The 72,089-nt window shown below is 31.2% G+C and overlaps 1 protein-coding gene and 1 non-coding gene across 6 annotated transcripts; both read right to left on the bottom strand.

Moving 5' to 3' along the window:
* Positions 1-17,357: 17,357 nt before the first annotated feature.
* On the bottom strand, positions 17,358-25,223 carry LOC107892184 (uncharacterized). 5 transcript variants are annotated; one of them, XR_005918674.1, is made up of 4 exons: positions 23,615-25,223; positions 20,407-21,881; positions 18,903-18,925; positions 17,358-17,892 (listed from the first exon to the last, which is right to left on the bottom strand). XR_005918674.1 is itself a non-coding variant. In XM_041101796.1 (2 exons), the coding sequence occupies exon 1, from the start codon at positions 24,548-24,550 to the stop codon at positions 23,651-23,653; it is 900 nt and encodes a 299-aa protein (XP_040957730.1). In that variant the 5' UTR covers positions 24,551-25,223; the 3' UTR covers positions 17,358-17,892; positions 23,615-23,650. The 5 variants fall into 5 exon arrangements, 1 of the variants encoding a protein (XP_040957730.1); XR_005918672.1 differs by lacking the exon at positions 18,903-18,925; XR_005918673.1 differs by lacking the exon at positions 18,903-18,925 and having other exon boundaries at positions 20,407-21,442.
* A 13,226-nt stretch (positions 25,224-38,449) lies between these two features.
* On the bottom strand, positions 38,450-38,555 carry LOC121221542 (small nucleolar RNA R71). Its single transcript, XR_005918932.1, has one exon. It is a non-coding gene; the product is annotated as a small nucleolar RNA R71 (small nucleolar RNA).
* Positions 38,556-72,089: the final 33,534 nt, after the last annotated feature.

The following is a 72,089-nucleotide window of genomic DNA, read 5'->3' as shown; positions in this document are numbered from 1 at the left end:
AAATGAAATCATTTGGAAATGAATGTAGGTTTCCAAAAATAGGAATGGAAATGAAAATGGAAATTTGCAATCCTGTATAGGATTACTTAAAAAATTATGGAAGAATGAGTTTATATTTTTGGGATGTTTTGAAGCCCGGAAATCATAAAAAAATCATTCAGTCATAGTGAACATGTTGAGTTGCGATATATTGAACAAATTTCAAAATTTTATCGGGGGTAAAATCATCAAAATTTTAGTGGGATAAAATTGGGGTGAGAAAATTATTTAATAGATATTAAAGTTTATTTTGAGAAATAGAAAAATTGATTTGGGTTAGATCATATTACAAAGTAATAAGTCAAAAAGGCCAAAAAATACTCATAATTGGACTGAATATAAGATAGGCCCAAAACCCCTCATATAACATGAAGGGGCGACAACCCTAGTAGAAATACAAGGGTGAGTCGTTCACCCCTCTCCTACTCTAAGTAGAATGTTGTTTTTATATTTAAAATAAGCCACTACAACTCTACAAGTGTTTTACCTTCTCTTCCTATAAATAAATGGCACCGGTAGAGCTATTAATAGAACTTTTGAAGGATTGTTATTCTGCTAAAAAGTAGAGAGAATTTATTCTCAACTTATAAACATATTCTTCAGAATAACACTTTTACTAGCTTCTATTAAAGAAGAGAGAATTTTCGTTTTCACCCCAAAAGGAAAACTTTTTCATGTTCTGTGTTTTGATCGATTGAATCGAATCCACACTCGAAGCAATTCGTGGAAGGAGATTAGCGAAGAAGATCATTTGGTTGAAAGCTGAAAAACATCAAGGATCCGCTTATCCAAAACCATAGGTACGAATTCGATTAATTTTTATTACTATAAATATCACAAACCAGGTTGGTTTTCAAAATTTTAATTTTCGTAAAACCATTTTCAAATCGGATTTTTTCCAAGACTCGCATGTATCAAAAATTGGGGATAAGTTTCAATACCTCAAACTGAGATTTTGATACCTTTTTTTTCCTTGAATTTCTCATTGCTCATTGCCTAATATGTTTTGAAACATAAAGGCTATTCACCAATACATGCCATAAGTTCCAATACATGTTTGTGTTGTTTCATTCTTTTGCTTGCTGACTTGTATGTTTTGATACATACTAGTTTGTGTATCGAAACTTAGATCCAAGATTGGTTAAAATTATTTTCCAAAGACTTTTTAGGGGTATTTCAAACTCATAAAAATATTCTAAGTTATTTTGATCAAGTGTATGAGTTTAGAAACATTTGAAAATATTTTTTAGAGTATTTGACAGGAATTTTACAAATTTGATTTAAGGGAGTTTTTGATTAGTTTTGTTATATCTAAACATTTGAAATCAAATCTAACACCACATCAACTATCATATTAGCCACCACGTCATTACTTAATATTTATGAGTGTATTATAATGTTATATTGGATTTTTATTTGACAGATTTTATCAATTGGTCAATTAATCAAGGTACAAGTGGTTTGTACCGAAAGTTAGTAATTTTGGAAAATGAGGTATCGGGACCTCATTTTCATAAATCGATCTTTGTAAATATTTAATAAAAATATTTACGAAGATTTTTTATAAGTGAATTGAATTTCAGTTGGTTACTTTTATCGAATTAGTGTTTAATTATGGTATAAGGACTAAATCATAAACGTATCAAAATTTTAAATTTTTTATATATTTTCACTAATTGGAATTGGAATAAGGATTAAAATGGTAAATATACCATTTATAAGTATAGTGGACGGTACCCTAATAATTTTGTAAAGAACAAGGTGATAAAATATTAATAATTAATAAAATAAAACATAGCTTTAATAGTAAAATAAAGTTGGTGGAAAACATCAAAAGGATTTTCATAAATTTTTCTTTATTCAATCGAAAACATTGAGAGAGAAACTCTAAACACATGGGTAGGGCTCCAAGTTTTCAAGCTTCAATTTGGTTAGTTCAATTTAGTCATTTTTTCAAATTTTTTTATATTTTTGAAATCCTGGAAACTTAAGGTAGTCGACCCATGTCGTAATTTTTTCTACTGTTAAAATTTGAGAATGTTACCATTTTTGAGTAATTGAAGCTTAAGGTGTCATTTTGATAGATTTTAAGTTTAGAATTGAAAAAGAACTAAATTGTAAAGTCAATTGATGATTTTGTGCAATAGGGACTAAAATGCATAAATTTTGAATTTAGTGGTAGAAATATTAAATAGGATGTTAAATTAGGCTTAGAGAGAAATATTTATAAAAATTAGGGGTTAAATTTGAAAGTTATGATAGTCCCGATTTTAGGGGCTAAATAAAATAAAATACAAAAGTTACATAAATTAGCAACTGAACATGAAAATGATTATGTATTGATGATTCGATGTATTTATTTTAATCCGTAACTAACGTCGGCCTGGATTCCTCAAAACGAAAGGAAAAGATAAAGTCATCGACAAATAGCTCTGAGTTTACGGTTTGTATTTCTATAACCCAAACATTTTTAATTGCTGCAAATACAAACTGCGTTACATGTAATAATATAAGGCAAGCTGGAAATGACTAAATGAGCTGAATTGAACCGATTTGAATTAGCTGGTTGTCATAATGACTAAATTGAATAGATTTGAAAACATGATATATCGTTATAATTATGCAATTGAATTCAGTTGGTGCTGAATCATGCTATCACATATATGATTTGATGGTTGGTTGATGAAATTATGTTGTGGAATTGAGAAATCGGGTATAAATGAAATTGAAATAAGGGTGGATAGTGGATATCAGTTTATAAGCTCAAAATTATGGATTTGACATTGTACGCTTTAATCAATTCGATTGAGATAGGTAAAATGTATATGATGCAACTATGACAACTCGGTTTTAAGATATGTAAATAGATTTAATATTTAGGCGATGTATTAGGACTTGTAGATTGACATGTTAAAATGCATTATAAACTTTATATTATGTTTTAATGTTAGATTATAGAAATACCACTAGGTATACTCAGCGTATGGTTTTTATTTCTGTGGGCAGGTTAGGTACTTTACGATTCAAATGTCAACTCAGCATGCAGCGACAATCTCAAACTCAAGTGTTGGTGATGAGTTCATTTTGGCCATGGCATGTACCTAGGATGTCTAATGTTTATAAGGAACATTGAGTATCTTGGTTGGCATTTTGGAAGTTATGTATATAATGTATATGTATGTGTTGGAAATAGTCATGTTGTTATCATCTTGTTAGGTAGCATGGTTTATATGTTTAATGAATTAATGTTGGAGAAAATGATATGTTATGTGATATGCATGATTGACGCTTAGTTATGGAGTGATGAATGGTAAGCGTAGGTATGCTTGAAATGAATTGGTAAGCTTGATGCTTATACATGCAATTGTTTTGAATGGTCATTTGATGTTTGATTAGATAATAGTGAAAGTGTCATTAAAGGCTTATTGAATTGATATATATGTACTCTTTTGGTTGTTCTTAAAAAGGTTGAACTTGTTAAGGTGTCTTGACGTCCTATTGGTATGAATGAATATGATAAATTGATCGATTTTGAATTGTGAATTGAGGTGCCAATTGTAGCATATTAGCTAGGCACTTAAGGTGGTTGTTATAAATGATAATTTTGGTTTGATTTGGATTCTTTTGATTTGGTTGAATGTGGTTTAAAAGGTTTGCTTGTTGCCTAAGTAAATTAAGGTAAAAATCTTGCATTGAAAGGTAAATTCAGGTACTCACAGCCTAAGACACGGCCTGGTGCACAGTCATGTGCACATGTGGCTTGTAAGTTTTTAGGTGATTTTGGTGCACCCGGCCATAGGCGATCGTGTGACACATTTTGACCCACATTGCCTCACTCTCTTCACATGGTTAGGGGACACGAATGTGTGACCCATGTTTGCAGAATTTTCCTATTTTTCTATTTTTGTTTTGGTTTGATCCCTAATTGATATTGGGTTGGATTTAAGCTTTTGTAAGCTTGATATAAACCCGAAATTGATTGAATTGCATGTTGTATTGATATATATATGAACAAAATGATATTGAGTTGGTATTTAGACTATGAAATGAAATTAAATGTTTTGTATTTTTTGTAGCATTTTATTACTCGGGTCTAGTGATCGAATCGGGTATGGGGTGTTACATTTAATAGTATCAGAGCTATAGGTTTAGCCGATTCTCAGACTAAATTGAGCTCAGAATTGAATCTAGAGGTACATGCCATTATTGAGTCAAATCTGAGTTAGAATTTGGATGATGATTGTTAAATTCTTTTGTTTTATAGTTGAAAATTTTAGGGGAATCGAGAAACTATGATAATGATGATATGAGTAATAGTGATCACTCTATTGAGAGTGAGAACAGGATTAGGGTCGAATCATATAGTGATGATTTAGCCAGTGTTTGACAAAATAGAACAGTGAGATCTTGATGGGAAGATTGTAGTAATGAGGGATTACCTCGCAAGGTAGCGAAAATCCTTCAGAGAATAGTGAGAACTACTCCACAAAATACTTCAACAAATACAACTAGATGAGCTCGAATAAAAGAACTATGAAAGTGCAGTGCCATGGAGTTTATGGGAGAAAAAAGGGTTGATTCTTCGACGGCTAAAATATGGCTAGAGACAAAAAACCGAGTACTTCAACAGTTAGAGTACAAGCCCCACGAAGGTGTTATATGTGTCATTTCTCTTCTACAAGGAGAATCATATATTTGGTGGCAGACTATTATTTGGCATATGCCCGCTAATTGGTTGGGATTTCTTTCACTCTGAATTCCAAAAAAAGCATGTTGGTGAACTGTACTTAGAGGACAGAAAGCAAGAATTCCTATGGCTAAAGTAAGGTAAAATGACGGTAATTGATTACGAGTGCGAATTTTTGCGGCTCAGTAAGTACACTCATGAACTTGTCCCGACTGAAAAAAAAAGTTGTAAGTGGTTCCTTCAGAGAATATGAGATAAGCTTCAAGTCTAGTTGGTCTTGCACAAAATAAAAGAGTTTACTGATCTAGCTGAACGAGCGAAAGTGGTTGAACAGGCCTTAGGCCTAGACAAGAAATACGAGTCTCTCCAAGCATTCGAAAAAAAGTTAAGATTATTGGTTCACAACCCCTTCCTAAGTCAGTTAAAGAGTTCTAAAGTTCTTGGAAATTAGTTCCACTGAATGTTGAATCTAAGAAAGATCAGGTTAAACAACCATCTGAATCTATAGCAATATTAAAAAGTCGAAAAATGACATAACTATTCCGAACTATAAACTTTATGGCAGAAAATACAGAAGTAAATGTTGGAAAAAAATAGGAGCATGTTTTCAATGTGGATATTTAGAGCATATCACTCTAAATTGTCCAAGAAATGTTAGTAGTATTTCGTCCTCTACCTAGAGATAATTCTGAAAGAAAAAGGTCGGGGAAAATTAATTTTCCCAAAAATCACTTAGATTTTCTAAATTAACTTTTCAAGAAAATTCTTTAATAAAATTCTCTAGTTGAACTATTCTTACGACTGCCCAATTTAATTTCACATCGAATAAATCGACTCAATTAAATTATTTTCAAAGTTGTAGAATTTTCTTCTAATTCAAATGAAGTCCGATTGAGCTTTTTTTTGAGCTAACGGAGGGACCAATCGAACATATACAATTAGGATCTAGTAATTGAATTATGTCCAGAAGCATCGTTCCGATAATTTGCAATTACTTAATCATTGAGTCAATCCACAAAAAGTACCATGATTAAAAACTCATTATTGTATACTTTTTTACGAAAGCAATTCATCCAACAGCTTTTTCCAATGACCTCGTCATATTTATGTTACCCTCATATGAAATCCTTTATTCCATTGAGTTAAATATGTTCACTAAATACAATTTTATTTTATCTCATTGTCACCATTGTGTCTTTTTAATGATTAATATTATCACTATCAACAAATGACTGTGAATAATTGCTCGTTCGAGAACAAGCAACCCGTGTTCACCTTCCATATTTATCAATCCATACAATGCCAATGAGAGATATAATTAACTCTTTAATTGAACTATGAATTCCAATGTTGCTAGTAAAGCTATGCTATACACAAGTCATGTACCCAACATATCGGCTATCAGCTCAATCATCTTTAGAGCATAAGCCTCCACTTATATCAAAGCACATGAGTTACATACGCATGGTTAATGGCTAACTCAGGGTTTAGGTAAATCACACCATGAATGTCACAAGTGAATTAATTCACAAATGGATTTAGAATTAATTCATCTTGGGTCATGTTCAATGTATCATTTTGCCAATGAATACATCTATGTCTCTACCCATGGAGTCAACTGCTCTGGTAGCCAAGACTAGTCATCTCCTCAATTGGAATTGTAGATGACATAATAATCCTTCTCAATTTGAATAAAATGCTCACTTTGATTCTTTTTACGGGATTACGGGCTCATTTAGATTATCTACTAAAGTAAGTTGTCTTTCTCGCAATGTAAACGTTCTTATAATGTCACTTAGACAATCAATGAGCTAATATTTGCTTGTCACAATTTCGTAATGCATGCAAAATATGAAAGAGAAAATTACAAAAGACATAACAGTGAAATGTGAAATTTATTTATTTATCGTTCAAATACAATCTTACTACAATATGGGCACACTTCCCAACAGATGCTTGGTTATGGAATGATGAATGGTAAGCTTAGATATGCTTGAAATGAATTGGTAAGCTTGATGCCTATACATGAAATTGTTTTTAATGGAATTTGATGTTTGATTAGATAATAGTGAAATTGTCATTAAAGGCTTATTGAAATGGTATATATGTACTCTTTTGGTTGTTCTTAAAAAGGTTGAACTTGATAAGGTCCTTGAAGGCTCAATTTATTGTAGTTTTCAATTAGGGACTTAATTGATTTTTAATTATTTTATGGGGTCTTTTTTAGCATTTAAGTTTATTATTTAATTTGATAGGCCTTTTACATACACTAGATTATGGTACACCGAGGATGTAAGTGAAAAATTTACTTAACAAATTTAAAAAATTATATAATAATCAAATTTTATTTTAGTTGACATGGTAAAGTTTAAGTTATCAAAAATTATAATTTTTAAATTTGAATTCTATTATGTGTAAATATTTTTAAAAAATTTTATATGAAAAGAAAAAATTACTTTTAAAAGAATATATATTGCTTTGTAAAAATAAAGGACTTTTGGTAAATTCGCTATTAAGTTAAGATCCAGTTGAAAGGTGACATTAACTTAATAAAAATATTAGGTACTCAACATTTCTTTGCAGCATTCTTGTAATGTAATTATAAAAAAATCATGCGACATTAAAAATAAAGCTTTTTGTAGTTTTGTTTTTCATATACATGAATTGAAGAAAAATAATTAATGAAATATTTGACTTGTTGAATTATTTAGCAAACTAGTTGAAAACGGTACTTGCGAGTCCAACTTTGAAGTCAACACCTCTAGAAACCGACTTCCGACTTCCTAAAGGTGCCAACTTCAAAATCGGACCTCAGGGTTGTCCACTTTCATTATTATCACTACACAACATCGATGAAAGTGGTCCTTGGCAGAGAGATAAAAGCAAACCATGCATGAAATTAAAAGCATGCAACTGGTCCTTGGCAGTCCTTGATAGGGAAATAAAAGCAAATAATGCATGAAATTAAAAGCATACAGGAAACAAATAATGGGGGGTCACAGGTAGGTAAGAGTTAATAGAGAAATTAGTTTTATTACACTTTTTTCATAATAATTTTTGTAGTTATTCAATTTAGTTCGTTAAAGTTTTGATTATATAGCCATATTCTTCTCATTCTCCCAACAACCTCTTCTCTCATTTTCTATTTCTCTCAAATACTTAATATATATTTCTCTAAACCTACCTTTAGTCTCTACAAATCCATCCCTAATTTTTTACATATTCAGGTAAGTTTTTTTTTATCTTTTTATTTGTAAAATGTTAAATATAGAGATTAATTGAATTTTTTGTTTATTGTACTATTTGATTATTGTTAGTTTAAATGTTAGCAATTTATTATATTATTATATTTTAGTATATTTTTTGCTTAAAGGTTGATTTATTATTATTTATTATTGTTAAATATGTTTAAAATTCGAGTTTATTCTTTGAAGAAAAGGTAAACTATTGGTATATTGATTTACTAAAGTTTATTGTTAGTTCTTTTTTGTTTAAATGTTAAGATATTTGGTACATTTTGTAATTTTTTTCTTTTTTTAAAAGTTTTTCTATGGGTTTTTATTAAAAGTTTGTAAGAAATTTTTAAAGTAAAAAAATTATTTTAAATGTTAGTTTATTTTTTATATTTTAAATTATTGTTAGTTTGATTTTTTTTTAAGATAAATTCATTAATTCGTTCAATAAATGGAACCATAAAATTCAAGGGAAAAAATAACAAACACTCATCATAGATTGTGAAGGACAAGCTCCATTAACACAATAAAGGTTTTAACTTCAGCATCAATAGAACATTATGACACGTTGACAATTAGACTTGTCACAACTCAAGCTCGACATATCTCGAATGATTGCAAGCACCTAATATGATAAGGAAATAAGCCTCAGATGGTCCAAAGCGACGAGCAAAAATTGAGAAAAGAATCGAGCATCCACCAAACTAGAGAGGACGACAACAAAATCATCCCTAAAATCACTTGTAAAACTAAGATTACGTGCATAAGCAATACTAAAAAAACGTGCTAAAAGAGTAGACAAAAACTTCTAAAACTGAGGACTTATTAAACAATAGAAAAACAAACAAAAAACATACCTAAGACAACACGAGTCCAAATCAACTTGTAAAGTCATTTATTATCCTGAAATACTCTCAAAAAAATTAAGAAGTTTACGAAAAGTTACCCACTTTCCAAGAAAAACTGTTAGTAGCCAGTAGAGTTTTAGAGAACGATAGACACCGTCATCTGTCCACTACAACTTGTAAAGACAACAAAGATACCCATAAAATAGATCTACAAACTGAAAAGAGAAAAGACATGTGTAATAAATTAGAAGAATAAAAAAAGAAATGATTGATGGGAGGAGAAAAATGTGGGTGCTAGTCAGCCCAGAAGCTGGCACCACTGTTGGACAAAACAAAATATATGAAACAAATTGCGTGCAAAAAAAGAGAAAATTTTTTAGGGTGATTACTGAATATAATTTTGTTACTTTGAATTTTAGTATATTGTTATATATATAATTTTTAAGTGTTTGGAGAATATATAGTTTATTATTAGTCGTTAAAATGTTATTATGTTATTATATTTTAGTAATTTTGTATTTCTTTCCTTCGTATTGTTATTTGGTAAGTGTTTTTATTAAGTATTTGCAAACATATTTTTATTTTAAGTATAAATTTAAGCTTATGGTGATGTTTTAGTGGTGAGGGTTAATTGGAATATTAGATTAATTTTATATTGTTATATATTATTTTTAAGTGTTTGTAAAATATATAGGTAATTGTTGCACAAATGTTAGTAAAATAACAGTAATATAAAAATTTTATATTAATCACAAGATCGAATAAGATGAATATTAATACACATATATAACTAGAAAACAGAAAACAAAATTAAATTGAAATATTATATGTAATAGGCCCAATTTGTCCAGGCCCAAAACCTAAAAATAACATAAATAAAACCCAAAAGATAAATAGTCCAAACAATCCAAATTACCAACCTAAATTACAAACCCAATTACAGCTCAAATAAATTAAAACCCTAAAGCACAAATGGCCCAAAACCTAAACTAATTTTCAGCCAAAAAAAGAAGGGCAGAAACCCTAGCCGCATGCCATGTCGGCGCCTCCAGCCTCCTCACGTGCGCTACCACTGTTGCACGTCACTATCACACTCGTCTGACACCTGCAAAAAATTTGAATGCAATGACAGAGAAGTATGCGAGCAACAGTAGCAGTAAATAGAAAACAGACAAAGTTTAGAAACTAAAAAGTTGTATCCAGCTATAAAAGCCTAAATCTCATCTTTGTACTTTTTTTACGAACACATTAGAAAGAAAAATAAAAAATAGAGAACAAAACTTCAGAGGTGATTTTTTACTTTTATTTTAAATTCTTGTTTGATTTTCTTTTCATTTTATTATTTCATTTTTTTACAAACGAATACCAAAAATAAAATAAAAATACAAAAACTTACCCGATTCATCCCGGGGCCACGTCGCCGGAAGTTTCTTTTTCATCGTCAAAATCAAACCAAAAAGGATGTGAGAGATCCTTTCCTTTGGTCTTTGGGTCATGAAGGATTGGCCTTCGAACGTGTTTTAAAACGGGGGTTAAAAACTCGATTTCTGCACGACATTCTGACCACCGCCCATGGTGGAGCCACGACAGCGCTGCAGTGGTGACCATGGCTGGCCAGGGGGAAGGCTGAGAGAGACTGAGAGAACTCTCAGATTTTTTTGAAAAAATGAAAGTTGAAATGTTTTTTTCTTTTCTGTTTTTTTTTTTTTTGCTATGTATATATGGTACAATACGGCGCCGTTTTGGACTTAAGTATCAGTGGCCAAAACGACGCCGTTTTGCAGCATACCCTAAAATTGACTCGAATGCGACCAGGATCCGCGCGTTTTTGCTTTGAGGGGCTATTTACATATTCAGCCCTTCCGCCTTTTATTTACTTTTTGATTTAGTGTTTCCTATTTTTATATATTTCCACATTTTACCCTATAATTATATTTTAATTTTATTTTAATCTACCTGAGAAACGACGCACATAAGAAATTAGGGGTAATTTCATGTTTACTCCCTAGTCCTTTTGGCGTGTATCATTTTAGCCCTCTATTTTGTTTTATTAATTCCTTCTTTTTTAATTTATCCCTTAAATTTCATAAATCCTATTTTAATCCTTAAATTTTGTTGTCCATTTTAATCTTGGCTTTTGCCAATTAAATTCCAACCCTTTTTTATTTTATTTATTTATTATTAATTCTTAATTTCTTGCACTTAAAATGTTTAAATTTAAAATATGTATATTCATTTTATTTGTCTATTATTCTATCACCTTTTAAATACTGAAGTTATTATTTGTGCTTTTTTTACCTATTTATATATTTATTAATTTTTCTTATTTATTCGTTAGATACTTAAACGTGGTGTTATTTGTTATTTATTTCATCTATTTATTTTTATTCTTCCATTTTTAATTGGATGATATTTACCTTCTTTCTCATTATTACTCTATTCATATTATTACTACCATGATATTTATCTATTTATTTTTCATTTATCATTCCAATATCCCATCCGTATGGTCATTTCATACCGATTTATCATCACTACGTCATGTACTATGGCCATTCTTAAGTTATGCCTAAATAAAATAAGTATACATCGTTTTTAAAAAAAGTATGCTTGTATTTATTCGTAAAAAGAAATTCTCAAAATAAGGCAATGTTTCAATTTTTTTAGAAATTCGAGAAATCGTACCCTAACTTACGGGGTTTCGATTTTCTCGTTAAATCTAAATAGTCGAACATCCTTCTAAATTTAAAATACCTAAGTTTTAAATAAAAATCAAAGGCAAGCTTATTCTCGAGGATTCAAATGTCACATCCTAACTTACGGGATGTGGCATATTGTTATCGCGGGACGAGTGGGCCTTTGCTGCTCATTTCAATTTAACTCAAGCGTTTTTTTTAAATTAACATCAATAAAAAGGGGATCGTATTTTAAAATCTCTTCAAAATTTCAACTTTCGACATTAAGACTTTAAGTAATCAACTACGTACCAATTTTGGGCATATCGATGGTGCTAATCCTTCCTCGTGTGTAACCGACTCCCGAACCCATTTTCTGGATTTTGTAGACCAAAAATTATCATTTTAGTAAATTTAAACTGTTATTAAAATGATTAAATTATGAGGTGATCCGATCACACCTAAATAAAAAGGATTGGTGGTGACTCCATTTTCGTTTTTAAACAAAAAGTCGACCCCTTTACAAAAAATGGTTTCGACAGCTTGGCGACTCCACTGGGGACTAAAATAAGAGAGTCAAGCCACGAGTTGATTAGTTGTTGTCTTTTTGTCGAAAATTGATAATTTGGGAAATTTATGATCCTTTCATTACATTTCATTTTTTTATGGTTTGCATCATTTTGATATGTTTACTTTATTGGTTCGAGTCTTTTAATCGCTGCACATTGCATTACATGACCGCTCGATTATACCTTTTTAAGTGAGAGTGAGAAACTACTCCTTCGTGAGGTTTTCACCTCCGTACAGGATAGTGAATCGCTTACGGGATATATCCGTACCTATGTCTTCGTGAGATTTTCATCTCTGCATGGCCATAGGAATTGTATTCCCTGAATTGAACTCGGTCCAATGAGCCTGAAATGGGTGAGCATCGAGGAATCTGTCGGTTCGGGTACCTTTACTTTAGAACCAAACTACATATAGTGAGCCCTAAGGACCTACCCTAGGAAGAACCACACCAAACCTAGTGGTCACACGAATAGGTGCTCTATTTAATTTTTCTTGTTTGCTTCTGCTTTGTACTAACTTGTTTTACTTTGGTTGTAATTGCATGGCATTTTTTATCACAAAAAGGGTGTTGATTCGCATTCGGTTCCTAAATAGATAATTTATCATGGAAAATGGGTTTCTTGATAAAGTGGAGGATAATGCATCTGTCCGAATATGGGCCGAGACAACACAGTAAGAGAAAGGTGATAGTCTTATAGACGGGTATGTGCCAGAATTGTAGGATTTCACTCATATCAGTGTAATCGAAAACAATCTTCAAGAAATGAAAGAAATATGGGATCAATGGGATGATGAGATCAAACAACTATTCTACTTTAATTATGGCGATTTGCCTTATCTACTCGATATCAAAGTGGACAAGCACTTATTCCAAGCCCTTGCCCAGTTTTGGAACCCTGCCTATAGTTGTTTTACTTTTGGAAAGGTGGATTTGGTGCCTATTGTGGAAGAGTACACGACCTTGCTCCGTTGCCCGAAGATTCAAACTGACAAGGCATATTCTAGAGCTGTCAGTGTCCCGACGTTCGTAAAAAATCTTATGAACATCACGGGGATGAGCGAACAGTAGGTTACAGCCCAAATGCAGCAGAAAGGTGTAGTAGGTCAGATTAAATTTACCATAGCAAGTCTTATCTCCCTAAAGTTGTAGTGGAGCAGACTAAAACCGCAAGTCTCATTTCCCTAAAGTGGCAGTAGGTTAGAACAAGGCTACTAGAAGAAGATGAGCACCAAGAAGTCAAGATTCGGTGAGAACGGGCAAAATTGGCCCTTTTTTAAGTCTTTTCTCCATTCCCGTTACATAACAACGAGCAAAGAGGGGCAACTATAATAGGCCCAATTTTCCCAGGCCCAAAACCCAAAAATAAACATAAATAAAACTGAAAAAATAAATAGTCCAAACGGTCTAAATTACCAGCCTAAATTACAAACTCAATTGCAGCCCAAATAAATTAAAACCCTAAAGTCCAAATAGCCCAAAACCTAAACTAATTTTCAGCCAAAAAAAGAAAGGCAGAAACCCTAGCCGCATGCCACGTCGGTGCTGCCAGCCTCCTCACACGCGCTACCACCGTCGCACGCCACTACCACGCTCGTCTAACACCTGCAAAAAAATTGAATGCAATGACAGAGAAGTATGCGAGCAACAGTAGCAGTAAATAGCAAACAGACAAGGATTAGAAACTAAAAGGTTGTATCCAGCTATAAAAGCCTAAATCTCATCTTTGTATTTTTTTTACGAACACATTAGAAAGAAAAATAAAAAACAGAGAACAAAACTTTAGAGGTGATTTTTTACTTTTATTTTAAGTTCTTGTTTGATTTTCTTTTCATTTTATTATTTCATTTTTTTATAAACGAATAACAAAAATAAAAAAAAGAAAGAAAACTTACCCAATTCATCCTATGGCCATGCCGTCGAAAATCTCTTTTTCGTTGTCAGAATCGGACCAAAAAGGATGTGAGGGATCTTTTCCTTCAGTTTTTGGGTCAAGAAGGCTTGGCCTTCGAACATATTTTAAAATAGGGGCTGAAAACTCGATTTTTGCGCGGCTCTGACCACTGCCCATGGTAGAGCCACAGCAGCACTGTAGCGGTGACCTTGGCCAGCCAGGGGGAAGGCTGAGAGAACTCTCAGATTTTTTTTGAAAAAATGAAAGTTGAATTTTTTTTTCTTTCTTTTTTTTTTGCTATTTATATAGGGTACAATACAGTGTCGTTTTGGACTTAATTACCAGTGGCCAAAACGACGCCGTTTTGCAGCAGACCCGAAAATCGACCCGAATGCGGCCAGGATCCGCGCGTTTTTGCTTTGAGGGGTTGTTTGCATATTCAGCCCTTCCGCCTTTTATTTATTTTTTAATTTAGTCTTTCCTATTTTTATATATTTCCACATTTTACCCTATAATTCTGTTTAAATTTTATTTAACCCACCTGAGAAATGACGCACATAAGGAATTAGGGGTAATTTCATGTTTACTCCCTAGTCCTTTTGGCGTGTATCATTTTTGCCCTCTATTTTGTTTTATTAATTTCTTTTTTTCAATTTATCCCTTAAATTTCATAAATCCTGTTTTAATCCTTAAATTTTGTTGTCCATTTTAATCTTGGCTTTCGCATATTAAATTTCAACCCTTTTTTATTTTATTTATTTATTATTAATTCTTAATTTCTTACACTTAAAATGTTTAAATTTAAAATATGTATATTCATTTTATTTGTCTATTATTCTATCACCTTTTAAATACTGAAGTTATTATTTGTGCTTGTTTTACCTATTTATATATTTATTATTTTTTCTTATTTATTTGTTAGATATTTAAACGTGGTGTTATTTGTTATTTATTTCATCTATTTATTTTTATTCTTGCATTTTTAATTGGATGCTATTTACCCTTCTTTCTCATTATTACTCTGTTCATATTATTACTACCATGATATTTATCTATTTATTTTTCATTTATCATTCTAATATTCCGTCCGTATAGTCATTTCATACCGATTTATCATCACTACGTCATGTACTATGGTCATTCTTACGTTATGCCTAAATAAAATAAGTATACATCATTTTTTAAAAAAATTACACTTGTATTTATTCATAAAAAGAAATTCTCAAAATAAGGTTTTTTTGGAAATTCGAGAAGTCGTACCCTAACTTACGGGGTTTCGATTTTCTTATTAAATCTAAACAGCCGAACATCCTTCTAAATTTAAAATACCTAAGTTTTAAATAAAAATCAAAGGCAAGCTTATTCTCAAGGATTCAAATGTCACATCCTAACTTACGGGATGTGGCATATTGTTATCGCCGGACGAGTGGGCCTTTGCTGCTCATTTCAATTTAACTCAAGTATTTTTTAAAATTAACATCAATAAAAAGGGGATCGTATTTTAAAATCTTTTCGAAATTTTAACTTTTGACATTAAGACTTTAAGTAATCAACTAGGTACCAATTTTAGGCGTATCGAGGGTGCTTCCTTCCTCGTGCGTAACCGACTCCCGAACCCGTTTTCTGGATTTTGTAGACTAAAAATTATCGTTTCAGTAAATTTAAACTTTTATTAAAATGATTAAATTATGAGGTGATCCGATCACACCTAAATAAAAAGGATTGGTGGCAACTCCATTTTCATTTTTAAACAAAAAGTCGACCCCTTTACAAAAAATAGTTTCGACATTATACTGGTAGTTGAGGACTGTTTACATTGTTACCTTAAGATAGATTCGGCCGCTCCTTTGGGTGCTGAAGAAACGTCAGTCGGCTGTCTCCCAGGATACAACAATAAGATGAACACAGCAGTAGCACAGCTACAGTGATCAACGGACAATGGCCTTACCTTCTTCTATCACCGAAAAACAAATTGAATAATATGCAGGGAAAGATATCTCAAAAAAGTTTGAAAAGTTAGTTTATATGATTTTGCCAATTATGTTTGTTATTGATTTGAGATAAATTATAGATACTTTGGCAATGGTCGATAGTGGAAATTTGTTGAGTTTTGAGGATAGACATATTTCTACAGGTGAAGATGAACTGGTAAAATCTAGACATGCCAAAAATTGATTTGTTTTAATTTTATATTAAGAATTGTTTTCTTTATTATTTTCAAAAAAATTGGAAATAGCTAATATATCTATTTAATTTACAAGTATAAGCGCAACATCTGGCACCGTAATTTGGGTATCGAGGACCCCCATACAACCATCGAATCGTATCTTACTAATGTCAGGTTTTATAATGTGACTTACACTCGGCATTGGTAAAAGATTCTTATGTTGGTTACAACGTTGGTTAAGTGTTGGAGGTCCAAGACGTACATATTTCACTTTCTATGCAAAGAATGCACGATCACGTTGGAGGAGGTGACACTACAACTTGACCTGTCGATGGACAAGAGGATTGTGATTGGGAACCATGTTGTTGGGAAAGGATGTTCACGAGGTCTGCAACAAGTACTTGAGTAAAGTTTCGAAGAGCAAATACGTATAAGGTCTTCGTTTGAAGATGATAGGGTTAGAACAAATTGTAATAAACGATTATTCGAGTCCTGATGATAGGAGGGATGTTGATGCGGGATAAATTCAAATATTTGGTTAATGTGGCGTGTCTCCCATAGCTAACCTACAGGAGTGTAGGGACTATAGTTAGGGTTCAGCCGTCTTTACATTCTTAGATTGAAAAAAGTGTCAAAGTTGGATAGATGAGGTAGGTGAGATAGATTCAAATCAGGAAAATGAAAAGCCTAAACTTAGTGTTTAGAAAGTTGAAATTATATAATATATTATAATCAGTAACCGAGTATAACCGTATCTAATCTATCTTCTAGGTAACATGTGTATGTTTATCAACAAAATTTCATACAGAATAAGATCCTTTTGAGTCATTAAAAAACTTGCATCCAAATTAAGCTAAACTTTGAAATCAAGTATTTTAAATTGAAACCAACGCCATCAAATCTGGATTAGTATTTAATAAATAAAATATTTAAAGCTATAGAAGGATGCTTTTAGTATATTTGGACAAATAAAAGATTTTATACAAATCTCATGGATGTATCTAACATATAAAAATAAATTTATGAATTTTGAAGCTATAAAGCTTTTTTTATCATTGAAGTAAATAAATTTGAATGACAATAATATAATGAAAAATGCTTAAGTTTATATTTAAGAAGTTTTTAAATTCCGCAAATGAATTCAAGAGTATATATCACTTACTATAACCTATATATTTAATGTTATGAGAATATATAATTTTATATGTTTAGGTGGATTTATTTTTAGTCACATGTCAACACCTGGTTTAATGATAATGTAATTAATGCTAAATATTTTTTGGTTCAAAGTACGGAAAAAAGAAAGGAACCTTGAAAAGTCACATACCAGCCTTGAAAACATTCAATTCAAGTTGGAGATGGACCAAACTTTAAACTACATAGCTTTCTTTTTCCCTACATAGCATTAAATTATTCAATCCACGTTGCAGATGGACCAAACTTTAAAACTTGTTTAGCAATCACAAGTTAGGCCTTTAAAAAAACATCTTCAAATATTTTCACCCAAATTTACATCCACAAAAAGCCTTTGCTTTGTTGGTGAAGTTTGATTGATGCTTTTGACCCAAAAATCTCAAACTCTCTCAACCCTTCCATCTTTATGTGAATGATTGCCACAAATATAGCCATTGAAAATTATTCAGTAAGACCCCTTTATAATCTCGTAGCTTCAACACTTACCATGCACATATCTATATATTTGAATATAAATATATACACTTGCCAAGTTCCCTTCTTTGTTTTTAGATCCTTTGACGTCGAAAGGCCCTCAATTAAGAAACCTTGCAAATCAAGAAACAAAAAACTGTTAGAACCTATAAAAGTTTAGGGTTTATTGGAGGTAATAGTGAAGATATAAAGCACACATACAAAGTTTGAATGAGACAAAAGGAAAAGGAAAATAATACCGTATGCATGCACGGATAGTGGATAAGTTTAATTATTCTTACCCACAGACATGTATTTATGTATGCGTGCGTGCATGCATGCATGTCATCCTATATAATTATGTGTGTGCAATTTGATATAATATATATTTGCTTAAATCATCCTTTCTAGTTATGGATTCTCGCATGTTAATCATAAATATGCTCATTCCTAGTGGTCCAACATCCTGCATGTATTCCACAACCTATTGGCTAATAATAATACCACATTTTCTTTTCACTAAAAGCAAACAATAACACATGCATGCGTATAAATATAAGTATGTATTCCATACACTGATAATATATGTATCTATAATTAAATTAATTTGTAATTTTTTTTAGTATAAAAGAGTTTATAGACATGTCTCAGAGACTGAACTTGTTTAATCAATACGAGCTCCGGTCCTTAAAATGTTTTTTCCCCTTCTAATTGGGACCATCCAACTGACCCTAATTACCTTTTAGTCGTAAAAAGTAATTTTTATTTGAATTTAAATTAATATATAAATATTAAAATAAATTATGGTTTTTAAAATTTTATTAATGAATAGTAACCCAAGCTTCAAAGACAGACTCAGGCTTGACCCATATCAAGCTCTTGGGGAAGAGACTAAAAATATTTCAAGTCGCAGCTTTACTTATAGACACCTCTGTTTATAGTTCAAGAATAGAGAACTGCTGTAGATATTGAAATTTGAACCCAAACCTACTAAATGTAACCTATTGAAGATGATCACATGAACCAAGTTCATGATATCATCTCATAAGAAATTTTTAAAAAATAAAATATATCAACTTTATTTCTAATGAGGTTATTTCTACTTATGTAAGCATAAACCCTTTTAATGCATCAAATAACATACATGTGTCCTCATTTCTCATTTAGCTTCCCACATGAAACAAAAGGAGAAAAATATATTAGACCTTATAAAATACAAGACAAGAAAATAAATAAACATGTCAATTTACATAATTCAACTAATTAATAAGTCAAATTTTATATAATCATATATGTTAATAACATATATGAAACACAATATAAATACATGGATGAAATCTAAGAATTACTGCCTAAACGCGCATGCATACTATTGAAACCTACTATTCTTGAATGAATTAATCCATTTAAATGCAGCACAATCATAGCAATAAACACACAAAAGCCTTTTCAAAAACAATATTTGAACGCAGCCAATAATCTTGACTTGATGGCACGATTATTGTATTACATGACATAAATGCTATCCCTAGAATAATAAGCACAGACAAAACAACATTGAGAAACCCTAAAATTCACTCTAATGCTCTTGTTCTCTTAATCATCATCCTCTATTTCATTGTTATACATAACTTTAGCCTATCTATCCAACCTTGAAAGAATACTCTCTAACATTGAAATTCGTGTAATACGTCAGCAGTGTTTTCAACTCTTCTACCTTAGTTTGCTAGATCGTGGCAGACACACAGTTGTTAGCTGTGAAAACATAGACATCCTAGTAATCAACACAGTTTGTTTAATTTGGTGGGTGCATGATAACATTATATATTTCAGCTCTTTCATCGATCCTAGCTAGCTCTAGGGTGCATGGCTGAACATAAACTCAAAATCCCAAAACATAGACAAAATCTCTAGCGCATATGAAGCACAAGAGCTCAAGGCATTAAGGCCAAAAACCCAAAATCAAGCAGCCAATCCTCATAGGACACCACAACCAAAACCTTTATCAACTCAATTAGTGAACCAACCTACCTACCAGCCAAAATCAGCAAACTCCACAAAAAACAATACACCTCCTCTTCACCAGTTACTCTAACCTAGCCATTATATAATATATACATATATCATTAAAGTAGCGTAGATTATCTAGCTTTATCCCGACACATACACATGCACATATTTACATATAACTTTTTGTGTAAACCCAATATATCCCGTCATATCGAACTCATATTTTCACCCTTATGTGATAAAGTCGCTATCACCTCAACAGTTTTTTGGTTATATGTATATAATATATGTCCTGGGGTTGTTTTCATTGTATCGAGATTGAGTAGCATCCACCACCTGTCCAATACTTGTCCCAATAAAATTAAGAGATGAAAAAGAAAAAGAAAGTTATTCGTACCAGCTGCCAGCAAATCTTGCTTTGCCAACCCAACACTTTGCTACTAACACTATAAACTACACAAAAATATAGGTTTAATAAAAGCAAAATTCAAGAGTTCAGGATTCCTAAGAATATGGAGATTGATTGGTTAATAGTTAATAATTCACCCCATTTGTTTTTTGCTTGTTTGCTTTGTGTTTAGTCATCATTTTTTCTGTTGAATTCCCTTCTTTTTACTAAAATAAACAGTCCACATTACCTGATTATTCTATTAATTTGCTTCATTTCCCCCCTTATTTACTCCTTTGAATCCTCATTTCCCTCACCGGCCGAGACTGAGAGCAGCCTCGACGTCCAGCCGCCACGCTAAACAACCAACACCACCACTGCCATCCATTTTCCAGACATCACATGGCAACATTCTCGAGAACTTCTCCTTCTGCCATGTATACTGCAACCTTACCTTGCATGAAAATGCAGTGCAAAACCTAGGCAATTCTTGTTTGAACACAAGCCAGACCATTATCTCCGGTGGCGGCCGGCCGTCATTTGCTTCCCCTACTACCATCAACATCCTCTTGTAAGCTCCATTAACCCACTGAACCCTATTCAAACCATCTGATATAAACCCTGGACACGTGTCAATCTCCAGATTCTTTATCATCTCCACGTCCGTACTCCCCAGCTGTCTCACTTCCATGCAACTGTCCGTCACGCTCTCCACCGTCACCCACGACTCCACCACCGTTGCTTTCCTCGTTTGACTCATCAGAACCGTCCGATTAGGTTCTTCCACAACTCCCAAACGATCAACCCATCGGTTATTGAAGTTCAAGTTACATAAATAAAGTGGATCTTGATTTTCCCCCAGAACTCTACCGTTTTGATTGTTAATCGATCCGTTCCCTTCAGTTTTCTCAGGCAATAACTGCAAAGTAACAATCGTTTGAGGATTGTTTGAAGCTTCATCATGATGAAGTTGATCTGACGATGATCTTTTCTTTCTTCTCATATTTTTCTTTCGAACCCTAACGTACTTTCTTTTAGCTCTTGGATTACAAAGCAACAAATTTTTGTTATCGAACCGAACCCCATCAGAACCTGGCTCACCGGAAACCGGTTTAGGGGCTATCGGCCGGAATCTTAACATTATCGGGTTTATCACCGTCTTATCTGGTGCACCACCTGTGTAGCTAACCTTGCTCCGCTTCTCTTCACTGTTCATCTCTCTGACGCCGTTTAAACCACCTCCAGAATAGAATCAAAGCTTCGCTTCCCTTCTTGTCGCTTCCCACCTGTGTAGCTAACCCTGCTCAGCTTCCGGGGTTTTTTTTTTTTTCCCATAGGGTTTTGGTTATGAGAAGCGATAATCATAGCGGCAAATTAACAGAGAAACAACACGTGGCTAGGGCAAGAAAGGAACAGCTGAGTGTTTTGATTGGTTGAAAGTTAAGAGGTGGAGCCCAGGGGAAAAGTAAGAGGGCCCACAGACAGAACCAATGGGAAGAAGGCTAGTGTACAGCATTGCCGAAAGAGAGGGACACGTGGGCATTGTCTAGAGAGCAGAGTATTTTTCTACTGTTGAATGAAATGGAAAAGAGCACAAAAGGGGGAGGTTCGAGAAAGTGTACACGTGGTCCTTGTTCATTAGCTTTCTACCTCTAAATTCGGTGCCTATTGTTTCATATCTTAATGCCTCCACTCGCCACTTCTCGCCGTGATCCCACCTTCCAACTAATAAATTTTCATCTCTTTTACAAATTTACTATAAAAATATTTATATCCAATTTATTAAAAAGTTCAACAGAAAATGATTTTTTAACAATGGTTAGAATTATAATTACACCTTGCGATTAAAGAAATTGGAATTCCTTCACCTCAATAAAACCCCTAATTATAATAAATAGCTAAACACATGTAATTACATCCGATGGACTTACTAACTTTTATTCATAAAATAAAATTTATTTTTTAAAGCTATAAAAATTATTAATTTCACATTCTTTAAGGTTATTACATATAGTAATATTTTATATATTTAAAAAAGAAACAACTAAATATATATATTTGAAAAGTTTATGTATGTAACAAACCTAATAAAAACTAATATAATAATTTTCACTAAAATTATAATAACAACAACAAAAGAATCGAAGAGGAATATGTATGTAAAGTTGGAAGTGAATAGTTAAATGGAGTGAGGGGGTCACGTGCCAAGAAATGGCGCGTGGAAGAGTTGATATAATAAAAGGAAACAAGAAAGTAGGAAGAGGGACGCGTGGCGGATTCGATAAAGATGTGAATGGATATTATGGGTTAGAGATTTGTGACGTCATCCGATTTTATTTGAAAGGTGTTTGCATTATGGGTAGGGAAAACAGGTTGGTTGGGGATGTCTGCTGTTGCCACGTGCTTATTTCATAATTACTTTCAAATTATTTTAATAATATTATTATTTTTTACTACAAGAAACACAGTTACTATTAAAAATGCCTTCCTAAAACAAATTCTGTGATTGCTTTTAACTTTAGGATCGATTCACCTTAAAGTTAAAAACTAAAGAGAGACTTGAGATACTCTTTTTTATTATAAACTATTATTTATCCTACAATCTCTTCTTTTTAATTCAATCATTACATCAGCTAAGCTATAATTAATTTTTGTTTTTAAATTTACAAGGATTTTATTTATTTATTTAAAACAACATAAATATACTTTATCCTATTTAATACATAAAAATATATGCATTGATTGAGGTTTCATTTTTTATTTTAGATTTGTAAATGTGTGATATTTAACACAAATAATGTATTTAATATATCTCTCTAACATTTTTTACCTATGGAAAGGGTTTTTCTTTCCTGGTCCATGAAATGGTCTATTGATGTATTACATATGTTCATGATATATATAAGCATTGATCGATTATACTTAAAAACACTTTTACATTACAAATTAGCTTCAATGTTTTATTAATTGCATTATTCTTCCTGTCTTTTTTATTTGTTAATGTCTTTAATTTTACTCATATTTTTACTTGGTTTTTTTTATCAATAATTTATACTCGAATTTATCTTTTATTTTATTTTTGGTTACAAGTCTCAATTTTTTTTTAAAAAAAATTGTTATATCAAATTATGAGTAATAATAAAGTTACACTAAATGGTTAACCTTATATGGTCAAACCCTATCCCCTATTAGATTGTCAATGTAAACACGACTCCTAAAAAATAATGAATCCCCATTAGAATTGGAAGTCTAAAACCTACCACGTTATTATTTGTTAGTATATATTTGATTTTTCTCTTTATTTTTTTCCCTTTACCAATACATTATCAATCTCATTTCCTCCCTCCTAATCTTTTATAATCCATATATATTAAAGAAAAAAAATACTTTTTTTTAACCCTTATTGTTGTTGTATAATTTGTTTTGGAAAAAAAAAAAAACAAAGGAGTTTAAATTACCTGCAAAAACTATGGGAATGGGTTGGGTTCCCATTGTTAGAGTCCCAAACCGAGAGCAGCCTTAACATCGAGCCTCCATGCAAATCCACCAAAGCTCATCTTCCACACATCGCAAGGAACCATTTTCGATTGCTTTTTCTTTCCCTTTCCATCTCCGTACCGTAACCCTACCCGGCATGAGAATGCACCCTGTGGGAATTTAAACCCTTCTTTCACCACCAACCCCAACGCGGTTTCAGCCCCTTCTCCGCCCACCATGCTCTTGAACGCCTCGTTCACCCACAAAACACGGTGCCAACCGTCCGATATGAACCCTGGATACGTGTCCTTATCCAGATTACTCATTCTATCCACGTCCGTACAGCTCCCCATGTCTCCTTCATCCATGCAGCTGTCTGTTATGCTCTCCACCGTCACCCATGACTCCACAACACTCACTTTCCTCCCCGTCGCCTGATCCGACAACCCCATCACCGCCGCCGCCACTTCTTGATCTGTTGCAACCATCTTCTGCAACTTCAAGCACAGCGGCGGCGGGTCCTCATGAGATTGATGATAATCATCACCAACCGTCCGATCGAGATCATGATCACCCGCCCCTGAGCTATCAACAACCGCTGATTTCTCTAGATCAGCTCTCTCAGGCATCAACTGCAGAGTTACGGAACCCTTATTTCCATCCTTATCGTCTTTAGCTTCATCCAAGGCTCTTCTTCTCCTATTATTCTTCTCACAAACCCTAACGTATTTTCTCTTCACTCTCATGCTTGTAACACCCGAGTTCTTGTTACCAAACGTCGACTCACCGGAAGCTGAGTCTCCGGTCACCGGTTTTGGAGCAATCGGCCTGAATCTGAGCATTATCCGGTTGATTATCGTCTTATCTTGTACACCCCCAGCGCATTTTAGCATCCTCCATTGATCTCCGCCCTCCATTCCTCCTTCCAAAAAAATTAAAAAAACCTAACAAACCCTTCTCTCTCTTTCTCTCTCTTTGTTTTATCTTATCTTCGGATTTTATTTTATCTTTCTATTCTTTTTTTTTCTTTTTTTCTTTTTTTCATCTAAGGGCAAAGGCTTTACCGGAGGTGAAGCGATAATCATAGCGGCAGCAATCGTGTCCAAGATCAGAGGAGTACGCGTGTCCTACTGCGAAACTTGAAACAGTTCCGAGATTTGATTGGCCGAAACCCAATGGGGCCGTAGCAAAAAAATAAAGTTACCTGTTTTGGCGTGTTCGAAGCCTGTGATTGGCCCATCCTGTTAGCCAACCAAAAATAAGGACGTGTCGAGAAGTGCGTAAAAGACGGATACACGTGGCCGTACCTCGGGGGACGGCATAAATATTCTGTTTGAAGTGGAGTGGGCTTTTAATTTTTTTTTCCGCCTTTTTGATTTTTTTGGTTTTTCTAAAAAATGCATTAGGTAGGTTCCTGATTATGCAACACGTGTAATAGTTTTATTTGTTATGAAAGAGACAGTTCAGTTGACCGTCACTTGCACTTTTCTGCACTGGAGCGTGTGATTGCCAACCTTGATATTTTCCCAACCCTACTGAACAAAACAATATTGTAGTTTTTATTTTTATTTTTTAATTCTTTTTTTGGTTCAAATAATTACTATCAATTTTTATATTTTAAATTTAATTTTTAAGTAAGATTTTTTTTATAAAGTAAATTATAATTACAAATAAATAACAATATTTAAGATGGAATAAATATAAATAGAGTCCAAAAATGATTTGGACTCAATCATCACTTATTAATATAACTAATACTTTATTAAGTTTCAAATTAAATTGATATTCAGTAACTTTAGTTATGAGTTTTAGGTTATGTAGATTTTATTACGAAGGAAAAGCATGTGAAATTTATTCTTTTAAGTTAAGAAGAAATAAAAATGAAGTTGAAGTTGAAATATCTATTGTTAACTCTTGTGGTTGAGTGGAATTGAGAAGTTAAGTTTATGGTAGAATTACGTTTCACCCATTATGTGGATTATAATTTTTTTTATATCTCATACAAAGGAGTGATGTTTAGTTTTTACAATAACAAAATAATCGAAAGTGAAAAATATGGTGTAGGATTAGGGAAAGTGGGTGGTTAACTATAATATATTAAAGTAATATATATATTATTAAAAGTTTGATTGAGTTTATCACCTACCATTCGGACTTTAATTCAGTTATGATATTATTGAAAGTTTATTTTATTTATAAAACAATAAATATTATTTTGAGGATGTTTATATCTGTCCCAACTCAATTGTAAAATTACCAAAAATTTATTCCTTTTACAGAGTAACAAATATTATTTTAATAGTATTTATGTCCAACTCAACTCAATTGTAAAATTACCAAAAACTTATTCCTTTTACAAAATAATAAAGATTATTTTGAGGGTGTTTATGTCATTTTATATTTTGATATATCTAGAAAAATACATACAAATTATGAGATTCATGATTTTTTTTTATAGCGAATCAAGCATTAATCATACAAAGGAAAAACCAAACTAATCTTGATATTTGAAGCGAACGATGCCCATCTTGTTACTACCCTAAATGCATGTGCTGTCGATCCCACACTTTCTTTAGTTATGTGGGCATTACTGAGCTTCTTAATGTCCTCAATTAGAGGTGTCATTTTCCAATTAGGAGAAAAAGTTGTACATTCTAGGATTTCTTGTATTGCTTTGCCATTATTCATTAGAAAACCCACTATCCAACCTCTTTGTTTTGCCAGAATTAATGTTTCACGAACCTCATACAATGTTGTTTGTCGCATGTCTTCATACTCTACTATTTTACTAAACGAAAATAGAAGTTGTTAGTTCCTATCCACAAGCGAACATGCAACACTCATACCAGGCCTACCTCCTTTCCTAGCAACAAGCCCAATGCAATTGTTCATAATCTTGGTTTCATTGACATTAATAAACCCCTTTCTCTGAAAATGTTCTTCTTCTTTCTTCGATATTATAAGAAGTAAAACACCACTCCAATTGATACTTAATTCCTTTACTCTATAGATTGTTTGTTCTACCTTTGCTCTAATTCCCTGAAAAACACACTCATTTGTTTGCAACCAAATGCACCATAAGATGCTAATCATGCTATAGATTCTAATACTCCGCCATTCTGATATCAAATATAAATTTCTATTGTTATCTCTTATAATCCTTTCTAGCACTAGACAACCTACATCATTTTCTCCAAAGTCGTGTTATTACTCCTAAATTCGACCAAAACCATATTGCTCAATGCAAATTGTATCCACCCCACTGATTCTCTTACCTATATCCTCTCGACAAGGTAATCCTTTAACACAAATATTTTATAAAAAATAACATAATCTTATAGGGGACTTTGAGTTTCCATAAACTTTTCCAATCAGACTTGGTCCAGTTGCAATGAAATGACTGATTAGAAAATTATTTTGAATCATTTATAAAGACTTGGTAGCCTGATAGAACTGAGTATTCTCTGTCATTTGAAAATTTCCATACTTTTTTGTCTCTACCTCCAAAGATTTAGAACGAGCTTTGTAATAGATGTCTCATTGCCTCTACACTTAAACAATCATTAATACGAGTAGTGTTCGAATACATTTCCTCATGGCACATTAGTTCAAAGAAATTGTTGTTTTCATTCACCATCTCTTATAGCCTTGCATCTCTCTCTTGTATTAACTCGTTTCTATTGTCAAATGGTTACCATTCCACACTTGCTAGTCTAAACATCTCCTACACAGAGCATTCCCATGTAAAATACTTTTCCAAATCCACGACTCATTAAGCTTGAGACCAACTTTATCAAAATTCTATTTACAACAATATTTTTTCACAATAGTATTCTGAAACACCGAACTATTGGATCTAGTGCCTTGAATGCAGTATATTCGTTTGTGAACTTGTAATTTTTTTTTGAACAAATAGATTAATAAAACAAATTCATTGATTACATTAATATACATTCTATGATTGTCCTCATGTGGTTTTGCATGCAAAGTAAAATGGAAGCAAATGTTGTTGATTGGTTGTCTAATGTTTAAACCAATATTAAGCAGTATTACATTGTCGAATTGTAATACGGAAAAACAACTCCTATTAGTAGAAGAACCTAAGCATGTCATTAGTCTAATAAAAAATGAGGAAAATGATTGAAAGACTAATATGCCATCTATCAAGTCCAAATTGGGGAGACACTTTGTCTTGGAAATCGGAGCAAATGACTCCCAAAACATAGAGACATAGATGTGACTGATAGTACATCAGACTGAACCTAAGAAGAATAGATCATCAATTCATTTATGAATTTATTCACTTGTGACGTTAATAGTGTGATATATCTAAATCCTGAGTGGATGACAGGCTATGTATATGTGACTCATACACATTAATGTAAGTAAAAGCCTGAGTTTGAATAGATAAGGAGACAAAAGTTGGAGCGTTGGGTGTACGACTTTTGTAGTATGTAGCATCATTCACAATGACGAAATTCATAGCTCGAGACATGACTAAATGATATCCTCTCATTGGAATTACATGGTTGATGAAAAGTAAATGTGGTCACGGGTCATTCGTCTTTGTGATGGATGACTTGATTGCTATTTTATAGTAATTGACATTTCATGAAGAAAGATGTAATGGTTACCATGAGATAAAATGGAATCATATTGGGAGAACAGATATTGTCCCAAAGAGATTAAGGATATCCTATAAGGGTAACACACTTATGACAAGGTTATTGGACGAGCACTAATCGAGTTGCTTTTGTAATAGTATGTTGTTGAGGAGAGCTCATTTACAATACTACAATGGAATGACTTTATGACTAAATGAGTTTATAATTAATAGGCAAAAAGCAAGAACTTAATGTAATGACCCAAAATTTACGGGCATCAGAAAAGTACATTATCGGGCCTCTGTCTTAATAAACTGAGTCATAAATAAGTATTAGAAGTAATTATGAGTTTAGCTGAGTGCTTAATTAGGTGAATTTAGTCTACTTAAGAATAATTAGGAAAAAAAAGATTAAATAGAGTAAAGGGTAAAAGTTTACTTACAGATGAAAAGAAAGTATAAAGGACCAAAATGGCAATTAAGCCATACTTGGAATATGAGGTGGCAAACATTAAAACAAAAATCTAAGATTTTTGTTAAGTTATAAATTATAAATATATTATTTTAGTTATAAATTATATTAAATTAATTCAAAATAACTATATTATAAGATTTTTTTATGATAAATAAGTTATGATTTTGGCAAATGGATGGTGATAAAATAATACATGTGTAATTAAAATAAGTATAAATATTTGTAGTTTATAGATTTAATTTACTTATTAATTAAGAATAAGATATTTATTATTAATTATTAATTATTATTAAATTAAAAGATATTTAATAATTAAATAATTAGTATAAGATTTTTGGTTAATAATAAATTATGATTTTGCCAAGTGTATGGTAAAAATAAAATACAAGTGAATTACATTTATTTATTTACTTGAAAATTAAGTAAAAGATAATTAGTAATTAAATAATTATATTATGAGATTTTTATTTGATAAACAAATTAAGTAGTGACAATTGTATGGTATTGATGGTGTACAAATGTGAATATATAATTAAATATTTAATAGATATTTAGAATAAAATATATTATATTATTATAACATAAAGTAAATAAAATAAAATGAAATAAAAGAAATCAAATGAAGTAAAAGAAAGAAAGAAACAGATTAGGCAAGGGACGAAACAGAGAAGAAACAGGGGAGAAAGAAAGAAAGAAAAAAAAAGAAAAAAAGAAAGAAAGGAAAGACTAGGGTTTAAGGTTTTAAAGCTTTAAAAGTAAGTCAATCAAGTCATTTTCTTTTAATTTTGATGTTTTAGAAGTCTTAGAACAAAGTTTTGTTGAATTTAAGCTAAAATTTTGCAAGTTCTTAGATTTTTGAATATGATTCATGTTGAACAAAAAAATGAATTAGGAATTTAAATTTTAGAATTTCTAGTTAGAATTGATAAAAGGATTAAATTGTGAAGTAAGCTATAAGTTTTATGTTGTAGGGACTAAATTGAGGAAAATTTGAAATTAGTTAAATATATTGAAAATTTAGTATTTAAATTTGAGTTTAGATAAAATTTGAATAGAAATAGAGTGTGAATTAAATTAGAAAAGTAGATAAATCTAGTTAGGATTAAATTGGAATTAAAGTATAAAATTGGATAAAAATTTTATTATTATTGTAAAATTTGTGCTGTAATTAATTATTTAACTATTTAATTTTCATAGCTAATAAAGAATTCGATGTATCAGCACAAAAAGGGAAGGAGAAGGTCGTCGAGGAGTAACTGCGAAATTCGAGTTTGTATTACTATAATTCAAATTATTTATTATTTTAATGTTAAATTTAAATTATGTGTATGATAAGCAAATAATAAGGTAAGTACTATTATTAAGTTGAAAGAAATTCAATTGAACAATGGAAATATGTGTGGAATTAAAATGAATATTGACTTGAAAATAGAAAAGTAAATTTAAATTGAATTGTGATAGAAAGTGAAAAAGTGAAATTGAATTGAAATGTGAATTTGAAAAGTATGTGTTGGTATTGAATTGTGTTTTGATTAGTGATTGGAAAAGTATAGTCGATATTGAAAACGAATTCTTGAAATAAAGGTGAAAATTGGATTGTGAAATTGAAATACCCTATTAACTAGTCGGACTGAGTTGGATATAATTGGCATGCCATAGGATTTGGAAGAGTACGGGATTTATCGGCTTTCCCGATCAGACACTTTATGTGTCGTACATCAGGCACTTTATGTGTCGTATCTTAGGCACTTTATGTGTCGTATCAGGCACCTCGTGTGTCGTTTCAGGCACTTATGTGTTGTATACTGATCAGGTACTATGTACCGTTTTAGGCACAATGCGCCATATTAGTGTGTTTTTGTTGAAATCCGTGTATCCGTCAAGTCCAGATTGTTAATAGGGTGAATAATTGAAATGAGAAAATCAAATGAATTTAATCGATTGTAGTATTGAATATGAGGAAAGTTAAAATTTTGGATTGAAATTGAGATTGAAAACAAAAGGCATGAACTTAATGTTCAAGTAGTGATTGAAATTGTTACATGTGATATGTGATTGAAATTGAAGAATAGCTAAAAATTGTATTGTTATTGTTAATTAATGAAAGTTTATGAATTAATTGATATTTAAGAAATTGGGTAGTTACATGCTTGGTAATTATAATTTTTTTATTGCTGTTATAATTTGAATTATGGTAATACCACTGAGTATAAAATACTCAGCGTACGGTTGTTTCCGTGCGCAGGTTAAAAAGGAGTTAGAGTCTTGGTTCAGCATCCAGGACAATCCCGACTCCAGCATAAAGATTTTGGTGATGTTTTCTTCCTTTAAGTGAAAGTGGCATGTACATAAGGATTATAATGGTTATTTTAGTATGTTATATAATTTTGTTGTAAAGAAAGATATTTGGTGTTTTGACGATTAAATTAGTAAAATGGTAGAAATTGTTTATGGCATTGGTATTAAATTGGAATGGCTTGAATAGTTGATGAACTAATTAGAAATGTTAATAGGGTTTTCATTAATTAAAGTAGTAAATCAATTTAGTAAGCATGATTTAGTAGCGTTTTAAAGTATAAAATCATTGATTGAAGTACTGGTATTGGTTTGTTGTTGGTTTTAAGTTTGCAGGGGGTTTTATGTAAAAATAAGCAAAAATACTGTTGAAATTTAAAAAAAATGAATGAATCCAATTAGCCTAAATTTATATGAATTTATGATTCTTTTATATATGTTCGTTACTTATCTAAGAATTATTTGTAAAATTGTCCGAGATGTCCAGTAATGCCTCGTAACCCTGTTCCGGCGACAATTTAGGGTTAGGGGGTGTTACACTTAATTATAAATCATTTGAGCCACAATTACATATGTCCAATCTGTAATACCCCGATTCTGGAAAGTACAAGGTTTAGCATATAGTCCTAAGGTCGTATGATTGGCGGAGTAGGCTTCACCCAAGTGCATCTTTCGGCATATAGAGCGGGTGCATACATTGATATGGTTAAGTTAGTAAAGGTCCCTTGTCAAGTGGCTATAATAGTTGGAATAAGACCAGCGGCCAAGTAAAATGATATCGAGAATATGAGTTCACGTCAAGGATATAGTGCGTCCATTAATTGTGGTACTATGCAAGTTAAGATGCAAGGTAAGCTAGTTAGGAACCAATTGAATGTGAACCAAGATAGTTAAAAGATAAAGGGGATACTCAGTTAGGTTTCTCGGAAGTTGTAAACTTTGGTAAGACAATTATGTAATGAGGTGATATTTGTCAAGTTCCAATAAAGACCTAGATTATAATATATATTCAAGTTTTGGAAAGGTGATTTTACTTCTTCTTTCTTCAAAAATATGGTTACTTGAGGCTAGAGGAACCGAAGACATTTTTTTAAGCTAAAGTTGAGATCCCAGATTTTATCAATGATTACTCCGTGTCAAGGTAAGTTTTATGACTCTACATGTTATTTTATGAAAGAATAGGTCTGTAAGAGTGCATGAACAATAAGATCAAGAAGTAAGGTTTCGTATGAGGTTCATCTGGGTCTGAGATGATGGTAAGGTTATTCGAATGAGCTTTAATAGTGTTTCTCTATTTTATATGTTGTGGTTGATGTAGTATCTTGATGAAGGTTGGATCTGAAGTTCAAGCTGCTATTCATGGTTTTCAGGTTAGTCTCTATATTGACTATTGCAAGTATACTATTCACATGAGATATCTCTAAAGAAACTGATTGAACGATGGAACCGAAGCTAGAAAAGTATAGTATGATGGTCATGCAACTATATAAATGAATGTTAAGGATAGAGTGCATATTATGGTGTGGAATCTGAGAAGTTTAGGTTTGGTCGTATATGTGTGTCTTAGATGTATGTTATGGGTATGCTCTATTAAAAGTAAGTTGTGGAGTTAAAGATGAATGTGAATTGTGTCAGGGCATGAAAGGTCTGTCAAGAGAGTATGTGTTTATTCACTACGGAGGAGTCTAAAGGGGTCCGTCAGGACTAAAAACACGATCTTTGATATGAATCTTAGAGGAAAAGCCCATGGCCATGGCAACTTCTGAAAGGAACTACAGGATGGTGATTACCCAATGGGGTTTGTAACACCCCCTACCCGTATCTGTTGTCGGAATAGGGCACGAGGCATTACCGGAGTTTACTGAACATTTTCAATAATTCTGAATCATTTATTATTCATATTCTGAAAATAATCATAACGTCCCTCTATTGGGCTCTCGAAGCCCAAAACATTTATTAGGAGCCTACTGGGATTAAATCGGAATCATAGGGAACTTTTCGCATAATCCTAAATATATATATAGATTTTAAATTTTTTTTTCCGAATTAGGTGCAGGGTTCATACGGGCATATCACATAACAAATTTTTTCATAAGAAATTGCATAACTGAAACCTTTCCACTCTTTCATAAGCTCAATTATATTTTCATCTAAGCACTTATCATTCCAATACACCTTATAATTAAACATATTACCATTCAACAGTAATTTGGCACTTGCCTAAACTTCAAGCAACAACATTGGTTAGCGTACTTTAATATTGACAAACTTATTTTCTCGCCATGTCTCACTTAAATTTATTACTTATCTTAATACACATAATTTTCCTTGTATCAACGTATCAAAGATAGTCTCATATTTACATGTCATGATACATATCATTTTCTTGTTGTTTCTTCTTAAATATAAATTATTCAATTCATTATGACAATATTTCATGTACCATAATTTTTTTATAAGTTCAATGTATATTTATTCCAGTAGCAGTTCATAATCTTGAATATGCATAATTATCAGGCAAGTTTCACATACATGTATTTTCCATGTCATATTTTAGTATATCAAATAATTATCATTTCTATGTATTTCAAGTTTAATTTCATGATTTTATGTACTTATCATTTTCTATTTTTATCCAGTTGAATTTTTCAGAATTTCGATGGATTTTCAAGGGTACACTTTAGTGTACAAATTCGGGTCCGTCAATTCATATTCATGTGCGCGCATTTTTCAATTCAGAGAGCACACTCCCGCGAACTTCATTTCTTACAGCGGAATTACCAGTCCAGGCTAAATCCCCTACAAGAGAGCACACTCCTGCAAACCTCATTTCTTACAGCAGGATTACTAGTCTAGGCTAAATCCCCTGTAATATAAACTCATAGAGTATTGTCGGGATTTCCACTCCAGGCTAAATCCCCTGCAATGATAATTACTCTAATGAGCTTGGATCTGAATTACCAGTCCAGGCTAAATTCAAACCTTAATTCGGATTACCCGTCTGGGATAAATCCATTTTCCACATATTCTTCGGGAGGGCTATATCAAGATCACCCGTCCGGGCTAGATCTTTTTCACACATATTCTTCGGGAGGGCTATATCAGGATAGGATCACCCGTCCGGGCTAGATCCTTTTTACCGTCAATTCCTTTTCAGAGATCCATCGAATTTTCCTTCCATTCAACTGGGATTTTTTTTCTTTTTATCAAATATATCAGTGTTTCATCAATAACATACATTTCAAGCATCTAAGAATATAATTCAAGTTACACGAACTTATCGGGCTAAATTGCAGAAATATCAAAATTCAGGGACATTTTGGTAATTTCCCATTTTTCTCGAATTTCCACCCAAATCTTGATCTAAGTTAATATTTCATTCAATTTTTTAATTTAAATGATAAAAAATTCATTTCATGCAATTTGGTCATTTTTGACATTTTTACAAAATTACCCTTAAAATTTTACTTTTATTCAATTTAGTCCCTGAACCTAAAACATGTAAATTAGATATTTTAAAATAAACTCATATTAGCTGAATATTCACTTATATTATTTTTTCTCCTCCACTCCGGTCCACATCATTGATATATATATTACCACTATTTACTTGTTTACTCATAACAAGCTGTTCACTTGAGTTATAGTCACTAGGATAATTATATCTTAAGCTACAGAACTCCGAATTGAGATCTGTAAATTTTCTCTGAAACTAAACTTAGATATCTTCTTACCATAAAATTTTCATAATTTTTGGTTTATCCAATAAGTATAGTTTATTCTTTAAATTCATCCATATTCTGCTGTCTGACAGTTTTAACCCTTCTTCACTAAAAAATAATTATCTCCTTGTACAGAATTCAGATAATCTTCTCGTTTGTTCTTTTTTAAAATATACTTATTAAGGATTCTAATAATATAAATTATAACTCATAATAATTTTTGTACAATTTTTAATTATTTTCCAAAGTCAGAAGAGGGGAACCCGAATTCATTCTAACATTGTCTCACAAAATTTATTATATCTCATAATTTACAATTCCATTAATTTCCCCGTTTCTTCTATGAGAAACGAGACTCAATAATATTTAATTTCATATTTTTTTCATCCTCTAATTCAATTTTCATGATTTATGGTGATTTTTCAAAATTAACCCACTGTTTTTGTCCAAAACTGTTTTAGTGCAGAATGTTGATTACTAAATTTATAACACCTTTATTCCCTTTCTCTATAGTATTTCCCATCACTTTCTCTTATTTTTCTTCACTAACATATCAAGAACATAGAACCTTATATAATAAAACCCTACATTAACATCAATTTTATACTTTTTCAATAATATCAAACTCAAAAATATATTGAAATCTTGATGTTCTTACCTTGCTTTATTGATTTCAATCTTTAACTTGATTTTTTCTCTTCTCCAGCCTCTATTTCTTGAATCTAACTTGATATTGGGCACCAAGTGCCAAGCCCGTAGGCTAACATCCGCCCTTGGTAACATGCCAGAATCACTGTAAATATAACATGATAGTCCGCAACAAATATTGGACTCCAGTATATTCAGTGGATAATAACAAGTTCGGAATCATCATCTTATCATACATAAGTCAATCTCGTACAATGTGCAATATAACCTATTGTCATGTCAATTGTATCCTATCCTATGTTCATCTAGGCTCGAAACACATAATCATATAACATTTTACATTTCAATCCATTTTCTCACCAATTCAATCATAATATTTCAGATATAACCAATTCCATCAAATTACAGAATTTTTAATAATAAAATTAATAAAATACACAAAATAATACCGTATGAACTTACCTAAACACAATGGCTACGAACCCTTCAACGATGACTACTTGACGACTTTTTCTTTCTCACGATTATTAATCGACTGATCCATTTATTAATCTAAATAAAATAATTTATTTCAATTATTCCTTTCAAATACTTTAAAATAATTAAATTCATGTAATTTACCCTTTATCAACATTTTACACTTTTACCTTGAGCTTTCACCTTTTATTCAATTTAGTCTCTAAACCCGAAACTTAAAATTAAACACAATTAAACTCAAATAATGTTGAAAAAAATTTCCATAGTCCCTATAAAACTCATATTTATTACATTTTCACAGGATTTTCATGTAATTTTACCATTTTAACAATTTAGTCCTTTAACTTAAAAATTAACCAAAATCACTTAACAAAATTGTCTTATTTAGGATTGCAAATTTCCATTTTCATTTCCATTTCCAATTTTAGAAACCTACATTCCTTTTGAAATGATTCCATTTCTCCATTTCAGAGAAAACCATAATCATTCCTAAATGTTTCTCATTTCTCATTTTCTATTTATTTCTTCATTTCTATTCACACACGCAATTCATTTCTAGTTTCAATGAGCTAGCGAAGGGATCGATTGGACATATGTATTTGAGGCTTAAATGATTTATAATTAAGAGATAATTGCTAAAAGTAACATGTTTTAACCTAATTCTTAATGCATTTTTGGGTTATTATCCAATGTTAATTATGAATTTTATGCTCCTAATCATTTAAATTCATGTTTTAATGTTTAATATAACACTTGGAAGCAGAAAGAGTGAAAAATGAGTGAAAACTGGAGCGTCAGAACAAGCTGCAGGAGCCACACGAGCTAAACCATTCCAGGCCAAACCACACGGTTGTGTGACCCACACGGGGGTGTGGTAGGCCATGTTGATTGCAATGAATTTCACACTGAATAGTGAAAAATCATGGATTTTAGGTTTTTCGGGCATTTTGAGATTTAGATATGACAAAAATAAGAAGATAGGAGTGAGCCATCAAAGAATACTCAATAAAACAACTCGAAAAAAACCATTGAAGCAGACTCTGAAGCAAATTTCCGTCAAGATTGAAGATTCCCACTTGATTTTTTAGGAGAATATCACGAGTTTCTTTATTTATTTTGGTTATATTTTATCTTCAATGTTTCTATCTTCAAACATGAACTAATTTTTTAAATACCTAGGGAGATGAACCCTACGATGAATTATGTTGTTTAATTTTTATTTTACACAATAAATATTTAGTTTCTTATTCTCAATTATGTATGCTTAATTCTTGGTTTAATATTTCTAGATTATTTATCTATGTTTGATGTGCTTAAATCAGAGGTTGAATAGGCCTTATTTAAGAGTAGATCTAGTGTAATTGAGTGGAGTTGCATGCAATCCTAGAAATAAGATGACATAAATCTATCAGATTAGAGTCAAATCTAATAGGGGAATCCATAGCATGAGTTAATGTGATAATAGGGGTTTTAATTAGAAAGCAATTTCAATTAATCAACCTAAAGTTAGTTGTTCTTATGCTCGAAAGAGATATTAGCATAATTTAGGGGTTTCTACAAATCAAGATGCTAAGAAAAGAAATTGTGTAATTTAGATTGATTGTGATAGATGAAATCTAGGTGAATTATTTTCTGGGTATAGTTTTGCTTCTTGGTTGTTAATCGGTTATTTACATGATTTGTTCTTTTTTGTGTTTGTTAGTTAATTAATTTAGTTAATTTTAGTTTTAATCAATCACTCGAATTATTCGGTTAAATAATAGAAAGATGGTAATTACTAGTACTTTTAGTCTTCGTGGGAACGATATCTTTGCTCACCATAGCTATACTATTAATTGATAGGTGCTCTTGCTTTAGTCAAAATTTTAGTTGGTTTCGTGAACATCAAGTCTTTGGCGTCGTTGTCGAGGACTAGAGTATTAGGAAAACTTTAGTTCTATTAATTTAGCCATTTTTATTTTTATTTTAATATTTTTGTTTTTAATTTTTTTAATTCAAAACTTTTTATTTTGTTTGATTCTTACATGTTCTTTTAGTTTATGACTAGAGGCAACCCGTTGGAATCATTAATTTTTTACAGTGAGATCGAAAAAACTGTTCGCAGAAATTAGAGAGAGGTTAGAGAAGCAAGACAAGGTAAACAAATTTTAATAGACAATTAATAGCAAAAGGACAGTACTATGGAGATAGATAATAATCCTGGTAATCAACAACTTCCTTTACGTCCTGCTCCTTATACTATATATGACTATGCTAAGCCAACTCTGATTGGGGATGAATCGAGTATTGTCAGACCGACTATTACGGTAAAATATTTTGAGATTAACCCAAACACAATTCAAATGGTGCAGCAATATGTTCATTTTGATGGGCTGCAAGATGGATATTCAACTTAACATTTAGCTAAATTTTTAGAAATACATGAAACATTTAAGACCAATTGTGTTACTAATGATGTCATACGCTTACGGTTGTTCCCATTCTCTTTGAGGAACAAAGCGAAACAGTGGTTGAATTCACTTCCACGCGATTCCATCACTACTTCGGCATAGAGGATAAAAAAGTTTTTGTTGAAGTATTTTCCATCGGCCAAAACAACTAAGTTGAGGAATGCCATCCTTTTCTCAATTTGAGCTTGAGACATTATATGATGCAGGGGAGAGATTTAAGGATCTTTTGAGAAGGTGCCCTTATCATAGGTTACCTTTGTGGTTACAAGTTCAAACATTTTACAATGGTTTGAATCCCTCGACTAAGCACATAATTGATGTAGCAGCTGATGGAGCACTAAATAATAAAACATCTGATACAACACAAGATTTTATTGAGGAGATGACAATGAATAACTATTAGTGGCAAGTTATGAGAACAAAGCCTACTAAGGTAACCGATGTTTTTAAAACAGATGCAGTTTCTATGTTGGCAAGTCAGATGAAAGCATTACGTAAAAAGATTGATGGTTTGAGTTGCAATAAATAAGTAAATTCGATAATGCAATGCGATGTGACTAGAGTAGGGATGATCAATCCGAAATGTTTGTCCTTAAAGTCTAACATAGAGCATGAGCAAGTCGACTTTATGGGTAATAATTGTAGACCTCAGAATAACCCGTATTACAAAAATTATAATCCAGGATGGAGGAATCATCCAAATTTCTCTTGGGGTGGTCAAGGAAATCAAAGGTCACAACCCCCTCCCAGTTTTGAGCAACCTTATCAGCAAGAAAAGAAATCGAATCTAGAAGAGATGTTGAATAAGTTTATTTTAGTGTTAGAAACTAGATTCCTGGACACTGAAACAACTTTAAGGAATTAGAAAGCATCTATTTAGGGCCTCGAGAATCAAATTAGCCAGCTTGCTAAATTTGTTTCGGAGAGACAAGAAGGCAATTTACTTAGTAACACTAAAACCAACCCAAAAGAGCAAGTTCACGCAATCACAGTACGAAGTGGAAAGGTGTTAGTTGAGCCTGAAAAGAAGTTGAATCTGGAAGCTATTGAGAAAAATGATGGGGTTGAGGAATGCAAGAAATAGCATAAGCTGGTGGTCAGAGAATACAAACCACCAATTCCATATCCGACAAAGTTGAACAAAGACTACATCAATGAATAATATGGTAAATTTCTTGAACTTTTGAAAAAATTGCATATTAGCTTACCTTTTTTTGAAGCCCTTTTGCAGATGCCCAAGTATACAAAATTTTTAAAAGAGCTGTTAACAAATAAATGGAAGTTAGATGAACTGCCCACTGTGGAGCTCAATGATGAGTGCTCAGCGATTCTCCAAAACAAACTACCCACCAAGCTTAAAAATCCAGGGAGTTACTATTCCTTGATTTATTGGTAGCTCAAATGTAGAAAAAGATTTGGTTTATTTAGGTGCTAGTATAAATTTAATTCTCTATAAAATGTTCAAAAGCTTGGTCTTGGGGAACCAAAACCCACTAGGATGAGTATTCAATTAGCTGACAGATCAATTATCCTAAGGGTATTATTGAGGATGTACTTGTTAGAGTCAATAAATTCATATTCCCTATTGATTTCATTATATTGGACATGGATGAGGTACCCATGATCTTAGGTCGACCCTTTTTAGCCACCACTAGAACTATTATTGATGTAGGTAATAGTGAACTTGTGTTCAGGGTATGTGACAAAGAGGTTACTCTTCAAGCACGTGATGTTGTGAGAGTTTCTAGTGAGCGAGATGATACTCATTTTCTGTTGATGTTAGTAATCATGCAGCTCAACATGCTTTGTAGGAAATCACTCATAACGACGTGTTAGAATTGTATCATGTTCAAGGTGATAGAAATAAAGGGATAAATGAAGAAAAAATAATGCAGCTCGATGAATTAGATTAGTGGCAAACAAAGGTTGATAATAACTGGAGAACGTTCAAAGCAATGACATGGTGTGCATTTAAAGAGGACAAACTAATTCAAAGTTGAAGACAAAGTGCTTCTGGACAATTTAGATCCACGAATGTTCCTTGAAGAGCTTAAGTCGAGATGTTTGAATCATTTGTGGTACAAAACTTATTCCCATACGAAAACATTGAGGTAACACACCCTAATTACGGCACATTCAAGGTAAACTGTCATCGTCTCAAAATTTATTTTGGTGGTGATATTGATAATGAGAGAGAAGAGCTCCGACTCCAAAATCTGACTTAACCGTTAGCTTAAAAAAGGAAGTTAAGCTTAGACTTTAAATAAGTGTTTCTCAGGAGGCAACTCGAATGTTTTTTTTTTCATTTAATTTTGTTGCATACTTAGTTTCTTATTTTCTTATCTTTTATTTTTATTAATTCAAAAAATAAAAATAATTTTTTTTTAAAAAAAAGACCACACAGTTTGGGGTAAACTACACGACCGCGTGGGACACACAACCTAGACACACAAGCGTGTCATGGACCGTGTGAATATTTGATCTAATTTTTTCAATTTTCTTTTGACACACACGATCTGAGTGGATTCACACAGCCTGTCGACATGGTCATGTGACACACACGCCCTTATACACAATCATGGGAGAATCGAACGATAACAACACATTATCTAAGTGATGGAAAATGGCTTGGCGACACAGTCATGTGCACCGAAACACGAGTGTGTCTCAAGCCGTGTGAACACTAGAGCAATTTTTAAAAGTTTTTAATAAGCCACACAACCTCAGAAAGATACACGGCCTGGCCACATAGTCCTGTGGCCTACATTGCGTTTTACCCTCTTTTTTTGTTTCCTTTCTACCCCATTTCACCAAACCCAAACCCCAATCACCGCTCTATCTTCGCCGTCGTCACACACCCAAAAGTCCCCCGAACTATCCTTTAGTTTTATTGTTATTTGTTTTTATTTTATTTATTAGGCTTATATGTTTTATTTTATTTTATTATGCACTTTATTGTTGTTGTTATTATTTTGTTGGCTATTTTTCTATTTTGTTACTCTTTATGTTATTTTTTTCTATCTTCTTATTAGTTTTCTCGGAACCATGTACTTAATTTTGGATCTCCTACGATTCTGGATTTTAGTATTCTAACGAAACCATCCAAATTCAAGTTAGTTTCAATTCTCTTTCTCACTTATGATATTTTGCTTATTATGTTTATACTTGTTTGTACATTGAGGGAAATGTACATCTTAAGTGTGTGGAGAATTTTATATGTTTATGTGATATAGTCCTGAATTTTTTTTTATTTAAGTACTTTTCTCAAACCTAACATTGAAGTTATTTTTTTTTAATTTGGAGTTTTTATTGATTCTATTTGGGATTAATTTGTGCATCTTTAAGCATTGTGTGATTTATACTTTAAGACAGGAGAGAGGCAAGTTGAAATTTTTTTGTTGTCTCCATAAACTGAAGCATTAACTTGAAATTTTAAAGTTGCAAGTTTGATATCAAAACCTTAATTTTTGTGAGCTTTTAAGCCTATAGAGCATACATTTTATTTTGTGCTCACTTTATTTTTGGTTGTGAATATGTCAACTTGATTTGTTATTCTAGAACTTGCTTCGGTTATACATGTCGAGACCATATTATTGATTTAATTTACTGAGATGATAGACGCACTTAGGATTTAACCCGCCTAAACTTTGAACAACTTACCCGTTGAACTAACCCTAGTTAACCCCGTTGATTTCAACACATTTTTTTCTTACCACCCGTTTGTGTTAACCCTTAACCCATATTAATGTTGTAAATCATCTTTTTTATTGACTCCCTTTTTGTCGAGATTCGATTTGGTTAGTGGCCTAACTATGTTTCATCATTTGCATTTTTGAATTCTCTCTTTATTCTAAAAAAAAGAGATTGAAAAATTAATAATAAATGAAAAAATTTGCTTGAATCATGAGTCTCATCGTTTGTATAAAAGCTCACATCCGCCTTTTATTTCTTGTTGATGTAAATTTTGTTAATTCAGCAACTAATTTTTTCTAGTTTGGTAACTTATTAACTCAAATCTCAATTGTAACCAACTTTTCTGACATTTTCCAAACCCTCAACCTAAGCCCCATTAGAACCTTATAAAGACCTATTGATTGGTGTGTCATCTCGTTATATAGTGGTGGAGATTTGATTTTTAAGCAAGCCTATGGTAATAGCATTTCTTATTTGACTATTTAGTGTGCATTACTTGAACCTTAAATACTTTGAGTGCTTTGAGTGAATCTTAGTGAGGGTGTTAATTCTTGTTGATTTTGAATTTTAAGTAATTGTTGAGATAGGGGAGACGCCTATGTTTTTATGCCTTAAAAATTGGATTGTTTGTGTTCTTTAGTGTCATTTTAGTTTGAATTTCCAATGCATGATTATATGTAGATTATCCTAAGACATTGTTAAGTTCTGGCTTTTCGCCTATTAATTATAAACTCATTTAGTCACGAAGTCATTCCACTATAGTATCGTGATTGAGCTCTCCTCAATGACATACCATTACAAAAGCAACTACTCAATGCTCGTCCAATGACCTTGTCATTAGTGTGTCACCCTCATAGGATATCCTTGATCTCTTTAAGATAATATTCGTTCTCCCAATATGATCCTATTTTATCTCATGGTAATCATTACATCTTCCTTCATGAAAAGTCAATCACTATCAAATAGTGATCAAGTTATCCATCACAAAGACGAACGACTCGTAGCCACATTTACTTTTCATCAACCATGTAATGCCAATAAGAGGATATCATTCCCATGTTTTGAGCTATGAATTCCACTATTGTGAGTGACGCTACATAATACAAAATTCGTACACCCAACGCACTAGCTTTTGATTCCTTATCTATTTGAACTCAAGTTTTTACTTACATCAAAGTGTACGAATCACGCATACATAGTCCACTATCCACTCAGGATTTAGGTATGTCATACTATGAACTTCACGAGTGAATAAATCCATAAACGAATTCAGGATCTATTCTGCTTAGGTCCTATCTGATGTACTGTTAGTTCAGCCAGTCACATCTATGTCTCTATCTTCTAGAAGTCATCTACTCGGATGCCCAAGACAAAACATCTCCCCAATTGGACTTGATAAATGATATATTAGTCTTTCAATCAGTTTGCTCTTTTTTTATTAAACTAAGTGTAATGCCCTAAATTTCATATGCATGATTTGTTAAATTTTTTCATTGGTAGGTGTTTGTTTCGATGGTTAAGTGCCTTAATTTTGTGTCTGAAGTCTTTGGTTCAAGTCACACTTTTGGAAAATTTAATTAATTTTTGTTCCTAGGCCTATCTTTTTTCGTTGGGCTTAAATATTATTTTCGGTCAATCTGTGTCAGAATGAGTCTGCTAGTTTAGCGGTAAGGTTTTAGCTTACCATATGATCCCGTGTTCGAATCCTCATGTGAATGTGTTGGTAATATTTTTATTATTTCTATTTGAGCTGGCCATGTGGTAGTTGTGGTGTATTTGAACTATATTTGTGGAAAAAAATCTAATTAATTGTCATAATTTTGAATTTCAATAAATTTGGTTTTTTTAAGAAATAAAATAAATAAAATATATTTTTTACCCTTTTATTTTTGAAAAAAGATTGCTTTTATTTTATTTTATTTTTTATTTTCTATTTTATTTTGTTTCTCCCTTAACCCACGTCTTGGCTTTTGTTCCCCCACTTCACGCTGTTTTTCACATTCCTCACTCGTGCAATCTATTCTTGTTCCTTTCATTGTTGTTGGTGCTTTCAAATTCTTGCGTTTCATTTTCCAATTTTGCAAGTATTTTTCAATCTGTTTTGGTTTTTTTTGTTGGTTTTCAATCCACGAATGTAAGGTTGCGTTCCATATTTTGCAAGTATTTTTCAATCTGTTTTGGGTTTTTTTGTTGGTTTTCAATCCACGAAGGTAAGGTTTATCGCTTTTACTCGATTTTGTTGTTGCAAGTGTTCGTTAAGCGTGTGCGTTGGTTAAATTTCAGGTTTATGGTGCGAATGGTGTATTTTGGATTAGCTAATTAATTTGGTTAATTTTAGAGGATGTTCATGAGATGATTACTGATCCTCCAGTGACCTAAATTTCATGTTATTGTTGTCCATTAAGTGGTGTGGAAATTATTCGGTTGTGGAATTACATCAGAAATTATTCGTGTGTGTATTGAAAACACTAAAAAATAGTAGTTGGCAAAAGCTAAAAAAGTTCACTATCGATGCTACACGGCCGTGTGTGACACACGATCTAGGCTATTTGGGTCGTGTGGGCCACAAGGGCTGACAACTTATCTGAAACCTTTCCTAGGGCCGTATATGTTGTTCCGGTCAACTGTGGGCTTTCTGTACAATCGATATGATATTAAATGTGCTGTAAAATATGAAATCTGGCCAACTATTTGCATGAATTCTAATATTTGTTCATATAACTGAATTATCACATGTTGATTAAACCTTTGTATCTGTTATGCTATGTGGTTATACTGTGAGCATGTCTGATATATGCTATATTAATTATATGCTATATTAAGTATTTTGTAAAATGGCGATAGTTTGCGTAATGATGCAGGAGCTCAACTGCAACTATTCTGTAAAGTGTCCTAACGACACTGAGTGGTGTGTAGGGTTGGATAGGTGCTTTATACCCATATGGTGTGTTGGGATTATATGTAACTATTCTGTAAAGTGTCCTAACGACACTGAGTGGTGTGTAGGGTTGGATAGGTTCTTTATACCCATATGTGTGTAGTGGTTAGGGGTAGGATTATATGTCTGTATCTGCTCTGTTATAAATCTGTTTTTGATAAATCTGTTTGAAATGCATTTAGCTGTTTCAAGTTATTCGTTATACACTGAGTTTCAAAAATGCACTCTCTGTTTGACTGATATTTTCAGGTAATCCTCAGACTTAGGCGGGTCGGTGCAAACGAGAGCTCGATTAATGTCATAATCTATTTAAATTGATTTATTTAAATTTTGGTATTTTAGTTTTGTAAATTTTTGGACTCTCTAGACTTTTTGGACTATTTAGATTTTTAAACTTTATTTCCGTATTTTGCTTTACTGTTCAAATATTTTAGTTGAGAAAATTCGCTTCTCTATAAAATTAAAAGCTTTCAAACAACGAACTTTGTTTCTCAAATATCCCATTTTGGAGTCTTCTGTTGTAAAAATTATAAGTTTTAGAAAATAAAAACAAAACAACGTTTTTAGTAAATAGAATAACAAAAAATGATTTTGAATAAAATCGGGATTTTGAAAGTTTATGACGATTTTTCGGTTACTCAAAAACCAAATTTTCAATCATATTAAGTAACAACTCCATATTTGGTCATAACATCTAGGTCGGGTTTGGGGTGTTACACTAAGGACATGTTTAGGTTCGTCAATTAATACAAGTTGTATATTCAATTACGATCCGACCACGTAAGACCACTTAGTATTAGTTAAACATAAGACAATTGATGTCCATGAAACTAACTAAAAATCTGACTAAGACAAGTGCACCTATCAATTAATAGTATAGTTATGGTGAGCAAAGATATAGTTCCCACGAAGACTAAAAGTACTAGTAATCATCATCTTTCTATTGTTTAACCAATAAATTCAAGTGATTGATTAAAAAATAAAACTAACTAAATTAATTAACTATGAACACGACAAAGAAAAATTCAGGAAAATAAACGATTAACAACCAAGAAGCTAAATAATACCCAGGAAAGAACTCACTTAGACTTCATCTATCATTATCAATCTAAATTACGCAATTTCTTTACTTATTATCTTGATCCGTAAAAATCCATAAATTATGCTAATATCTCTTTCGAGAGTGAGAGCAACTGACTCTAAGTTAATTAATTAAAATTTCTTTTTAATTAAAACCCCTATTATCGCATTAACTCACTTTATGGATTCCCCTATTAGATTTGACTCTAATTTGGTAAATTTATGTCATCCTATTTCTAGGTTTGTATGCAACTCCACTCAATTATGCAAGATTTACTCTTAAACTGGATTTATTTCTCCTCTGATTTAAGCACATCAAACATGGACCAATAGTCTAGAAATATTAAACCAAGAATTAAGCACACATAATTGAGAATAAGATCTAAGTATTTATTGCATAAAATAAAAATCAAAAGATAGAATTCATCATAGGGTTCATCTCCCTAGATATTTAGAAAATTAGTTCATGCTTGAAAATAAAAAAAAATCCAAGAGATAGTATAATCGAAAGAAACAAATAAACTCATGAAAATCTCCTAAAAAATCAACTGAGAATCTTCAATATTGACTGAAATTTGCTTTAGGGTTTAGGGTTTTTTCGAGTTGTTTTCTTGAATATTTTATGATGGCTCACTCTTCTTTTATTATTTTGTCATATATACGTCTTAAAATACCCTAAAGACCTAAAAATCGTGTTTCTCCGCTATTCGGAGTGCTAAATCATGATATCGACACGGCTTCCTACATGGTCGTGTGGCAGCCTGTGTGGTTTACACGGCCGTGTGGAAGGGGTCAGCCCGTGTGGCTCCTATACCTTGCTCTGGTTTTTCAGTTTTTGCTATTTTTTCTCCCAAATGCTCTTTTAAGTATAAAAAAATAAATTTAAAGGATTAAGAGCATAAATTTCACCATTAACATCAAATAATCACACAAAAATGCATTAAGAATGAAACTAAAACATGTTTCTTTTAGCACTTATTAACAACCAATGAGCAACATTTGTTTCGATTTTGCTTTGTATGCAAAAATCATTTGAGAACAATCTGTTCAAAAAATTAAAAGTGTATATTGACGAAAATACTACACTTAGGGCACCAGATCCAACAGTAAGTCCCATGTATGGTCTCATAAGTAGGGTGAATTACTAAAGATAATCCAGCAACCAAACACTTAAAGGTAAAAAAAGTGAGAATAGGTCCGCCAAAGTGGCGAGGCATAATACTAGTCAGCCAGTCTGGCAGGATGTCAATAGGTCTTTTGAGACCATAACACGAATAAGTAGTCCACCAAGGACTAGTCCGCTCTGTAAGGGCTAACACGAGAGGCATAAGTGTACGAATGTCCAGTATATGAAAGGGACAAAAGAATAAATGCGTGAGGGTTCACCGACAAGGCGGGGTATACGGGACTCCGTCAAAAGGGTACGAATTCAACCAAAATGGGATGCTCAGTGACATGTTGAACTTTGGAGAGGTTCGAAGGATGAACTGGAGTCTACCATTCCAAAGGAAGAATGAACGTTTGACAAGAGCAGGGGGTTATTTATATTTTGATATGGTTTCTTACACCCTCCCAATTGGGACGAGATTTAATTTAAGGCTTAGTGAAGGAACTCACTAAGTTTGAACTTACGAAGTTTACTGATGTTCGTAGGACTTGCAAGGTTGATCGAGGACTCGGAGAGGGACCCAGCCAAACAGGGATGAGATCGGGTATCGCATGTAGTTAAAATCCTGCATATAGGAAGGGGGTACCATCAGAGGCTTTGCCTCAGGATCAATTATGGTGTAACCAGACAACGTCCTTAAGGTCTAGATTCTGATTTAGTTAACCTTAAGTTAAAAACTTTAAAGGTCATTGTAAACAAACAATTTGATTAGGGACAAAATTTTGAGGGACTAAACATTCAGTGGCTTAAGGCCTTGGTTGTAAGAACTAATATTTGTTTTGTGTTTAGACTGTTTTATAGCAGTTAAGTTAGCAAAAATTAAGGATAAGTTAACCTAGTCCATTTGTGACACTCCTGTTAGAGTATGCCCAAAGACCAATGATGAGATTATTGTAATCACATACTCATTTTAACTTATTTGTTAATATAAGGCATTGTCATTGTTACTTCAGTTTCTTTTTGTGTGTAACTAAATTGATTAATAATAAATTCCTAAGAATAATATGATTATTCTTAAAAGATCCTTATTCAAGTATTATTATGGGCTTGGACAATAATAATGCATTAAGACTAATGTGTAGTTGATTGATGACAAAGTGTTGTTATTGACATAAGGATGTCAAAAGCAATACATGAGTATGTGTTAGAGAACAACATATTGGACAGACTCGCTATGAGTATGTTTCTTGGATTATCATGTAATAGTAACAATATTACTCATAGTGATAACTATGTATATGATCCTCAGACTTGAGACCATCATTGTCCCAACATCGTGAATCGTATATTTTGATATAGTCAAACGTCTACCGTAACAGGTAGTACTATAAAGACTGATGTTGGATATGCCATAATCTATGTAGTGGGATATGATTAATCAAGATAAGATTTGTCCCTCCTATATAATGGGAGCAATATCTTAGGCCACTTGGTGAAGTGAGACTATAAATGCATGGTCATGCTCAAATAAGTTGATATGAGATATCACACTTATTTGTTTATTGTAATCTACTCAGAATATTAAGAAATATGATATTTGACTATACAAGTGTGATTGTTCCATGACTTGTGTCTAATCTAGATATAAAGGATAAAAGGATATAATACATAAAATTTATCACAGAAAGGTCATGTCGATTCATAACTTCCTGTAACTTGGGTAACAATGATGCATTGCTAAATGTCACTCATTGTTCGTAACATTAGAAATGTTCTAATACTACTACTAACGTTACAAGAGCCTATAAGGTCACACCTTATGGTTGAAGCGAACAGAATCCAAACACAATTAGTGTTATGTTTAGTTGTCACATGATTTAAATTAATTATTGAATTAATGTAATTTGACAGTTAAATATTAAACGCATTATGTGTACAAACATGTTGTACATGAATAGAGAACATAGTTAAAATTAATATATGAATTTGATTCATATAAAATTTTAATATTAACTAAATATGGTTTACCAAAATTATTATAATAAATAATTATAATAATTTCAATCAGATATTAAAACATAGAAGTTAATATCCTTTTGGAAAGGATATAATGTTTTAATAACTTGTCATATGTTTCTCTAAAGGGATAATTCCATTTTTAATATGTGATATTAAATAAAAGGAAATAAGATCCCAAATTGGTGTTAGGGTTTGATAGTAGAATTGAGTATAGGGTATAGCAATCGTTTTTACTCTCGCTAAAAAACGTTCAAGAAAATTTCTTTTGTTATTCGTTCTTTAAATAGGTGGACTACGTAGAGGCCAAAAGACTTTTGTTGCAGCTTGGATCAGCATCATTCAAAGGGATCCAATCAATAGCATTATTCATCGCATTATAGTTTCAAAAAGGTATATCTTCAACCCTATTTCAACCCGACTCGTTTCTTGTACATGGATCCACGCTTGATGATCACCAGAATAATTTTTCCATTGCGCCACGGGGCGCACTGGCATTCCAACAACTCTAAACCCATATCCAACAGACGGGTCGGGTTAAGGGTGTTACAACTCATCTAAGCTGAACATATATTTGTATTAAGTTACCCATTCGGGCTAAACCTTTAAATTGACTTCAGGTTACACGTCTGAGCTAAACTTGTGTCACATGTATCTTCGATACAACAATTGCTCGTTCGAGCCGAAAATATATATAATTGTGTCAGGTTACCTGTCCAAGCTAAACCTTTAATGAAACATTTGATTGCTTAGTCAAACTGAAAATATACATGTAAGGTTACCTGTCTGGGCTAAACCTTTAAAAAGAAATTAGGTTACTCGTCCAAGCTAAACTTGTGTCACATGTATCTTCGAGTTCACAACAAATGTTGTATATCAGTAATCATCGGTAATCAATCTGTGTCAATGTGCACAAGACCTTTACTAAGTGCATCCAGCATTTTCAACACATATATACATATACATTTCTTTACAATTTAGTCTAAATCTCACATTTTGTACCAAATCGCAAACAATCCAAATTTCAATCAAGCCTTCATATATTCATAATTTAAAATCATAAAAATTTTAAAAAAAAATTCTCGGTCTAAACAATAATTCAGTTGAATTAATGAATTTCAAATATTTTATAATATCCTATTATATGCATGGTTTATTTTATTTTTATTTTTTAGATGCCCCTCAAGTTTTACATTTTATTCAATTTAGTCCATAAATTTGAATTTGCAATATCTTTCAAATTTGAGCTTCGATTTCAAAACTGATCTCAATAACATCCTTTTAGGACCCTCTACTATAATTGCATAAGTTTTACATCAATTTTGAAATTTATACACTTTAATCCTTATGTTCAAAAACTAGCAATTAAACTTTACAATCTAGTCTTTTTTTCACATCTAAGTGTAAAATCTAAGCATTTAATAACAATTTCATTAAGAACTCACCAATGGAAACTTTTAAAAACTTTAACTTTTTTTTTAAATTGGTACATGAGCTAGCTAAACCAATCTCCTACTACCTCAAAAACATAAAATTACAAGAAAAGTACTAAATTGAGCATACCTATTAATAACTGAAAGTATGAAAGCTTCAAAAACCTTTTTTTTTTGTTTCATTAAAGGATGAAGATAAACATGAAATGTATTATTTTTATTTTTATTTAGTTTATATACTTATTTTAACTTTTAATTAATCTTAATTAACTTAATTAACCTTTAATTAATTAACACTAAACATAATTAACTAATTTGGTGGATTAAAAATAGCCTCCACAATCGTTTGGCTATATATTAATGGTCTAATTGATTAATTGGTCCTTTGGTTATTGAAAAATCCATAGCGATTAATGTTTACTACTTTTACAATTTAGTCCTTATTACTTAATTAATTACCAATTTGACAAAATTAAGGGACCAAAATTTAATATGAACCTCATAAATATTAAATAATAATATTTGCAAACTCAAACTTTGGGAATGGGATTCTGAAATTGTCATTTTCGGCACCACTGAAAAATAGGTTGTTACACATATTCTCTTACAAGTGCATCCCACCTTGAGGAAAAGAAAAAAAATATTCTTTATTCATTTCATCTCTTTTGTTTGAATCCACTAAAAATTTCAACTTTTGTCTTCATCCTTTCTCAATTTCCTTTTTAAAAACTCTCTAGTTAATTAAATCCCATTATCATCTTTTTCCTTAGACAACTTAATGTTTGATAAGTAGAGAGAGAGTAGGAGTTAGATAGATAGAGAGCACTTGAGTAAGGGGTAAGAGAATTACTTTTCATCATATCATTCATATTATAATTTGGGTTTATATATGCTTAATGAGTAGTTGAAACAAATTTATGGTTATTAATTATTGTTATCTATGTGAGCATTATTAATTATTGTATATTGAAGAGAAAGAGAGTGGAAGAGGAATTACAAGTAAGTGAAAGGAAAAACTTGTGGATTGAGGAGAGAGGATTTTCTCTTATTTTGACCATTTTTTTTTGGTAAGTTTCTCTTGGAAATTTCATGATTTATCTTGTTGTTTTGTGTTAGTTATGTATGTAATAAATTTTTATTATGACAAGTTTAATAGTATCAATTTGTATTAAAATGAGAGGAGGTTATGAGATTTAAGCCATGTAACTACCTTAATGTGTGTCATGTTTTAAATTTTAATTGGAAGTGTATAAATGGTATCATTAACAATTTTATGAGATAATTGATTAAAAAAATATAATGTTCATGTTACTTAAAATAAAAAGTGTAAGGTTTTCATATTTGTAAATAAAGAAAAGTGTTAGTGTACACTGTCTTCTATGAAAAAGTTATTGATACTAATATTTAATGAAAGGATGTGTAGGTGATAAAATTTCAAATGTACATATTGCTCCTGTAAGCTTAGTGAAAGAATTAGGATACAATTTGGCATGCCAACTGGGTTAGTGAGCACGCTATGTGATTGAAGAGAATGTTTAGTGTAAAGACAATGAAACATGCCTTATGGCATGGCACTTATGTACATACTGAAGCCCTTAAGTGTATGGTGTTCGGTTAGATGCAGTTTTAATTAAATTCAGTGAATGGTGTTTGGTTGAAATCTTGAGTATTCAAAACTTATTTCATTAACATTGCTAAGGTCTAAACATCTAAACTTTATAATAAAAAAAAGTGAAGTGACTAGATAAGTGTTATGTGAACCTTAAATATTATATGACTATGAGAAGTAATGTTTTGAATTATAAAGTGCTTAACAAATATGAAGTGATGTGATTAAGTGAACTTATGAATGAATTATTGGAATGTATTATATGTGTATGAGTTATGTTAATATTGACTTATTGTGTTTATTATGCATATTGAAGTGACTCAATTGGTTTGTGTGATAGTTATAACATTGCATTATTACTTTTCTTGAGTCATGGATAATATCTCATTAGATCAAAGTAGGCTTAATGAATTTTCTATTAGATCTTACTAAGCACTATTGCGCGCTGTTGTTTTTGTGTGGAGATTTTGAGACTTGGCTCATCCTTTGGGACATCACATCGTTGTGAGGCTAGAAGAGTATGAAACTAACTTATTTATGACCAGTGACTCTAATAGCACATATTAAGGACTCAATATACTTTGTAAATATGTCAGTTTCATGCCAACTTGAAAAACTTGCCTTATGGTGTAATTGATGATTTGGTCCTTGTGCATATGGTGGCCATAAAGGTTATTTGAATGAGTATGTTATTCATTTTGGTTGCCTTAAAAATATCTTTAAATGTCTTTAATGATGTATGAATTCGTGATAAGTTAGTTTGAGATTAATAATGCATGTCTTGATTTGATACTTTGTGTAAGTTTATGATTATTTTGTTTAAAGGTGATTTGGAATGTGTTTGAAGTGTTTTCTACTTGGATTTTTGGTCCCTTGCATCAAGGGTTCAATACCCTTCCTTTATTTATCGACACTTTACTAGTCAGTGGTTAAAAATTTGATCCTATGGGTCCAAGGTCTGGTATCCATATAAAAGTATTGGACCCTTGGAGATTATAGCTGAAAAAATGGGTGAGCAAAACTCATTTCGACTCAAAAAAATCGAAAAAATTTCAAATTTTGAGTTATTCGAGTTAACTCAATTTTTTTTCGAATTTCGAATTCGAATTGAGTTTAGTTTTCGAATTTGAATAACTCGAATAAATTGAATATCAACCTATAACATTTTATATTTTTACCCCAAACCTCCAAACCTTTTTTACTTTCCCCAAAAAACTTTTACTCCCCTCCCATCTACCCCAAACTCATTTTCCCCCCATTTTTTTTGAATGTTTTCCTCCCTAAATTTTATTTCCCCCATTTACTTTCCCTCCAAAATTTTACTTCCCAACCCTCAAAACTTTTTATTTTCCTCCTAAACTTTTACTTCTCACCCTTTACCCCCAAATAAAACATCATCCAACAAAAATTATTAAACATAAATAGTAATAATTTTATTTACATCTACTATTTATATTATTAAATTAAATTTTACACTTTTTACTATTTATGTTATTGAATCGTTTAATCATATTAAATCTTTATAAATTTATGTTAAAATTAAATTATTGATGATGCCATAAAATATTTGTGTTAAAATTTTATGTTGGTGTCAATTTCACATTTTATCTTTAAGACAAATTTTATTTAAAAAATCACATTTTTTATATTTAATATATTTTTTTAATTTCAAAATATATAGTGACAAGAATTAGAAGATAATTGAAACCACTAAGGAAGCAAAGAAACTAACCCGTATATAAAAAATTAATAAATAAATTAGGAGGGGATGAAAATTAATAACAAATTTGATTATGGTGGGAAAATTTGATTACGATGAGTGATAGTGGTTATAAGGATCCAAAGTCATTTTTTTAAATTTAACTCGATCAAATATATTCGATTTGATTCGAATTCCATCTCACTCAACTTGATTCGAGAAAATTTCAAATTATATTAAGATGATAAAATAGGATTCGTCAACTCGATTAACTCGAAATTTTTTCATTCGAATTCGATTTAATTTGATCGAATGTTTACCCTAACTAAAAAAAACTATAATGTTTAGGCCCAAGTCCTGATACTTGGCTCCAAGGTACCAATGCCTTGCCCAAGGTATTGAAACACGGGGTTTACATATCAATACCTAGCCACCTAGGCAACGCCCTTGCATTGTTGTTGAGCATTTCAAAGCTTGGTTTTGGTGTCAAACACCTCTGGTTGCTCATGATTTGTTTCTAAATTATTTTAAGATGATTTAAGACCTCTAAATTGATTTTATCCCATTTGTAAGAGTTTACTGAATTGTTTTAAAGTTTTAAACTTTATGTATGTTGTTTTTAAGATTCACTTTGTTTGTACTCTGATGGCATCTCTCATCTACATCGGATGTGGAGACGGATGAGGGGGTGTTACAACTTATATATATGAATTAATACACTTTATATTTGACCAAACTTGACATAGTCCGAAACATGAGTCTAAGATTTTGTCCAAGCTAATCCATTTTTATAAATGGCTAACCAAATTCATTTTAGGTCTACTCATTTTATTTTTAATTTAATAATTAATAATTTAGATATTTTTATTTTATTAAAATTTCAAATTTAGAATCTTAACATATTTTTATCTTTTTGGAAAAAAATATTTTTTAATATTTTCATAGTGTTATATATTTAATTTTATGGGATATAAATTATATAATATATAAAAATAAAATAAAAAATATATATTACACAAGTATAAAATGGGCAGGGTCAAGTCAAGTTTAGGCCTTGAATATTGAAGCCTAAACCTAACCTATATTTTAAATAGGTCTAATTTTTTATACGCAAGCCTATTTTTCGAACTTGGTACTTTTGTTTAAATTCTCTTATATATCCAACAGCCTTAAACTTATACATATAATCTAACCCATAAACAAGTCTAAAATATATATCAGCAAACAAATATTACTGCATAAAAGATACGAAATTTAACACAAATACTTTTCATTGGTTTATTCTTTTTTTCTTTTATTTCCCTTTCTGTCTTTGTTTTTTTTTTCTCTTTCTTCGTTTAAATATGCCCTAATCCATGTACCTTTTTTTTGGATTTTTTTTAGCATTCCAATTTTCTAATTCTAAAAACAAAATCTAACTTATAACAATATTAATCGATTTTCATTAAATTTGAATATGTGATATTTTAATATTTAAAGTTTTAATTTAAAAATTATAATCCAATTGATAATGCATATTCAATTTACCCCTACTTTCAATAAATATGAAAAGAAAAAAGAAACGGTGAATTTTCCAAAAGATACTATTTATTCATTTTTATAAAAAGAAATGGTCAGTTTTCACCCAATTGGTGTTACTTTACTGTGACACCAAATTGTAAAATAATGGATATTTGGGGGTCAATTTAGAAATAATAGATATTGAACAAATGATAATGATTGCTTATACAAAAGAGAAGGGAAAAAGAGTGTGTTGGCACGCGCGGGGTGGGAGAAAGGGGCATCTGAGAACTGTTGGGAACAGATGATCGTATGAGAGAGGACGCGTGGAAGGTGAGATAGAAGGGGCGAATCTTTGGGATAGATTTGTGATGTGATATTTGTGTTCGAAAGGATCTATCCTGTTCTGTCCGGTAATTTAGCAGCGGTGTCGTCCAATGAAAGGTTTAGAATTTGCAAAGGTCCAGTTCACTCTTTCTTGTCATTTTTTGCTGGTCAAACGTGGCATCATCAAAAGTTTATTCCACTATTTTTTTAAAAGAAATAGTTAATTTGGTTTGTTTGTTTTGCCCAAAATGGCTGGTTTAGAAATTATTATGTCGTTTTAGGAAAATTTATTTTGGTTAATGGAATATTTTTATTTGCAAAATATATTATTATTTGTTGCAGTGAATGTCCACAATTTATAAGTCTATTTATATATTTAATTTTGCCTATGCAATTAAATATTTCATTGTCAATCTACTAAAATTTATCTTATTTAAAAATCTAAAAATTAAATAAATATTACTTTTCCCCAAAAACATTTTACTGTTTTAAAAAAATCAGTTTGAAAGGCCAAAATTTGTAATTAGTTTCTTTAATTTTAGTAAATTTATTCTAGTATTGGCATGAGTTTTTTTCCTAAATTATTATGAATTTAAATCTCGGATTTAAATCTCATCATAAGTTAGCTTAATCTAAATTCATTCTAATTTAGATTTGAGTGTATTTTAATTTTTAATATTATAATTATAATTAATTAAATATAAAATCAAACACATATACAATAATATTAAAATATAAATTTATTACTGATCTATCAATATTCGTTTTTAATAAAAAATTTAATAAAATTTTTTTAATAAAATTTTTCTTTCTTGCAAAATCTAGTAATATATCTGTGCTTATAGACCCCTCAAAAAGTAATAAATTATATATATATATCTGTGTGTGTGTGCAAATTTTAGTCAATTCGTTAACTTTGAATCGTTTCTGTGGCTAAAATTGATAACACAAGACACAGCTAATACAAGTGTATCACGTGTATAAAATTTCACATCGAAATCACATCATAAATGTTAAAGCATAATAAAAATAATTTTTTAAAAAATCGAATTATCTAAAAAAAAAACCTCCAATAAATTGTTTAAAGAAAAAAATATGATTTTATAAAATAAACTTATGTAATTATTAAAAAAACTAGTTATTTAAGCTATAATTTATATTGAATATAAATTTTATAATTTCATATTTTTCAATATTTTGAATTTTTTGAAATTTATAACAAAATTCTTTTATAATTTTTCAAAAATTCTTAAAAATTTTAAAAAAATCTAAAAAGTTCGAATAATTATTAAAAATAAAAAAATACAATTATAAAGAATATGAAAAATAAAAAATTTAAATTATAAAAGATGAAAATCTAAAAGCTATTGTTTTTTTTATAAATTCATAAAGATTGAAAAGTTATTGAAATATCCAAACAACCAATCAAACCAACTTCACCATAAATCCTAAATTATTAAAGTTCCTTATATAGTCAAATATAAATTTCTTCATTTGTACAAGTCAAGGTAGGTCGAAATACTATAATATAAACCATAACTTGTACAACTATTGGGTATATAACATTAAACTTTAAATTCTAAATTTGAGTCTCAACTTCAAATATTAAATACTGAATCTTAAACCAAAACTTTAAACACTAACTTTAAACTGTTAGAACCGTAAATAATATCTAATATAAAATTAGAACTGTAAACTAGGATCTGTCATGTCAAACCATCAAGAATAAATCAATAACAAAACTAGATGCAGAAGCATACCTAAATCCATGAATTCCTTGAAGTTTTTTCGAATCTTGGGGATTTGATCTTCCTAGCACACAAGAAATTCAAAGAATATTTGCCCTTTCTTAAGGATGGGATATTAGAAAAGATATCTTGTGTGTAATTTGGGGACCATAACCCTAATATATATAACTTTAGCATATTAACCCTAATTCCTAATTAGCCCATCATTAGTTAGAAATTCATTAGAACTCAATTACTAGAATATCTACACATATTTGATCCATACTTTATTTAATAATTAAAGCCCAATAAACCTTAACTAAATTAGATCACTTTTAATTTGGGCTAACTTATCATGATAGTAAATAATAACATGTAATTACCCTTATTATATATGTGATGTCCATATTTTTCAACAATCTCCCACTTGGACCACATATATATACTAATTACTTTATAATTACATGTCATTATATAACCTTATGAGCTCAAAATTTTACTATCATATCCAAAATGTATTCCGAACAATCTCGTCCATTAATTATGTTAACATAGAACAAAGGCTACTTTCGTTACATATATCATAACTAAATTCATCCATGATCATGTATATTAACACAACCAAATCACATAGATCAAGTATGGATGTGTAGCATGGAAATTACATGCAGTGTGATCTAAACGTGTCTATTTCCAACTGGTCCTCCTTAGTGAAATCAAACCTTACCAAAATCAGAGTGTGAATAAACTAAATAAACTTTATTTCTGTAGAAAATAAACTTAATATCTTTAAACTGAAATAACTGAAAATGTGTCTATAACATAAAAGAATTTAAAAATACAAACTCCCACTAAAACCAAATATCTTTTAAATGACATTACACCCATATGAGCAGTGTGCTCTTATAAAACCTTAGGTGTAGTTACTTAGTAAGCAGATCCGCAATCATGGAGTTTGTCCTAATATGCTTTATAGGCATTTAACCACTCTAAACTTTTACTTTAACAACCAGGAACTTAAAGTCTATGTGTTTTGACTTTGATGTGCTCATGTTGCTATTGGAATAAAATATTGCAATTTGTTTTCACAATTTGCACCTTAGTGACAAAATCTTGTATCCATATTCCATCAAAGTCGGAGTCTATATACCTGATGATCTCTAACTAATTAGACCTTTGATATGTGAGCAAGTAATCTTTTGTTCTCTGAAAAGACCTTATACCCTCTTGGATGTTATCCAATGGTCCAAACCAGGGTTGCTTAAAATATCTACCTAACATCCCAATAGTGTACACAATATTCCAATATATACAAACCTGAACGTACATTAGGCTTTCTGTTGGAACATTTTCAAATATTTATAGTATCCCAGTAACTATAAATGAATGGGTGTAATTAATCAAAAGATAAATTTTTTGGTCATTGGTCAAAAGTTATAACATTTGATTTTTTTAAAAAGAATTATAATTATTCAAAAAATATTATTTGAATAGTTACAAAATTAAATGAATAATAATTATTATTTATTTATTCATAAAGACACCTATTGAAAGATGCCTCTATGAAGAGACAAGAAAATTCTTATAAATAGGAATGAGTTTTTCATTTGGAAATATATCAACAAGTTCTAATATTATTTCTTCTCTTCCTTCATTTTCTAATATTATTAGATTATTCTATAAAGTATTACTGCAGAAATCCTTTGTAGAAATTGAGTTTTTGTTATACATTACTCAGTGCATAGTAGACTATTCTCTTCAGTGCAAAACGCAAATAGTCATTGGCTTCATTGTATCCTCGAGGTTAATTTGCTTGGAACTCATTTTCACACTGAAGATAAGTGGGGGCGAATATAACCTTAAAGATAGTGCCTTGATACAGGCCTTGGAGCCTTGTCCTATTTCTTCTTTTCTTTTCGAGTTCTGATCGTGTGTTCGAGATTTTCCTTACCGGAGTTTTGTACTAACAATTTTAAGGTTATATTACATGATGACTACCACAACACATGAAAGTGGAACTCTAAGGGAGTTGGCTTCCAACTTTGTTAAACTTGATCGGTTTGATGGTGGCAATTTTTGAGGATGGCAGAAAAAGATGCATTTCTTATTATCAACTTTAAAGATTGCTTATGTTTTGGATACTCCAAGACCTGAAGAGAATGAAAACAAATTTGTTGCTGCAACCCGAGAAAGACAAAAATGGGACAATGTTGACTACATGTGCATGGGCCATATATTGAATTGTTTATCTGATGGTTTGTTCGACACCTACCAAAACGAGGTCACTGCTAAAGAATTATGGGACAAATTGGAGGCAAGATACATGACCGAAGATGTTACAAGTAAGAAATTTCTTGTCAGTCGTTTTAATAATTATCAAATGGTTGATGGTCGTTCTGTTATGGAACAATTTCGTGATATTGAAAAGATGCTGAATCAATTTAAGCAATATGATATGAAAATGGATGAAATGATTGTGGTATCCTCCATAATAGACAAACTTCCTCCATCTTGGAAAGACTTTAAAAGAAGTCCAAAACATAAGAAAGAGGAAATATCTCTTGAGGCTTTGGCAAATCATATTCGTATTGAAGAAGAGTATAGAAAACAAGATCAAAACCTAAATTCTGAAAATGCCAAAGTACATGTTACGGAGGAAGTACAGATTACTAAACCATTCAAGAGAAAGTTCAAACAAACTGATAGAGCACCTAAGTTCAAAAAGAAACAAAAGGGCTCATGCTATCATTGTGGAAAGCCGGCACATTTCAAGAATGAATGTCTATTTTTAAAGAAGAAATCATCTTCTAAGGCTGATAATAACGAAAAGTTCGTTGCAATGATATCTGAAATTAATATGGCACAAGATGATAATACATGGTGGATTGATACAGGAGCAACCAAACATGTGTGCAAAGACAAAAGCATGTTCACAAAGTTCACACAATGTGAAAATGACAATGTATTGTACATGGGAAATTCTTCCACCGCAGCAATTAAAGGCAAAGGGTCTGTTGAAATACAATTCACTTCTAAAAAGGTTTTAACCTTAAATGATGTATATTATGTACCAGAAGTTAGGAAGAATTTAGTGTCTGGAAGTCTGTTGAATAAGTTTGGTTTCAAACTTGTTTTTGAGGCAGATAAGTTTATTTTGTCTAAGGGAGGAATTTTTGTGGGGAAAGGGTATATGTATGAGAGCATGTTTAAACTCAATATTATTAATAAGAATAAAAATATTATTTCTGCTTATATGGTTGAATCTTTTTGTTTGTGGCATTGTAGATTAGGTCATTTGAATTATAGAAAATTGAATGAAATGTATAAATTAGATTTAATTCCTGTTTTTAATAATAATATTGAAAAATGCAATACCTGTATGTTGACTAAAATTACAAGAAATCCTTTCCCTAAGGTTAAAAGGAAAACAAAATTGCTTGATTTGATACATAGTGATTTATGTGACTTGCATAATACTCCTACATTAGGTGGAAAGAAATATTTTGTTACTTTTATTGATGATTGTTCTAGACATTGTTATGTATATTTATTGCATTCAAAAGATGAAGCGCTTGATAAATTTAAAGTTTATAAATCTGAAGTTGAACTTCAGTGTGAATCATTTATCAAGTGCTTAAGATCGGATAGAGGTGGAGAATACTATAATCCAAGTTATTTTGAACTCCCTGGAATTGTCCATCAAGTTTCAGCCCCTTACACACCACAACAAAATGGTGTAGCTGAAAGAAAAAATAGAGTCTTGACTGAAATGGTAAATTCAATGTTATCATATTCAGGTCTTGGACAAGGTTTTTGGAGAGAAGCTGTTCTAACAGCTTGTCATATATTGAATAGAGTTCCTAATAAGGAAACTAAAATAACCCCCTATGAACAATGGAAGACAAGGAAACCAAACCTTAATTATTTGAAGGTTTGGGGTTGTAGAGCTATTGTAAAAGTTCCAACACCTAAACGTAAAAAGTTAGGTGAAAGAGGAATTGAATGCATATTTATAGGTTATGCACATAATAGCAAGGCATATAGGTTCATGGTAATTGAACCAAATGATTCAATTTCAATTAATACTGTTATTGAATCAAGAGATGCTATTTTTGATGAAAATAGATTTAATTCTATATCAAGACAATTACAACCACAACAATTGATCCATTCTTCAAATCAGAATGAGATTCCATTGAAACAAATTGATAATAATGATAAATCTGTCAAGAATTAAGAAGAAGTAAGAGGATTAAAAAGGTCAAAAATTTTGGACCAGATTTCATTATGTTTCTTGTAGAAGGAAAAGGTGAAAGTATATGCAATAAGATACCTTATTGTTATAATACCGAATCTGATCCTATTACATTTGAAGAGGCAGTGAAATCTCAATAATCTGCTTTTTGGAAAGAAGCAATAAATGATGAGATGGATTCAATAATGGGAAATCAAACTTGGATCTTAGTTGATCTTCCACCAGGTTCCAAACCAATAGGTTGTAAATGGATCTTCAAAAAGAAAATGAAGATCGATGGAACCATTGATAAATTTAAAGCAAGGTTGGTAGCAAAATGTTTTACACAAAGACAAGGTATTGATTACTTTGATACCTATGCTCCAGTAGCAAGAATTGCTACAATTAGACTATTAATATCACTTACCTCTATATATAATTTGGTTGTTCACCAAATGGATGATAAAACTGCATTTTTAAATGGTGAATTGGAAGAGGAAGTGTACATGGAGCAACCGGAAGGATTTGTTGTTCCAGGACAAGAGCATAAGGTATGTAAGCTTGTTAAATCTTTATATGGGCTTAAACAAGCACCAAAACAATGGCACCGAAAGTTTGACAAGGTTGTTTTAGCTAATGGCTATAAAATAAATGAATCCGGTAAGTGCATATATAGCAAATTTGATAATGGAAAGGGTGTCATAATTTGCTTATATGTAGATGACATGCTCATTTTTGGCACGAATTTGGAACAAATAGAAAACACAAAGAAATTCTTGTCAAACAACTTTGCTATGAAGGATATGGGTGTAGCAGATGTTATTCTTGGGATTAAAATAACCCGAGATGAAAGCACTATAGCTTTATCACAATCACATTACATTGAAAATGTGCTTAAAAAGTTTGATCTTTTCAACTGTATACCAGCATCTACACCCATGGACCCTCAATTAAAATTAGTATCTAATGCTGGTAGGAAAATTGATCAATTGAAATATGCAAGTCTAATTGGTTGTCTTATGTATATAATGACTTGTACAAGACCAGATATTGCATATGCTATTGGAAAATTGAGTAGGTACACAAGTAATCCAAGTAGTTTGCATTGGCAAGCTTTGAATAGAGTACTTAGGTACTTAAAGAAAACTATTAATTATAGATTGTGTTATAATGGATATCCTCCAGTTTTAGAAGGTTATTCGGATGCTAGTTGGATTATAAGTTTGGAAGATCATGCATCTACTAGTGGATGGATCTTCATTCTTGGTGGAGGAGTCATTTCTTGGGGTTCCAAGAAACAAACATGTATTACTGATTCCACCATGGTAGCAGAATTTATTACATTAGCCGCTTCATCTAAAGAAGCAGAATGGTTAAGAAATTTGTTTTATGATGTACCTTTATGGCCTAAGCCAATTTCACCTATTTCTATCCGTTGTGATAGTGAGGCTACTCTAGCAAAGGTATATAGCCAAGTATATAATGGAAAGTCTAGACACATTGGATTAAGACATAGTTATGTCCGACAATTAATCTCTGACGGAGTGATCACTTATGTGAGGTCAAGTGAAAATTTGGCAGATCCTTTAACAAAAAGTTTTGCTAGAGATGCAGTAAAAAGGACCTCAAAAGGGATGGGACTCAAGCCTATTAATTAGAGTCACCCATGATGGAAACTCGACTCAACGCTTGGTATAACGTCAAGTCTTGAGTTCAATGAGACAAAGTACATCATTAGTATGTGATTGTTAGCACTATAAATAAATTCATCCTAAGATTAAAGTGCTAGGTACCCGTAATGATAAGGGAAGGATGAGTAATATACTCTTAATGGACCCATAACATAAATATGTTAGAGTGTTATAATTACGGGAACACTTTTGATGGGATCTACCTATGTGAGTGGAAGTGTGGCCGCTTCTAGGAGCTTAAGGGCTTGGCTCTGACAGCACTCATGAAAAGAGGACATAGACACATGGCCATAATAGTGTCCCTAGATACTATGCATTGACTGATGTTGAAATCATTGTGTGAGATGTGTTCAGTTAATCAAATGGAATAGTTGGTTCAAAGCTTAGTCTACCATACAATTTCAATTAACTTTAACATGTTTTTCACTAAGTGAAGGTTCAATCGTAAGGCACCTTTATTTATGCAAATTGATTTCCAAGAATATCAAAATCTAAATATTTTGAAAATGGGGGGAGATTGTTGGAACATTTTCAAATATTTATAGTATCCCAATAACTATAAATGAATGGGTGTAATTAATCAAAAGATAAATCTTTTGGTCATTGGTCAAAAGTTATAACATTTGATTTTTTTAAAAAGAATTATAATTATTCAAAAAATATTATTTGAATAGTTACAAAATTAAATGAATAATTATTATTTATTTATTCATAAAGACACCTATTGAAAGATGTCTCTATGAAGAGACAAGAAAATTCTTATAAATAGGAATGGGTTTTTCATTTGGAAATATATCAACAAATTCTAATATTATTTCTTCTCTTCCTTCATTTTCTAATATTATTAGATTATTCTATAAAGTATTACTGCAGAAATCCTTTGTAGAAATTGAGTTTTTGTTATACATTACTCAGTGCATAGTGGACTATTCTCGTCAGTGCAAAACGCAAATAGTCATTGGCTTCATTGTATCCTCGAGGTTAATTTGCTTGGAACTTATTTGCACACTGAAGATAAGTGGGGTGAATATAACCTTAAAGATAGTGCCTTGATACAGGCCTTGGAGCCTTGTCCTATTTCTTCTTTTCTTTTAGAGTTCTGATCGTGTGTTTGAGATTTTCCTTACCGGAGTTTTGTACTAACACTTTCCACTACTACAATGTAAAAAATCTTATGCATTTTTGTAATCTCAAAATCATTCTTAGGGCATTGATTGAGGCTATACTTATTATCGACAAACAGTATGTCATTAACATACAAAACCAAATATAAAACCTTACTCCCACTAAATTTATGGTAAATAAGATTATCAACAAAATTCATCTCTAAACCGAATGAGATAATCATTTGGTAAATTTTGTAATATTATTAACGAGAAGTCTACTTAAGCCCATAGATGAAGTTTTTTAATTTGCTAATCATTACCTTTGCATCATCAGACACAAAGTTTTCTAATTGCACCATATAAATGTATGATTAATGTTACCATTAAGAAACCATTAACTTAATATTCATTTGATGTAGCTCAATGTCAAAAATATTCCACTAAAGCCATTATAACCCTTTCTCTAGTAGACCTTTTTAATGACATTCATTCTTGAGGTTGTTGAGTTTGTTCTTCTGGAACAATTACCTCATCTTAAATAGAGAATTGTTCAACATTTTCTTATTGAGGTTCTGGATTCACTTCTTAATCAGTGATAGGTATGAGAACCTAAACATCGTCAAAAGTGATAATGGGAACTGAGTTAGAATTTAAATTCCTCCTTAAAAGCAATGTCTCTTACCTTATTTCTCCCTCCAAACTCAACATCCTAAAAGAATGTTGCAATTCTCATCTCAAAAATATTACTAATTGTGGGATCATAAAACTCATAGCCTTTAGATCGCTCAGAATTTCCTTGACCCTTATACTTCATAGACATCAAAGAATTCAGAAGTGATGTCATTTCAACCTTATCGTTTTTAGCAAAACATTTCTCAGTTTTGTCAAGGAAACCTTAGCCTGAGTAATTTTTTCAGATTTTGTGCCCTTAAAGGCTTCTAAAATGTTAAGCTTCATGATCATTAGACTCATGCAATTTGAACGATCCCACCTCTCAAAATCTCTTTTAACATAAGGGGTCTTTTCTATAGTGAGAGGTGTGAGTTGTTCTTCCCTTAATATAAGATCTATGTTCATACAGCCAAGCACTATAAGTAAGTGCCTTTTTCCATTCATTGAAATTAGTTCCATTAGCATGGGTATAGAATTTATATTAGCAGATATTGTGGTAGTAGAAGATGAATTAGCTGAATATAGAACAATAAATAAATAAAAATAAGCTCACATCAATATTCATAAGTAAACAATAAATTTAGGATAATGGCTAATCCCATTTCAAGATACCAAACACAACATTAATATCAAGTCTTTCGACAATAATATTAACAGTAAGCGATACTTTTGTTGTAGCAATCAAGCATTGACAATAAATTATGTCAAACAATTAATTAATCTTTGGACTAACTTATTGCTCACAAAAAATACCTTATAATTGTCACACATTTATCACCACAGATGTCGTTGAAATTCTGTCAAATATTAACTTACCTTTGGGTCAATTAATAAACGCATGAATCACAAAAACATATAATCATTTTGATATTTCAAATTAATTAATCTACACAAAAAAGGTCACTTTGGCGGCATTTTGTTTCAACTAATCTATTTAAAATATTAGACACCCTTAATTAAAACCCAAAGCCAAAATTTGAATTTATTTGTTTTAAAATATTTCTTTTAATTTCATCTTTCAATCAAAGTAAAAGATACTAGTATATATATGTATATATAGTTATCTCAAAAGAACATACAATGATGTTGACAAATATAATAATAGTTGAATAAATCATAAACCATAAATAAATTCGCATAAGGCTTCAAATTTAAACCAAAATAATTTGAATAAAGGTAAACCTCATCTTAAGATATCGGACACTCCATTAATATTTCATCTTTGGACAAAATATTAACTTGTAAGTGATATCTTGGTGTAGTAATCAAACATTGACAATAAGAACATGTCGAACAATAAATCTTCCTTTGGGTCGATTTATTACTCACATGTAAAATCGAATAATCGTCAAATGTTTATCACCATAGTTGCACATGTAATATTATTAACCTTCATTTGGGCCGATCAATATCAACATAACTTAAGTTACATGCACACAAACTTTTATATTTTAAAATAAAATAATTTATACAAAAAAAATTCACTTTAGTGACTTATTGCTTCAATTAAGTTATTTTAAAAAATATATTAACATACCGATATTCAAATTTAAAATTTACCCAATAATCAAAGGTTAAAACTAAAATTTTTGAGTGCACTACAGTTCCCGAAATAATCCAAAATAAGGTTTTCTAAATAGCGCAATAAAAAAACTGAAAACCTTAATCTTTGACTCTCTCTTTTTTGTTCCAAAACCATATATGTCAAAACCAAACAAAAAAAAATGTTGTGATTCAAGGGTAAATAACTAACAAGCACATGTATTCATAATTTTGGCATAGACAAAAAAAAACACCAAAGCAATTCACACATATACGTTTATTCAAAATCAAATAGAAAAATTTACCCTACATATATAATGAATATCCAAACTTGTATTTATGATTAAACAAAGATTCACATGAATACTTGAAAAAAAATATTTCAAGTCAATATATCTCAAAAACAAAAACATAATAGTTAATATATCCTATAATTCATATCGTAGACCATATCAACATAATTTAACTAAATATTATAAATAATAATATGCCAAACCCAAATCATCAAGAATAAATCAAGAACAAAACTAGATGCGGAAGCGTACCTAAATCCATGAATTCCTTGAAGTTTTCTTGGATCTTGGGGATTTGATCTTCCGAATTAGCACATAAGAAATTCAGAGAATTTGCCCTTTCCTAAGGATGGGATATTAGAAAAGATATTGTGTGTAATTTGGGGACCATCACCTAATATATATAACTTTGGCATATTAGCCCTAATTTCTAATTAGCCCATCATTAATTAGAAATTAATTAGAACTCAATTACTAGAGTATCTACACATATTTGATCCATACTTTATTTAATAATTAAAGCCCAATAAACCTTAACTAAATTAGATCACTTTAATTTTGGCTAATCTATCATGATAGTAAATAATAACATGCAATTACCCTTATTATATATGTGATGTCCATATTTTTCAACATAAACCTCAATATAAACCCTAAAATATGAATTTGAAATGTTAGTATCTCGTTTGCAATTATATGTATGTGTGTATTTATTGGTAACAAAAATTAATTACAAAAATACAAGTACAATTTAACTTTAACTCCCATTTGATTTGGCTTGCCATTTGAGCTTATTGAGGACATTGATTTTTAGTGTGCCTTACATTTCTATACATCGAACAATGTTTTGATTGTTTTGTTTCCTTAAAATCCATTTTGTTGTAGATTCTAATTGATGGAGGCTGATCTTTTGGATTTTTGTATTTCTCTATATTCAAACACAATTCGTACCCTATCTATTGCGACCAATACTTCTTATTAGGGAGTGGTTTAAACTTATTCCAATAAACATTGAATATAGTTTCAAGTATGTAGACCTTATCAACATATTCCAGGCAACTGCTGAGAACCTTGTTGCATACAACATCAAAATGCGAACATGGGTACCGTAATGCCTGAAAGTGTCTATAACCAAACCATCTCTCACTAAGATCAACTTTAAATTACCCTGTGAACACTCCTATACTAGACTAACTAACTTCTAAACCTTGTAAGTGTAAACAAGATAATTCTAAAACTTGATGGGAGTTAGCTTTGGCAGAATTAATATAACATCCTCAAAACCCCTTTAGTAGAAAATAATATGAGATAGATTTTTTAGTGAAATAAGATATAACTAAAGTAAAGGATAAGGGATGTTAGAGAAAAATGAAATAAGAAGTATGTTATGAAATATTAATTTGAGTCAGGACTAAATCGTAAAGATATGAAAAGTTCTGTTGTAACAGCCCGATTTTGGGCCTAGTCGGAATAGTGGTTTCGGGACCACAAATCCGACGAGGGAAAATATGGTTATTATTATATTTTTATGGTCTACAATTTCACGGAAAATTTTCGTAAAAATTTCGTTCGAAAATTTCGACGTTTGGGCACTCAATTTAGTCAAAAGGACTAAATTGTAAATAGTGCAAAAGTTGAGTTCTATATGTAGAAGTATCTAATTGATATGAAATTTTAAATTGGAGGTCTTTATGTGGTAATTAGACCATTAGTTAGTTGATGGACAAAAATAGACATAAGAAATGAGAGAAATAGATTTTTTTAAGTGGGGGCATATTAGTCATTTGGTAATAAAAAAAATAAAATGGGAAAAAGATGACAAAAATCATCATCTTCCTCATTAGTTGCTGCCGAAATTTGAAGGAAGCCATAGCTAAGGTTTCTTTGCTTTCTCAAGCTCATAATCAAGAAAGACGTGAAGATTATCTCAAACGAGGAAAAGAAAAGATAGTGGAGTGAAGTGCAATATTACGATATTTTGCACCGAGGTAAGTAAACACGTGACTTGATGTATTATTTTGACATTAATTGATATATGTTGAGATTTATTTGGAATTAAAATAAATGTTTGGCCATATCCTAAAAATGTTGTTAAATCGGGAAAGGTGGTAAAGGGTTGCAATATATGATTTATGGGTTGAACACTCGGAATAAGCCGAAGTATGTTGTACATAAAGGGGTTGCTGTGTGCTGATTCCCCGATTCATTGGTGGTGCTATGTGCGATATCCACCGTATCTTTGAAATGTGAAAGGGGGTTGCTATGTGCTGATTCCCCCGAGGGGTTGCTAAGTGCTGATTCCCCAGTTCATTGGTGGTGCTAAGTGCGATATCCACCGTATCTCTGAAATAAAAAGGGGGTTGCTATGTGCTGATTCCCCCAAGGGGTTGCTAAGTGCTGATTCCCCGATTAAGTGGTGGTGCTAAGTGCGAGATCCACCAATAACGGTTAACATTCCGAGTGCTCAACGAAAAAGTGTGGAAGGTGAATATTTCCATATGGTGGAAATTTTTATGGGGCAAATATTGAGTTGGATACTAAATCGATCCATGTATGAGATGGGAGAAAATATCAAAAACGAAAAAAAGAACGATTTAGTTATAAACTGTGTTGAACAACAGCAGATGTGTAACTTTGAAAAATCACCATAAATGGTGGAAAATGAATGGGAAGCTGAATAATATATGAAATTGAAGCTGAATGTGTCTATTTTCATATGAAATAAATAGAATAAGCAAAAGAGTTGTATTTTTGGAGATATCTGAATTTTTACTGAAACAGGGCTGGATTGATTTCGGGATCCCCTGTTCTAACTTTGGAAAATCACCAAAAATTGTACAAAAATAATTATGGTGTGAAATTTATATTCCTGGATTCCTTATTGACTCTATTTTTAATAGAAACAAGCGAAACCATTTTTAAAATTTTGTACAGAGAGTTAAGTGAATTTTTTTGAGGAAGGGTCAGAACCGTTGGGCAGTGAAACAGGGGAAGTTTTAATGAATAAACTGTACTAATTGGCTGGGTAAAAAAATTCTGAAATTTTTTTGGTGAAATGGTATATGAGTCTAGTTTCAGGGAAAATTTACGAAACTCAATTTGGAGCCCTGTAGCTCCGGATAAAAATAAATTAGCGACTATGACGCAGAAAAACAGTTTGCTGGAAATTGCCTAAACAATGAAGTTATTCATGAATAAGTTTATATTTTGGTGTAGTTATGTGAGTAATTACTTATTTATCATGTGTTTACTTACTAAGCTATATGCTTACTCGATTTTATTTTTCCCTTGATTATAGTGACTTCCGACAACTCGGAAATTTGGAACGAAGTCAGACAATCATCCACACTATCCTTCACACTTGGGGTATTTTGCTACTATCGTTCCGGAAAATTATGGCATGTATAGACGACCTATGAAATATGGAATCATCATGTAAATATATGTTATGGTTTGATTTAAAATGTGGTGTTCATTAATAGTTAAATTGTGAGTATTATTATAAATGGGTTTGGTTGATATATATATATTGGATTGTGATTTAAATTTGCAGGAGGTTTAAGCAAAATTAAGCAGAAATGCTGTCGAAATTTTTTTTAAAAAACTTAGTAATACCTCATACTCTGTTCCGAGCCGGAATACGAGTAAGGGGTGTTACATCTGTGGTCCAAGTTTAAATACTTAAAATATGAAGGGTTAAACTATAAATGTGTAAAAGTTGAAGGGTTAATAGTGAAAATATATTAAGGGTGGAAGAGTCTAGAAAATAAGGAAAATGGATGAATAAGGACTAAATTGAATAAATAGAGAATTATTAAGGACTAAATCACAATTTTATCTAATTAAATGATGATTCAATGATGAATTTTTTAAGGATTATAAAAGACAAAATAGTCAATTAGCATGAAAGAGAATTCTAGAGTGTAATGTGACATGGGAGATATTTTAATGATATTTTAAATTAAAAAATTAGATAAATGCTATAATATTATTTTAATTAGATTTTTGTTAATATTTTATTATGAAAATGATTGGTATAAAAAGAGATGAAAGATGAAGAGAATTCATCATCTTTTCACATTCCAATGTGAGAGATAGCTAGAGAAGAAAAAGTTTTATTTTTCTTATAATTTAGTCCTTTTCCATGAAAACCCACATTTTCGCCAAAAATTCTTGAAAATTTCCTTAGACACCATGAAAAGATGAAGTGGAGATTCTAGTGAATATGTTCATCAATTTAGAAGTAAGAAAATAGTAGGTGAAAGTGAAGAAAATGAGAAGAAAAGAGAAGGAAAGTTGTGAAGATGAAGAAGGAAGGGAAATGAAAAAGAAAGGAAGAAATTCTTGACAAAGTGGGTAAGTTCCATACTAACCCTACTTGTATTTCAATAGATTGAGTTAAATATGTTGTGAATGAGATGTATGAAACATGTACTTTAATCTAAAAACTAGAAATAGAATGTATATGATGAAATATAGAGATTTAAAACATTAAATTGCAAAGTAAGAGAAAATGTGATTTGTATTGTGAAAAGTATTAATATTAAGATATGAATATGTAATCTACACATAAACATAAGTGATTAAACTGAATAGTAATCAAAATATGGTGATTATGTATGAATATGTAATCTACACATAAACTTAAGAAAATATTTTCATTAAAACAGTTTGGACAACAACAGTTGCTTAACTTTGAAAATTCACCAAAAATCATTTAAATTTAATTAGAGGTTGAATTAAATATGGAATTAAATCTTATTGGGTATAGTTTCGTATGGAAAAAATGGTGTAAGCAATGAAATTGTAGATTTTAATATATATTTGCTAACACGTAGAAGAACTTCAAATTTACTGTTGAAGTATCAAGTGAGTGAATGTTTTAAAATGAATTAAGGAAGTCTTAATTGATGAATTGACTGATAAATGTTGGCAATAGTGATGGTATGTGGAAAAAGTAAATTATTTTTGTCAGCATAAGTCCTCTAAAGGACTTATTTGTAAAACTTCAATAATTGTATTAATTCTATAAATTTTGGTACAAAAAGTATGCACATAGACTTCATCAATTAAGAAAATATAATATATATTTAAGAAATGGGTTGTTGGATAATGATC

The sequence above is a fragment of the Gossypium hirsutum genome, chromosome D09 (genome assembly GCF_007990345.1).
Source record: "Gossypium hirsutum isolate 1008001.06 chromosome D09, Gossypium_hirsutum_v2.1, whole genome shotgun sequence".
Lineage (NCBI taxonomy): Eukaryota > Viridiplantae > Streptophyta > Magnoliopsida > Malvales > Malvaceae > Gossypium > Gossypium hirsutum.
The sequence above is the reverse complement of the archived record's forward strand: the minus strand, read 5'-3'. Positions and strand labels throughout refer to the sequence as shown.

What these genes read in the sequence shown, in the direction of transcription:
- LOC107892184 (XM_041101796.1), bottom strand. Translation starts at nt 24,550, where the DNA reads ATGGAGGGCGGAGATCAATGGAGGATGCTAAAATGCGCTGGGGGTGTA.